A 72,089-nucleotide genomic window follows, 5' to 3' on the forward strand; every position below is an offset into this window, starting at 1 on the left:
AGTATTGAAGATAATATTTTTTATATACTCAATGATAATTTTAAGAGTACTTTAGGATTAATATTCATACCTTAGTCAAAATAACTAAAGCTGGAGAATAATCAAGGATCATGCTTGCTGAATCTTTCAAATTGAAAACAACCTGCCAGGAATGATCTTTTCTACTTGGGAGTTAAAAATTATTGGATCTAATTATAAGCAAAAACTGGATGCAAAGACTAAGGATGAAAGCACTTTAGTAAAAGTATTTTCTTCTGTAAACTTCAAACCCCAGGAACCTACAAGAAACATAATATGAAGTGGGGTCTTGGCTAAAGCAGTAAAGCAAATGCATAACTAAGGATTACATGCCAGCTGAATCAGACTGAGGTAGCTTTTATACTTCCTGTTTCAAAATTAAGACTGGTGTGTGTGTGTGTGTGTGTGTGTGTGTGTGTGTGTGTGTGTGTGTGGCATAGTGCTATAAGTTAAATGTGTCCCCCAAAGTTCATGTACTGGAAACTTAGTGCAACACATGAATAGTGTCCCAAAAGGCAACAGTGTTGAGAGGTGGGACCTTTGAGAGGTGATTAGGATCTGCCCTCATAAATGAATTAATGTCATTATTGAGGGAATGAGCTTGTTATCCCCGAAGTGGGTTTGTTATAAGACTGAGTTTGGCTCTTTTTGTTCTCTCATTCTCACCATGTGATGCCTTCTGCCATATTTAATGCAGCAAGAAGGCCCCCATAAGATGCAACTCCTCAATCTTGCACTTTCCAGACTTCAGAACAATGAACCAATAAATTTCTGTTCTTTATACATTACCCAGTTTCAGGTATTGTATTATAATAGCACAAAATGGATTAAGGCAGATAGAGTGAGCAATTTTGGTAGTTTTCCAAATCGTTATTGTCTAGACTACAAGTTCAAACCACAAATACGAGTTTTTTTCTCCTTTAATTTTTCTCCTTGTCAGATAGTCTCTGAGTAGAGGGAGCAGATGACAAAGTAGAAAGAGAAGATGAACAAAATGCTCAATATCACTATCATTAGAGAAATGCAAATCAAAACAATAATGAGACACTGTCTCACACCAGTTAGTACAGCTATTATTAAAAAGTCAAGAAATAACCAGTATTAGTGGAATTGCAGAGAAAAGAGAATGCTTATACACTGCTGGTTGGAATGTAAATTAGTTCAGCTGCTGTGGAAAGCGGTTAGGAGATTTCTCAAAGAATTTAAAAACAGAACTCCCTTTCGACTTAGCAATCCCGTTATTGGACATGTATTACATACTGTGTGAATTTATTTTCAAAGGAATATAAATTGTTCTACCAGAAGACTCATCCATTCATATGTTAATTGAAGCACTACTCACAATAGCAAAGACATGGAATCAACCTAAATGCCCATCAACAGTGTTCTGGGTAAAGAAAATGTAGAATAACTATATAATGGAACACTATGTAGCCATAAAAAAGGAAATCATATCCTTTGTAGCAACAGGAATACAGCTGGAGGACATTATCCTAAGTGATTTAACACATGGACACAAAGATGGAAACTCAGATTTTCACTTATAGTAAGTGTGAACATGGTTCTCACTTATAATTGGGAGTTAAGCATTGAGTACACATGGACACAAAGATGGGAACAACAGATACTGGGGCTTACTGAAGGGAAGAAGGTGAGAGAGGGGTAGGGGTGGAAAAAGAACCTGTTGGGTAACATGCTTTCAAACTGGATGATGAAATTATTTGTACACCAAACCTCAACAATGTGTAAGTTACCCATGTAGCAGGCTTGCTAAACCTAAAATAAAAGCTGCCAAAAAAAAAAAAAAAAAAAGAAGAAGAAGAAGAAGAAGAAAAGAAAGAAAAGAGAAAACAATAGCCCATAGCTATCTTTTTCCATGAAAGCCTCAAAGCCCAGTTAAAGGAGAAGAGTGAATTTTTAAATCTAATGAGAGATTGTAATTCATTTTATATTATCCTGGGTTCTTCAAAACCTTAAAAATGAAGGTTTGTTAGTTTTGTAAAGTGAAAATAAATAATATTTGGTATTGTAGACATGGTAGTAAGGAACAGAAAAATAAAATACCCACTATCTCAAGAAAAATCAAGCCACGCTATGATTTCACCTCACCATATCCAAATTCTTCAATAAAATGCCTACAAGTATGTTTGGCTTCAATGGAATAAACTGGTCAGGTAACGTAAAGAATTCTTATATCCAAAGCTGGACTTTGGTTTACATAAGCCCAATTCAAGTGTTTTTGTTATATCTACAGGACAACTCATCATATAAACTTTAAGACCTAATAATGCTTGATGCTAGGAACAGTTTATATTAAAATAAATGAGGTATCAAACTTTAAATGTTGTCACAATTTCTAAAACGTGAATTTAACCTACATTTGCTTTCCACTTTTTCCTCCTTCTGTTCCTACTTATTTTTTATTTTTCTTGGGTAAAATACTTAAGTTCTGAATCCACAAGTTTGAATTAAACTTAGACATGTGTTGTCAAAGATATAATGACCAATGCCATATATTAGTCATAGCTTAAATGGCAGTCCTGAAAGATTTACTCAGCTCATAAAAGGGTAAGTCTAGAAACTTTATCCATGTCACAGATTTACATTGTCTAATTTCAAACGACGTTTTGAAGGAAATTTTGTGCAGAGAGATTTCTTCAACAAAATTCATTGAGCCAACCAGACTTCCTGGCTTTTTCGATTTACCCCCTCAAATGTGTAACAAAAATAGCAATCAGGATTGTCTTAAAGACGAATAAAGCTGAGAATGTCATTGCTCTTAAAAACTATTTACAGTCTTTTTTTTTTTTTTTTTTTTATGTAGCACCAAATTCAAGTTTCTTACCCCAAGCCGGTATGACCTGCCCCTTACGTGGCTTGCCAGCCTTATCAGACCTCATGGTACTCCTTCCTGTTCACTGCTTCAGTCACACTGACTGTCTCTCTGCTCCATTAACATACAATGCTTGCTTCTCCTCAGAACGTTTAAATATATTGTTCCATCTGCCTAAAACACTTTTTCCACACTTTACACACTATTTCCAGGAGTACTTTGTCTTTTGCTTTCATAGAGCATTTATACTCTGTGCTTATTTTAGATTCTGCCTCATTACTTGAGACTGAACATGTTTGATCATACAGAGAAAAAAATATGAATTCCTCATCGATATGTATGTATTTACATATATTTATACATGCACCAGTGTTTATATAGGGGTGTGTGTGTGTATATATATGTATGTGTATATATATATGTTTGTGTATATATGTATGTGTGTATATATGTGTGTGTGTGTGTGTGTGTGTGTATATATATATACTTTTGAGGCATAACAAGAGCAAGAAAGATTTTTAAAAAGGTAATCATAAAAAATATATGCAAATAAAAATTCTAATATTTTATTTTCCCATCCCAGTACACTGTGTTCCTCTGGGCAAACTTGTCTCGCTTATGTGGGCTCTGCACTTGATTATAAGCAGATTCATTTTTGCTTGTTCACTATTCTAAGTGCTTCCATGTCTCACATAAAGTAGAAACTCAGTAAATGATTGCGGAATGCATGCATTAATAAACAGATTAACGATTCTTTATGCAGAAGCATAACAATAAGAACAAAACAAATAATTTAATGCAAACTTTTAAAATGAGTAATGTTTGTATTTGTTGGTTTTAGTATTTTTTCCATTAACTCATTTTTTGCTTTTATGGATAGGTCCACATTTTTAGTTCATAAATAGCAGTTGTTAGTGACAGAATTTTCTCTTTGTGAGGAGGCAAAGATACCTAAATATCTCATTCACTTTACAGAAGTCTGTGTAATCAATAAGGCAATATTTGTCTTCTGTTTTATACGTTGGCTTTTATAATCAAGCAAATCACTGAAGAAACAAAGGCTGTATGTGCAAAGAAACAAAGGCTGTGTTAATGCAGGCTTTATCTTTTACTTTTTAAAAATATTTTTATATGAATAAGCTTTATTTTTAGAGTAGTTTTAGGTTCACAGCAAACTTAAGCAGAATGTTGTGAATTCTCATATGCCCTCTTTCCCCTTCCCCCACACAGAACTTCCATCACTGTCAATATTCCCTACCACAGTGATACATTGGTTAAAATTCATGAACATAATTGACACATTATTATACTAAAATTCCATAGTTTTACATCAGAGTTCATTCTTGGTGTTGTACATTCTATGGGTTTTACAAAATTTATGATAACATGCACCCCCATTGTAGTATCATAGATAGTGGTTGCACCATTCTAAAAATTATCTGTGCTCTATTTACAATAACAAAAACTTGGAACCAGCCCAAATGCCCATCAACGACAGACTGGATAAATAAAATGTGTCACATACATGCCATGGAATACTATGCAGCCATAAAAAAGAATGAGTTCATGTCCTTTGCAAGGACATGGATGAAGCTGGAAGTCATCATTCTCAGCAAACTGACACAGGAACAGAAAACCAAACACTGCATGTTCTCACTCATAAGTGGGAGTTGAACAATGAGAACACATGGACACAGGGAGGGGAACATCACACACTGTTGGGGGTGGGGGACAAGGTGAGGGAGAGCATTAGGACAAATGCCTGATGTATACGGGGCTTAAAACCTAGATGACGTGTTGACAGATGCAGCAAATCACCATGGTATATGTATACCTATGTAACAAACCTGCACGTTCTGTACATGTATCCCAGAACTTTAAAAAAAAAAATTCTCTGTGATCTTCCTAGTCATCCCTTGCTCCCCAAGACCCCTGGTGACCACTGATCTTTTCACTGCCACCACAGTTTTTCCTTTTCCAGAATGTCATATAATTGCAATCATACAATACTTCACTTTTAAATAATAGTCTTTTTTACTTAGTGATATATATTTGAGTATCCCCCATGTCTTTTCATGGCTTGATAGCTCACTTTTTTTAAGTGCTGAATAATACTGCATTGTCTGAATGTACCAGTTTATTTATTCATTCACCTATTGAAGGACATCTTGGTTGCTTCCAAGTTTGGGTAATTATAAATAAAGCTGTTATTAACATCCACATGCAGGTTTCTGTGTGGATATTAGCTTTCAATTCATTATGGTAAATACCTTGAAATAAAATTGCTGGTAAGAATGTGTTTAGTTGTGTAGGAAACTGCCAAACTGTCTTTCCAAGTGGCAGTATCATTTTGCATTCCCATCAGCAATAAAATACAAATGCAAGTTCCTTTTGTTCTACATCCTTGCCAGCGTTTGGTGTTGTCAGCGTTTTTGCTTTTAGCAATTCTAATATATGCTTACATGATGTCTATATATCTTCTTTCATAAGGCATCTCTTTCGGGCCTTTGCCCAATTTCGGTAGAGTTTTACATTTCCTTATTGTTGAGTTTTTAGAGTTCTTTATATATTTTGGAAAAGAGTCCTTTTTCAGATGTGTCTTTTGTCAATATTTCCTCCAGTTTGTGGTTTATTTTCTCATTTGTAGACATTGTCTTTTGGAGAGCAGAAATTTCCATTTTAAAGATATCCAGTTTATCAATTATTTCTATGTCTAATTTCTAGTTTTGGGATTATTCTTCAATAAGCTTTAACATTAAAACATACATGATAGGATCAGTGGGAATTCTTTTGTTGATATTCCTGTTTATCATTATAATAACCCTTTGCTTTATTAGGTTATCTGTATTCTTCTTTTATAATTAATCTGAGTTAGCTCCAAACATGTAACTAGGGCAGTAAGGAGGACATTATGAGTTTTGAACCAAAACTTAAAAGATCACTGAACACAGTACAACCTCTGAGATAAATAGTTCTTACAAAATATGAATTATAATATCAAATCCAGCCAAGAAAAAAATAAGCGTAAGTGGCAATACTCATCATTAGATAAGTGTTACATGATATTCTAAAACTTTATTTATTTATCTCAACCAATTACTTGCCCACTTTCTGAAAATAAATTTAATAATATTTTCTCCTTCTTTTGCATTGTTAGAAGTTGTATAGCATTAGTTATAGTGAATGTTGAGAGATCAATGTGAAATGGTGGAGCAAATTATTTTCACTAGCCTTGATATCTACAAAGCAAGAATGTAATAATTGTGATGGTAAGGATGGAATTCTGTTATTTAACTCACAGGACAGCCATTTACTCTGGATGTATAATATTTGTACCTTATGTAATTATCTTTGACATATCTTTAAGTCTTAATATCTCTGTTTTCTCAAATTTGTACAAGATAAAATGACCCAATTAAAATTTAACTTTAATTTACAGTGATTTTTAGAGTGGTAGGGTATTTCCTCTGAACATTATCTGATGCTCTTTAGCACTTGAGAAGATCATAGGGAAGATTTTGTATCTCATTGAATAATGCTTAACTTTTGATGGTATATATTCTAAACGACCTCTGCTGCTAACTAAAGTCGAGACCACTAGACTACTTATGCAAATAAAAAGAGAACTGAGCTAACATGAGAAGAAACATTATCGATTATTTCATTTATTTATGTATGCAGCATTTGGAACAATAAAGTGGAGATAAACATATTTGTCAAATTTGTACTGAAATGGTTGCAAGTTACAAATGCACACACATACTCATGCAGGCACAGAGACACACATTTAATTTATAGTCAGACTAAATGTGGAAGTAATTTTAAATTTATATACTCCCAAATTTGTATTTCAATGTCACTGATATTTGACTGACTTAGGGTTTGCTGTAGATTTTTCAGTATTAGACTTGTTCCCCAATCTTTCATTTCAAGATACAGGTTTCAGGTGAAGTTATATATGTCTTCAAAGCGTAAGTTAAAAATATAAGCAATATTATTGCGTCTTACTATTTTAAAACGCTTCTGTATTAGTCAAGATTCTACCATGGAAGCAGAACCAGCAGGAGACTTATCTATCTCTACATTCATCTCTCTGTCTTTCCATCTATCTATCTATTTATCTAACTATCAAAGGATCTGCTACAGGACACTGGCTTGTCCAACTGTGGGACTTAGTTAAGCTATCTCTGTGAAGCTATCGTCTCCCTCTCAGATGATGGGGCTTTAATTCTGCCAGACAAGCAGTCAGGAAAGAAATATCATGAGCAGGGTAAAATCTACAAACATGAGCTTGAACCTCAGCAGAATGGACTGAACCTCTTGTCCATTCTTACTGCTTAGGACCTTGATGATGAAGGTATCTTGCAGAAGCTGGAGCCGTGGAGCTAAATACACACACTCATCATAGGAATCAAAATAGCTAAAGAGGAATTTAGGGAAAGATAGAGAAGTTGCAGGCCCAGCTGCTGCTTTACATCCAACACATCAGCAACTACATTTATGTGCTAGAGAATGACTGCTGCTTCCCTTCCATTTTCCAAATGTCCTAAGAATCTCTTTTGTGGTCTACCCATAAAAGAAGTATACAAGAAAGGGAATTCTGGAATATTTAGTTCAGCCTATTCAAACCGAGACATTACAAAGACATTAAATATCATTTATTCCTTTTTATCTGGAAATAGCCAACCATCAGGGCTGCTTTCTATGTATCTTACATATCTCCCAAAAGGATGACATAGAATTTTTCTGATTACAGATAACAATAAAAGCAGGAATACAAAAATTCAAAAGCAGAAATTATCTTTTATGTGTCTTGCCTTTCTTCTTATCTCAGATTCTTTATTTCTAGTTTAATTTACCCTAATAACACATATTTTTGGGAGGAAATCCTTACCTCATCTTTTTACTTTAAAAATTGTCAAACCTATAAATAGTATAAAGAACAGTACAATGAAAACAGGTATTTCCTTTACCTAGATTCATACATGACATGCTTACATCATTATGCTTTCTCAGATACACATCTCTGACTATACACACACACACACACACACAAGCATGTGCACACACAATTTTTTGTGTGGTGCTTGATTTGAGACTTGAGTTTGTAAAAATCTTAACACTTCACCTGTAAAAACTTCAGCATTTATCTCAAATAAGGAAAGGGCATTTTGTTATAATGAAATTGTCATCTACATATATAATAATCAGAACTAAAATATACTGTTATAATTATCACCCACATGAAATTTAACATTAATATTATCGGTTAGTATATCATTCTTATTGAATATCCCCTACTTTTTCCTAAATGTCTTTTATGGGTTTATTTCTGCATTTTTTCCTCAACCTAACATTTATTCAAGGATCATTCATTGTGTTTAATCATTATGTACCCTTGGTCTTCAATATAGAGCTTTCTCTCTGCTTTTTATAAAAGTTCATCATGAAAATTTGTTTAAGAGTTAAGGGTACTGTTGTAAAAGATTCCTCAATTTTGGCTGGTTGAGGTGGCCTACACCTATCATTCCAGCACTTTGAGGGCTGAGGCAGGAAGATTGCTCAAGGCTAGGAGTTTGAGATGACTTTGGCAACCTAATGAGACCCCTGTTACTACATAAGAAAAAAAAAAAATTCCTCAGTTTGGGTATGTCTGATGTCTGCATAATTAAGATATTACATTATAATAAACATTTTTATGTGCTACCAGACTTTAGACAAATGAGGATCTTTGGATGATGACTGAGGGCATGAGACTTTTACAGAGCACACTTAAGGGAAAGTATTTGTCTTTGTTCTCTGGTTCTGTTCCACTTTTCCCTCTACTACCAGGTTTGCACATAATGACAACAAGAACAACGAAAAATGTTCCACTTCTAATGATATGAAAAAGTAATTATAGTTATGTTTCTATGGTTGACAGGGCCTTCCTTGGTGATGTTAGGGTTAGGGGATGACCTCTTTTCAGGTGTAACATTTATATTGTATTTGTTTGTGGATGACTAAAAACAGAAGTATAACTACCTATGCCTGAATTTATTATAAGTAAAAAGTGAGTATTCAAATCCATTAATTCTGCTTTAGAGACAGGGCAACTAAATTATGAGAAGATCAAATAACGTTCCAAAAGAAATAGATTATTAAGAAATAAATATAACATGTAGCATACTTTTTCATAAGGGCTTTTGTTGTATATTTTAAGATTTTAAAATTCTTGTCTCTAAGAGAGATGTGTATGTTAATATTTATAAGATAAAAATTGGTATATTTTAAAGTTTTAAAATTTTTGTCTCCAAGTGAAATGTGTATGCTAATATGTATGGGATAAAACTAAGTGTACAATTGCATAAAATGATACCAAATCAGAGTTAAGCACTAATATTTGTTTTCCCACTGCTACAGAGTCAGTCATGAGAGCCAGGAGAAGGGAAGGAAGGAGCAGGGTGCTTTAAAATACCAAATTACTTTGAGGCTGCAGTGAGCTATGATCACATCACCACACTCCAGCCTGACAGAGTAAGACTCTGTCTATAAAAAATAATAATTAAAAAAAGACAAAATTAATCACATATCATATAATAGTATGTATTAAATGTATACCGATTTTTGATACATTTTAAAATCTTCTAAATTCATAATATCCTTTGGTAACAATTAACACAGAATAAAGTTACTATCCGTTAGAGGAGACGGTAAATACTTTGACTTAAAGGAGATATCCATTTGTGAATTTTGGGGTGTTCTGTTTTACATTCATTCATTAAGGGTTAGGCATATTATTTTATTTTAAAAATTTTATTTATTTCCAATCTTTATAATTAAAAAAATTGTAATCTTTTTGCATTAGCTATAGCCATCAACCTAATATTTAATGAAAGAAGTGAAATCAACATCCATGTTCTCTTGTCTTTCTTAGAGGAAAAAAATCAATTATTTGCCATTACATATTACATTAACAATACACTTTTTCAAAGATATCTTTTATTATATTGTAGAAGTTTTCATTTTATAAATTTAAAATCAATGTCAAATCTTTCAATAAAAAGTTTTTAAATTGAAAATTAAAACTATTTATTTTTAAATAGGTAATATATGAACATCTATAAAAATGCCCAGAGCACAAAAGTAATATTTCTTTCAAACTCTATTTCCCAGCCACCTACGTCTCCCCCAAGAAGCATCAATTTGTCTCTTTCTTATATATCCTTGCAGAGATACTTAAGCTTTTGTAATTACATATATTTTGCCTATAAACACAAGAAAAGCTCTATGATCTGATAAAATTTTGAAACACTTACCATCATACCATTTTTCAACTACTGGATGCCCTGAGCTTCTCTAGAAATGAACTTGCCTTAATCGCCCTGGCCTTCCAAGCCGCTGTGTTGTTCCCCTAGAACAACGAATGAAGCATTTATTGTCTGGCACAGAGGGACATCGGAACGCTGTTTTGGTGATCTGGTGCTGCTGATGGTGGTGGCCTGCTTGGAGTGGCTGCTGTAGGGATGCCAACTGCATCCGGGGGAGGCACGGTTAGTGCTGCACACTCTGTGGAGCTGGGAAGGAGGAGCCAAGAACAGGTGATCCCAGCGGGAGACCCGCACCCCACCGAGTTGACCAGCAGGGGGCCTGTGCTCGCAGGCACAGCTGAAGCTGCCCAACCATGGCTTCAGACCCAGGTGATTCCCGTGCTCTAGTGGGCCTGGGAAGCCCCTTACCCTCACAAGCTCAGAAGTGCCTGCTCCCTGGCCCCTCCTCATTCCTCGCCCCCGCTCCCTTGTGAAGCAAAGTTGTAGCCGAGCCTGGGAATTGTCAGAAACTGGCTGGGTGTGTGCATGCTCAAGGTTGTACTGGCACACTAGCTCCCCCACCACCTCGGCCTCCTCTGAAACTTTGGGTGCTGATGAGTTCAGGGAAGGAGATTTGCTGAAGGCAGCTAGGTGCTGGCCTATGGGAGCCACTCAACACAGCCTGGGCATCACGGATGGCAGATTGATGGGGTGGGAGGCATACAGGTTCTTAGGAGAGAAGGATTGAGTCCGAGGTGAAACCCCACCTCCAAGCAAGGGACTACTTAAAGCCTGGGAGTAGGCCCGGTGGAGCTCTGGGTGGAATCTGCAATCCTGAGTGAGTACTTCATTGTTGCCTTTTGGCCAAATGGATGGTGATTTTTTCAGTTCCACCCATGCCCACCCATAGACCAATCAACACACACTTCCTCCATTGTTAACACGTAAAAATCCCAGACTCAGCCAGACTCTGACACTTGTTGGCACCACCTGCCTGCAGAAAGAAGCTACCCAGTTTGGGTCTCCTGAGAGCTGTTCTGTTACACCACAAAGCTCTCTCCACCTTGCTCACCCTCCACTTCTCCAAGTCAACTCATTCTTCCTGGATGTGGGATAAGAAGATCAGGATCCATTGAACTGCAGGAGCAAAAGGGTGTAACATGTTTCTGGCCGGCTTGCTGAGCTGCAGGTGGTGACATGCTCCCAGACTGTGGGAGAGAAAAGCAGTGACTCTTCTGGGGTTTCTTTGACCCCAGGTTTCTTTGAGTCAAAGCTGCTGTAACACTAGAGCTCCCCAAACCTCTGCCGACAATGGGCAGTAGTCCCATACAACAGGAAGCAGTGCCAGGGCTGACCCAGTCCAGTAGTCTTGGGCCACAGCAAGGTGGCACGACAGGACTGAAAGAGTGGTAAAACAAACAGGCTGAAACGGAACCCCCTGAAACACGCCCCTCACTCGCCATGCTGCAGGTAGCAAGAAAGACAGAAAAGCTGACACCCTTCTTGGGACCCAGACTTTGGGGCTCCCTAAGCCTGGGCAGTGACACACTGTAACACCCTGTTTGGGGCTCTGTGGTTTCTGGCATATCCAAGTTTTTGGGTGCCACCACATTCTCCAGTGCCCACAGCAGAAGCCACTTGCAGTACACACCTGATCCAGCCACAGCTTTGCATGGAGCGAGCACCTGTGCTGACACCTGGAGTTGCCTGCCCTGCCTCAGCCTGCACACCTGCCTGGGCTCATTGGCCGGACCCTGCGCTCGCTTGCTCACACACCCTTTGTTGCTGCACACCTGGTTCACCCTTGGCAGGCATGGGATCAGGGCTAGTGGTGCGAGCCGAGTGCAGCCTGATGCGCTGAGTGGGTGGAACAAGCCTAGTGAGTGTGAATAAAACCCAAGCAGAAGCGCTACCAGCCACAGAGGTTTCTTGCTGGCAAAGCAACCTGTGACAGTGCCCATTGTGATTGGTCGCCAGTGTCCTGACTCATCTCCACTAAGCTTTTCCTGTAGTTTCAGTTGAGTCTGATGTGACCGTTCCTGGGAAATCTTCAGCATCTTGCTTCAAGGCTACTGTATATCTTCAGTTTTGAACCTCAGGTGGTGCCCTTTATGTCACAAATGTCATCACAGATCTTTAAGAAAACTATCAGAACACACTTTATGTATAGAAAATAAGAAATTCAGTTTTTTTTGTGAAACTTTGATATGAAATATCAAATATTGTTGGACTATATTAACAATCTCCCAAAAAATCTATTATTGTAAAATTTCTAGTTCAAATAGAAAAAGTAATTTTTAGCTATAAGCATTTGATGATTTTTTTTTCAGTGATAAACCTTTGCCTTAGAAAAATTATGACTAAAGAACTATTTGATACTTGAAAAGACAATAATTTTTTCCTCAGTTTATATAAAACAGCTGAAAAATCATAGCGATTCGGTCCACTTGATATTTAGAATATAAAAAATGACTATGTATTAAAACAAATAATTATAATGTGTTAAATCATTGTATTAATTTATATTTAATTCATTGCTTATTATCACAATTAAAATATTGCTTTATGTAATGAAAAATCTTGACTTCCTTGTTAACACATGAACACATATAATCTACTTTTCCTTTTCAAATGAATTTTAATGTATTTTTATTAACTATCATAATTCAGTTTTAACTCAACAAGGGCCTATGTAAAATGTCTATGCAAGTTTTCTAGGTCAGAAAGAAAAGAAAAAGTACTATACAGAGGAGTATTAAGCACAGGCATAATGAAAATGAGAGTGGGTTTTTAATATACACTAGCTATGTGTTCAGGAGACAAGGAATTAGATTAAGAGTTACAGAGTCTCAGAGCAATAGCTGGTTAAAGGAAAAGCAAATCTACTCTGTAAAGATATAGCCTCAACAAAAGAAACTATCAAAAGAGTAAACAGACAAAAGAAGCTATCAAAAGAGTAAACAGACAACCTACAGAATGGGAGAAAATATTTGCCAACTATGCATCTGACAAAGGTCTAATATCCAGAACCTGTAAGGAACTTAAACAAATTTATGAGCAAAAACAACCCCATTAAAAGTGAACAAAGGACATGAACAGATACTTTTCAAAAGAAGACATACACGCAGCCAACAAACATATGAAAAAGAATTCTCAACATTACTAATCTTTAGAGAAATGCAAATCAAAACCACAATGAGATACCATCTAACATCAGTCAGAATGGATATTATTAAAAAGTCAAAAAATAACAGATGTTGGTGAAATTGCAGAGAAAAGGGAACACTTACACACTGCTAGTAGGAATGCAAATTAGTTCAGCCACCATGGAAAGCAGTTTGGTGATTTCTCAGAGAACTTAAAATAGAATTACCATTTGAGCCAGCAACCCCATTATCGGGTATATGCTTAAGGAATATAAATCGTTCTATTATAAATACACAATCACATGTAGGTTCATTGCAGCACTATTCACAATAGCAAAGACATGGAATCAACCTAAATGCCCGTAAACGATAGACTAGATAAAGAAAATGTGGCACATATACACTATGGAATACTATGCAGTTATAGAAAGAATGAGATTATGTTCTTTGCAGCAACATACATGGAGTTGGAAGCCATTATCTTAAGCAAACTAATGCAGAAAGAGAAAACCAAATCTGCAAGTTCTCACTTGTAAGTGAGAGCTAAACATTGTGTACATCTGGACACAAGACTGGGAACAACGGACACTGGGACCTACTTGAGGGTGGGGGGTAGGACGGCAATGAGGATGGAAAAGCTACATTTGAAAAACACTATGATTATTATCTGGGTGACAAAATAATCTGTACACCAAAACTCCATGACACGCAATTTACCTATATAACAAACCTGCACATGTGCCCCAAACCTAAATAAAAGTTTTTTTTAAAAAAAGTATAAATAAAAGTTAAAAAAAAGTATAGCCTCAACCAAGGTCTTTCAGGATTCCTAAAATTAAACTGCAGCTAATACGAGTTGATAATCCAAAATTACAAGACACACAAGCAAAATTTTTTATAGAGCTATTTGAATGAGAGCAGCATCAATAATTATAGCCACATATAAATTTGTTTTATTGCCAGTGCTTGTTTAGGTCATTTAGTTCTGTTTTAACTATTTAATTACAGTTTTTTTTTTCTTTTTTTTTCTGATTCATGTGTGTTGTGAAGGACTGGGGTAGAATTTACTTCCGCTATTATAATTTTATTTAATGTTCTGTTTTCTTTTGTTGCATCTATGTATGCAGACTGTTTTCTTCATGGAGGTGTAGTAAACCTCAGCTTCTGTAAGATCTGATGCTTGTGTTAGTAGTGAGAGAAGGGAAAGGACCTTCATATATCTACCCCCTCCATTTGTATTTCTTCATAATTCTTATTTTTACTTTTTATTCATTTTTACTCTTTGCAGCTGCACCCCCAAAGCACATATCTCCTTCTATATGTATCTGATTGTCTCTTAGAAGCAATTTTACTTTGAGTCTGCCCAATGCTCTCTTTCCCATTTTCAATCCCATTCCTTAGAGCTGGTACTATCACCTACCAAGTTGTAAATCTGTGGGTAGCATTTTGCCGTTTACTGTTGGGCTTTGTCTACCTTGGCTTACTCCTCCTTGCCATACATTATCTCTGTCTTCCAAGGCGCTCTCCTCTTTTTATGGTAGCTCTTGAGTCTCTTCTTCCCTACTTTCTACTCTCAACAAGTTTGAGACAGAAGATGGAGCTCCAGTGAAATTTGACTTGCTTATTTTTCTACTTAGACGTAACTTGGAAGTTGTGCTCTTCTCCATTTCTGAGAAAGGCTCATGGCAAGTTTTATATATGACTGTGTTTGAGCTCCTTGTTGATCTCATACTTTTAGGAGATTGGGATGGGGGAGAATGTGTGGAGAGTTTCTGATTCAGGCCTCCTTTACTTTTGCTTCCTAAACTTTTATGCTGTCTCTTATGAAAAACATTTATAGATACTGCTTTTGTTACTATTCGATGCCAATGCATCCACTTGTGCATAAGCATTCTATTCATTCTTGCATTTTTGAAAATTTTATGTCACAAAAATCTTCACGTTTGTCTCTATAGAGAATCATTTTCATCAGCAAACAAATTATGCATTATCTCCCATTTTAAAAAAGAAAAAAAGAACATCTATTTTACACATATTTGCCCATAGATTCTATTGCGGAGCTCCTCTTTAGATCAAAATAACTCCAAAGCATTATTTATTCACTTTCTCTACCGTCTCTCCTCCCATTCTTTGGAATTCACTCCATCTCAGTCAGCATTTTCTCTACTTCATTGCTATCACTATTATCAAGGTTATCATAGATTTCAAGTTGTCTAATCATTTTCATCTGATCTCATCTCCAACCATCATCAATACTTAACAAACTTAATCATTCACTTCTTTTCACTATTCTTTTCTCTCTTGATCACTAGAGCAGTATAACTACTTTTTTCTTTCCTACTTAATTGTTTGAAAGACTTTTCTTTGCTGAATCCTTTATATTTTCTCATTGTCATTTGCTGTAGTGCCTTAGAATTAAAATTTTGGATATATTTTTATTTACATTTCTATACTCCCCTCAAAAGATGACTGAGTTTGGAGTTATATACAGACTGGTTAATGGAGTTCTGGCAAAACAACAGAGTAGAAGACACCAAAGAAAGATAAAAATGGTGTCACAAATGGTAACTAAAAGTGGCATGTTAAAGAGGACTACATCAACAATATAAATTACACAGAATAGCTGAATAAAATTAAACTGAAAAATTTTATTGGATTTATCAATAAGGAGGCAATTAATAACCTATACATAAGGCCATTTCAGAATCCAGATTGTAGTAGATTGAGTGAGTTAGGTACGAGCGAATGAAGACTAGACAGTATAGATCGATGTTTTATGATGTTTGATTACAAAAAAAAAAAAAAAAGGAATAGAGGGTCTGGGAATGAAAGAGAGAGAGAAAGAAGAAGGAGCAGGAGGAGAAGGTAGAAGAGGAGAAGGAGTAGTGAGGAGAGAGAAGAAAGAAGCAAAGAGAAGAAGAGAGAAAAGGATAGAAGAGGAAAGAGCAGAAATTGGAGAGAATGAGAAAGATTTTCCCCAAGATGAAAGAATCTGGAGAATTTATGTTTACATGCTGGTGGTAAAGATCCAGTTTGGTGTAAGAGATGTATATTATACCAAGGAGAACTTGCATAATCAGTAACATAAGGTTTCTAGGAGTTGGAAGAAAATATGATCCAGACCCCCAAAAGGAGCAATTTGGCTTAGATGGGATAAGCAACAAGGGAACAAACTGAAAATGGATTTAGATGCCACTAGGTAGGTAGTTTTCTTATTAGGATGCTAATAAAGTTCTGTATCCTGTTTTTTTAATAGTTATTTCATCTATCATGAGATGATAATGCTGCAATAATATCTGTCATGATTATTTTGTCTTAATTTTCAAGAAATGTTTTTATGTATTTCTTTCTTCAGTAATAAGACACATATAGAAAGATTATGACAACTATATTACCAATGTGATTTATATTTTGTGTCAACAAATCAGCATCCCAGGTGGATAAGTGTGCAGAAAATGAAACAATTTGTCAGGGATCAAATATTAGCTAAAGAGCAAACCAATTAGGTGATCTTGGGCAATTTACATAATCTTTTGAGGCCTTAATTTTATCATATATAGAGATGACAATACTACCTGCTCTATATAACAACTATATGTATGAAATAAATTTTTATTTGTAAAACATTAGAAAAGTGTTTGACACTTAGTGTTATGTAAGTGTTACGTGATATTATAATTAATATAAAATAACTATAAGCAATGAAATGTATTAATTTAATATTGCCATTTCAAGGCCGGGCGCGGTGGCTCAAGCCTGTAATCCCAGCACTTTGGGAGGCCGAGACGGGCGGATCACAAGGTCAGGAGATCGAGACCATCCTGGCTAACACGGCGAAACCCCGTCTCTACTAAAAACAAACAAAAAAAAAATTAGCCGGGCGAGGTGGCGGCGCCTGTGGTCCCAGCTACTCGGGAGGCTGAGACAGGAGAATGGCGTAAACCCGGGAGGCGGAGCTTGCAGTGAGCTGAGATCTGGTCACTGCACTCCAGCCTGGGCGACAGAGCGAGACTCCGTCTCAAAAAAAAAAAAAAAAAAAAAAAAAATTTAATATTGCCATTTCAAAATGAATTATAGTCTACTTTGAAGCTTTTGAAACTAGCTACTCTACAAACTTTTTAGTCCGTCCAACTTGTTTTTAGCATTTTAACATCCAGTTCTTATACAAGAATCATTTATTCTTTTGTTGTCAATTTTTAAAAGAAACAACCAAATACAACTAAAAATCGACTTGATATTTGTCTTAGTCCACCTAGCGGCTATTACAAAATATTTTAGATTGTGTAATTTGTAAATAATATAAATTTATTTCCCACAATTCCAGAGACTGGAAAGTCCAACCAAGATCAAGGTGCCAGTAAACTAAGTGTCTGGTAAAGGCTTACTCTCTGTTTCATAGATGGCACCCCTTGCTACTTTCTCACATGGCAGGAGCAATGCATATTTCCCTTGTACTTCTTTTATAAAATTATTAATCTCATTCCCAAGAGCTCCACCCTCATGACTTAATCACCACCTGAAGACCTTACCTCTTAATATTTTCACACTGTTGATTAAATAGAGACATATAAATATTGCAGGAACACATTCAGACCACAGCAATATTCCTATCCTCGACTCTATGTAGAATATTTCTACATTCCAAATACTCTACTCAGGTTGGTTTTGGTATCATAGAACATAGATATGATGTTAGTAACCTCTCTCTGACTGAGTTGAATAACACTGGGCTCCCTTTTTGTTTATTACTTTTTCTATTAGGCTATTGAACAGAGATGAAGATTTCAAAGCAGATTCTTCATAGCCAAAAACATACCACACAGTCCACAATTTGACTTTTTTCTTGTGTTCTGTCTCCCTATGTCCATGCTTTGATTACTGGAAGCAAGGGTAGCCCTAGCTAAACAGGCTGTTGCATGATTGATTTTTTTCTTTAAGACTGAGTCAGAAGAATGATGAAAATGTGTGTGTGTGTGTATGTGTGTATGTGTGATAATTTGTATGAATGTAGGTTGTTAGCCACTGAATCACTTTATTTTAAAAAGACCAAAAAGTGCTCTATAATTTCTGGTATATTCTAAATAAAACAACACCTCGATAATCTAAATATAGTTTGCTTTTTATTTTTCTCTTCATCCAATGGCATTGTGGCAGATATTCTTCCAGGCATGCTTCTAAAATCTTTCCAAGTAATAACTCATATGATTTATATAACATCCTACCAAGTAGGTACTACTTAGCATCATTTTACGTATGGTGAAATGGAAGCACAGTGAGGTTAGGTAGATTTCCCAAGAGCCAATGTGGAGCTAGGACATGATCTTTGGCAGTCTTACTCCATAGTTTGCCTTTTGGGGAAAAACATTTAAAAAAAGAATGAAAAAGGAATGTGTGCATGCCACATGGCTACCCCACCTCTACCTCACAACCTTCCAAAAATACATATAGTCTCCTAACAGATAATTGTTATCATGGGAAAAAAGAATTTGGCCAATGGGATGTGAATAAAAGTGTTATGTACAAATTTTGGGTCCTGTTTTTCAAGAGGAGTGGTGCTCCCGTCTTATCTTGACTTGCGCCTGATGGTGATAGTTAGAACTTTTCATGTAGTTGACAAAATGGGTGCCACATATTGAGACTGGAAAAATCCCAAGACATAAACAAAATAAGTTCTTGGTGTTTGTTGATTGCCTACCTAAACTTCTATGTAAAGGAGATTTCAAATTTTATCAAATCTGAGTGGTTGTTTTATAGAATCTAAGCCTTCTAATGATAATTTAATGTAGGGATTATCATAATTGTTTCTATGGAAAACAACACCTATAACAATATCTGCTTTTCCTTTTACCACATCATTGTTATGCAGTTATAACATCAAGTTTTATCTGACTTGCTTTGCAATTCTGTTTCCTAATAAAAAAGACCGGTAGTGTTTTGGGTCTCGGCGGAGCAAGATGGCCGAATAGGAACAGCTCCAGTCTCCAACTCCCAGCGCCAGCGACACAGAAGACCAGTGATTTCTGCATTTTCAACTGAGGTACTGGGTTCATCTCACTGGGGAGTGCCGGACGATCGGTGCTGGTCAGCTGCTGCAGCCCGAACAGCGAGAGCTGAAGCAGGGCGAGGCATCGCCTCACCTGGGAAGCGCAAGGGGGAAGGGAATCCCTTTTCCTAGCCAGGGGAACTGAGACACACAACACCTGGAAAATCGGGTAACTCCCACCCCAATATTGCGCTTTAAGCAAACAGGCACACCAGGAGATCATATCCCACACCTGGCCGGGAGGGTCCCACGCCCACGGAGCCTCCCTCATTGCTAGCACAGCAGTCTGTGATCTACCAGCAAGGCAGCAGCGAGGCTGGGGGAGGGGCGCCCGCCATTGCTGAGGCTTAAGTAGGTAAACAAAGCTGCTGGGAAGCTCGAACTGGGTGGAGCTCACAGCAGCTCAAGGAAACCTGCCTGTCTCTGTAGACTCCACCTCTGGGGACAGGGCACAGTAAAAAATAAACGCAGCAGAAGCCTCTGCAGACGCAAACGACTCTGTCTGACAGCTTTGAAGAGAGCAGTGGATCTCCCAACATGGAGGTTGAGATCTGAGAAGGGACAGACTCCCTGCTCAAGTGGGTCCCTGACCCCTGAGTAGCCTAACTGGGAGACATCCCCCACTAGGGGCAGTCTGACACCCCACACCTCACAGGGTGGAGTACACCCCTGAGAGGAAGCTTCTAAAGCAAGAATCAGACAGGTACACTCGCTGTTCAGAAATATTCTATCTTCTGCAGCCTCTGCTGCTGATACCCAGGCAAACAGGGTCTGGAGTGGACCTCAAGCAATCTGCAACAGACCTACAGCTGAGGGTCCTGACTGTTAGAAGGAAAACTCTCAAACAGGAAGGACACCTACACCAAAACCCCATCAGTACATCACCATCATCAAAGACCAGAGGCAGATAAAACCACAAAGATGGGGAAAAAGCAGGGCAGAAAAGCTGGAAATTCAAAAAATAAGAGCACATCTCCCCCGGCAAAGGAGCGCAGCTCATCGCCAGCAACGGATCAAAGCTGGACGGAGAATGACTTTGACGAGATGAGAGAAGAAGGCTTCAGTCCATCAAATTTCTCAGAGCTAAAGGAGGAATTACGTACCCAGCGCAAAGAAACTAAAAATCTTGAAAAAAAAGTGGAAGAATTGACGGCTAGAGTAATTAATGCAGAGAAGGTCATAAACGAAATGAAAGAGATGAAAACCATGACACGAGAAATACGTGACAAATGCACAAGCTTCAGTAACCGACTCGATCAACTGGAAGAAAGAGTATCAGCGATTGAGGATCAAATGAATGAAATGAAGAGAGAAGAGAAACCAAAAGAAAAAAGAAGAAAAAGAAATGAACAAAGCCTGCAAGAAGTATGGCATTATGTAAAAAGACCAAATCTACGTCTGATTGGGGTGCCTGAAAGTGAGGGGGAAAATGGAACCAAGTTGGAAAACACTCTTCAGGATATCATCCAGGAGAACTTCCCCAACCTAGTAGGGCAGGCCAACATTCAAATCCAGGAAATACAGAGAACGCCACAAAGATACTCCTCGAGAAGAGCAACTCCAAGACACATAATTGCCAGATTCACCAAAGTTGAAATGAAGGAAAAAATCTTAAGGGCAGCCAGAGAGAAAGGTCGGGTTACCCACAAAGGGAAGCCCATCAGACTCACAGCAGATCTCTCGGCAGAAACTCTCCAAGCCAGAAGAGAGTGGGGGCCAATATTCAACATTCTTAAAGAAAAGAATTTTAAACCCAGAATTTCATATCCAGCCAAACTAAGTTTCATAAGTGAAGGAGAAATAAAATCCTTTACAGATAAGCAAATGCTTAGAGATTTTGTCACCACTAGGCCTGCCTTACAAGAGACCCTGAAGGAAGCACTCAACATGGAAAGGAACAGCCGGTACCAGCCATTGCAAAAACATGCCAAAATGTAAAGACCATCGAGGCTAGGAAGAAACTGCATCAACTAATGAGCAAAATAACCAGTTAATATCATAATGGCAGGATCAAGTTCACACATAACAATCTTAACCTTAAATGTAAATGGACTAAGTGCTCCAATGAAAAGACACAGACTGGCAAACTGGATAAAGAGTCAAGACCCATCAGTCTGCTGTATTCAGGAGACCCATCTCACACGCAGAGACATATATAGGCTCAAAATAAAGGGATGGAGGAAGATTTACCAAGCAAATGGAGAACAAAAAAAAGCAGGGGTTGCAATCCTAGTCTCTGATAAAACAGACTTTAAACCATCAAAGATCAAAAGAGACAAAGAAGGCCATTACATAATGGTCAAGGGATCAATTCAACAGGAAGAGCTAACTATCCTAAATATATATGCACCCAATACAGGAGCACCCAGATTCATAAAGCAAGTCCTTAGAGACTTACAAAGAGACTTAGACTCCCATACAATAATAATGGGAGACTTCAACACTCCACTGTCAACATTAGACAGATCAACGAGACAGAAAGTTAACAAGGATATCCAGGAATTGAACTCATCTCTGCAGCAAGCAGACCTAATAGACATCTATAGAACTCTCCACCCCAAATCAACAGAATATACATTCTTCTCAGCACCACATCGTACTTACTCCAAAATTGACCATATAATTGGAAGTAAAGCACTCCTCAGCAAATGTATAAGAACAGAAATTATAACAAACTGTCTCTCAGACCACAGTGCAATCAAACTAGAACTCAGGACTAAGAAACTCAATCAAAACCGCTCAACTACATGGAAACTGAACAACCTGCTCCTGAATGACTACTGGGTGCATAACGAAATGAAGGCAGAAATAAAGATGTTCTTTGAAACCCATGAGAACAAAGATACAACATACCAGAATCTCTGGGACACATTTAAAGCAGTGTGTAGAGGGAAATTTATAGCACTAAATGCCCACAAGAGAAAGCAGGAAAGATCAAAAATTGACACTCTAACATCGCAATTAAAAGAACTAGAGAAGCAAGAGCAAACACATTCCAAAGCTAGCAGAAGGCAAGAAATAACTAAGATCAGAGCAGAACTGAAGGAGATAGAGACACAAAAAACCCTCCAAAAAATCAATGAATCCAGGAGTTGGTTTTTTGAAAAGATCAACAAAATTGACAGACCACTAGCAAGACTAATAAAGAAGAAAAGAGAGAAGAATCAAATCGACGCAATTAAAAATGATAAAGGGGATATCACCACCGACCCCACAGAAATACAAACTACCATCAGAGAATGCTATAAACACCTCTACGCAAATAAACTGGAAAACCTAGAAGAAATGGATAATTTCCTGGACACTTACACTCTTCCAAGACTAAACCAGGAAGAAGTTGAATCCCTGAATAGACCAATAGTAGGCTCTGAAATTGAGGCAATAATTAATAGCCTACCAACCAAAAAAAGTCCAGGACCAGATGGATTCACAGCTGAATTCTACCAGAGGTATAAGGAGGAGTTGGTACCATTCCTTCTGAAACTATTCCAATCAATAGAAAAAGAGGGAATCCTCCCTAACTCATTTTATGAGGCCAACATCATCCTGATACCAAAGCCTGGCAGAGACACAACAAAAAAAGAGAATTTTAGACCAATATCCCTGATGAACATCGATGCAAAAATCCTCAATAAGATACTGGCAAACCGGATTCAGCAACACATCAAAAAGCTTATCCACCATGATCAAGTGGGCTTCATCCCTGGGATGCAAGGCTGGTTCAACATTCGCAAATCAATAAACATAATCCAGCATATAAACAGAACCAAAGACAAGAACCACATGATTATCTCAATAGATGCAGAAAAGCCTTTTGACAAAATTCAACAGCCCTTCATGCTAAAAACGCTCAATAAATTCGGTATTGAGGGAACGTACCTCAAAATAATAAGAGCTATTTATGACAAACCCACAGCCAATATCATACTGAATGGGCAAAAACTGGAAAAATTCCCTTTGAAACCTGGCACAAGACAGGGATGCCCTCTCTCACCACTCCTATTCAACATAGTGTTGGAAGTTCTGGCTAGGGCAATTAGGTAAGAGAAAGAAATCAGGGGTATTCAGTTAGGAAAAGAAGAAGTCAAATTGTCCCTGTTTGCAGATGACATGATTGTATATTTAGAAAACCCCATTGTCTCAGCCCAAAATCTCCTTAAGCTGATAAGCAACTTCAGCAAAGTCTCAGGATACAAAATTAATGTGCAAAAATCACAAGCATTCTTATACACCAATAACAGACAAACAGAGAGCCAAATCAGGAATGAACTTCCATTCACAATTGCTTCAAAGAGAATAAAATACCTAGGAATCCAACTTACAAGGGATGTAAAGGACCTCTTCAAGGAGAACTACAAACCACTGCTCAGTGAAATAAAAGAGGACACAAACAAATGGAAGAACATACCATGCTCATGGATAGGAAGAATCAATATCGTGAAAATGGCCATACTGCCCAAGGTAATTTATAGATTCAATGCCATCCCCATCAAGCTACCAATGAGTTTCTTCACAGAATTGGAAAAAACTGCTTTAAAGTTCATATGGAACCAAAAAAGAGCCCGCATCTCCAAGACAATCCTAAGTCAAAAGAACAAAGCTGGAGGCATCACGCTACCTGACTTCAAACTATACTACAAGGCTACAGTAACCAAAACAGCATGGTACTGGTACCAAAACAGAGATATAGACCAATGGAACAGAACAGAGTCCTCAGAAATAATACCACACATCTACAGCCATCTGATCTTTGACAAACCTGAGAAAAACAAGAAATGGGGAAAGGATTCCCTATTTAATAAATGGTGCTGGGAAAATTGGCTAGCCATAAGTAGAAAGCTGAAACTGGATCCTTTCCTTACTCCTTATACGAAAATTAATTCAAGATGGATTAGAGACTTAAATGTTAGACCTAATACCATAAAAATCCTAGAGGAAAACCTAGGTAGTACCATTCAGGACATAGGCATGGGCAAAGACTTCATGTCTAAAACACCAAAGGCAACGGCAGCAAAAGCTAAAATTGACAAATGGGATCTAATTAAACTAAAGAGCTTCTGCACAGCAAAAGAAACTAGCATCAGAGTGAACAGGCAACCTACAGAATGGGAGAAAATTTTTGCAATCTACTCATCTGACAAAGGGCTAATATCCAGAACCTACAAAGAACTCAAACAAATTTACAAGAAAAAAACAAACAACCCCATCAAAAAGTGGGCAAAGGATATGAACAGACATTTCTCAAAAGAAGACATGCATACAGCCAACAGACACATGAAAAAATGCTCATCATCACTGGCCATCAGAGAAATGCAAATCAAAACCACAATGAGATACCATCTCACACCAGTTAGAATGGCGATCATTAAAAAGTCAGGAAGCAACAGGTGCTGGAGAGGATGTGGAGAAGTAGGAACACTTTTACACTGTTGGTGGGATTGTAAACTAGTTCAACCATTATGGAAAACAGTATGGCGATTCCTCAAGGATCTAGAACGAGAAGTACCATTTGACCCAGCCATCCCACTACTGGGGATATACCCAAAGGATTATAAGTCATGCTGCTATAAAGACAAATGTACATGTATGTTTACTGCGGCACTATTCACAATAGCAAAGACTTGGAATCAACCCAAATGTCCATCAGTGACAGACTGGATTAAGAAAATGTGGCACATATACACCATGGAATACTATGCAGCCATAAAAAAGGATGAGTTTGCGTTATTTGTAGGGACATGGATGCAGCTGGAAACCATCATTCTTAGCAAACTATCACAAGAACAGAAAACCAAACACCGCATATTCTCACTCATAGGTGGGAACTGAACAATGAGATCACTTGGACTCAGGAAGGGGAACATCACACACCGGGGCCTATCATGGGGAGGGGGGAGGGGGGAGGGATTGCATTGGGAGTTATACCTGATGTAAATGACGAGTTGATGCGTGCAGCAGACCAACATGGCACAAGTATACATATGTAACAAACCTGCATGTTATGCACATGTACCCTACAACTTAAAGTATAATAATAATAAATAAATTAAAAAAAAAAAAAAAAAAAAAAGACCAAGGGTTCATACAACTAGGAGCAGCCCTATCAAATAAGGACCGTGTGTAGATCTTTTCTTCACCTTTCTTATACTATTAGCATAAGTCCTTTCAAATACATTGCTGCACATTGTTGAAAATCATACCCAGGGACGTGTCAAAAGCCTTCACAGAGTTCATACTCGGATCTAAATTTCTCTGACATCATTAGTAAAGTTCTATAGTAATCCAAACATGTCTTCTGATGTTGAATCACTTTCTAAAAATGAAAAAGAATGATTACATTTTCAGTGCTTCCTTTACTATGGTTCCATCTCCATTTGTATCAGAAATTCCTGTAAAGATGCTGGTCTCTGGATGACCTATTTCTTAAATTACTAAAACTGACAGAGCCTTTGCTCCTTCCTGTACATTTCAAATAGCATTTTCATTATTTCCGTTTGGATATGGAATGAGCATCTCTGTTCAAATTACTCTTAGATGTATCAAAATTATAACTATTAATATCCTTTCAGTTAATTTTTAATTGTTATTTTAAAGCTACACTTCTAGGAACAAAATGGTTTCATATTGACGGAAACATATAAAAGATAAAGATTTAATTGTGCTTAAATCATATTCTTACTGTTCTAGAATAAGAAAAACACAGTATTTAAGAATATCAGCAAGACAAAAATGTGTTGAATTTCATATAATTTGTATAAAGGGATGAAGTTTGGATTCCAGTGACCATTATATTTCTATTAAACTGAAATTTCATAAAATATTTGGCACAACTTTAGTATCTTGACATACATAAATGTATTTCCACACTATCACATGTTAATTTAATAAGATAAATGCTTTTCACCAACTTGCAAGAAAAATGCTCAAGATATTCGTTTGAAAATTATGCCTTTATAATTGCAAATTTTTAATGTCATATTAATGGCAATAATTATCCTTATTGACTTCAATACAATGTCAAACACAATTATCTTCTAATTATAAATTTGATGACCTCTGTCTAAATGTTCTTGTCCAAAGTTCTATAATTACAGGCAAGCTACTCTCCAGTATAATTGAGAAATCCTGTAATAGCATTTTAAAGAAGAATTATGAAAACTGCTCCACAGGAAGTATTATTCTATAAAGTAAATTGGCATAAACGAAGCTGCTGCTGGTATTATTATATTCAAATTCACAACAGGTTTTCATTCGAACATATATAATTGTTACTTATTTGTTCTAAATGCCATCTATCCTGGTAAATACTACATTTCTTATTAGATGGTGAGAATATACAGATCAATGAGTTTGTTGCCAATTCTTCAGTTTAGAAGAGCCTCGTCAGATAAATTTTTCTATTCCTTTTTCCAGAATTCACACGAGAAGGCAATTAAAATTACTATTCTTCTACTCCCTTCATTTTTTAAATACTTTTAATATAGTGTAAAATTCTCAAAATTTGGAAGAAATTTAGATTGTATAACAAAAGTCCATGTGAAATATGAAAGTTACCTTAGCCATTACATTTTTCTTAATTTTATCCTTTACTTATATCCAGAAGAAATTCCATGCCGCCATAACAATTTCAACTTTTTACAGAGTATAAAAAGAAGATTGGTATTTTCAATGCTGCAGTCTATGTGAAAAAAAAAAAAAAAAAAAAAAAAATGGCTTCCCAAACAATGCTGGTAGGAATGAAAATTGCCTCACTAAATTCTAAATTATTTGAAAGTATTGTTTAAAATATACTTTTAACCAATCAATTGTTTCTGGTAATTTAACCTGCAGAACTAAAAATAAGCATAAATATATACATATACAAACACAAAAACATATGTGTTTTATTTTGCAGTATTGATAAAAATCTGAGTGTAAACCAATATAAAATTCTATCTATAATAAATTGTAATTTTATTATAATTTATATAATTTTATTATGATATATATATTTATAGCATAGTTATAATGCTGCTATTAAGATTAAAAAGTTAGACATATTAACTGCAAAAGTTTCTTTATGATGCTGTATAGAGTTTCATCTCATTTTTGTTAAAGTGCAAATTGCGCTTTTAAAAATTCTAATATGTGTGTTAAATAAATGTACTTTTACATATATACATATAAAAAGTAGAAAAGAGCATACCTAATTGTCAATATTTATTATCTTCAGGGTGGGAAGTTAAAAAGAGAGAAGAGAACTTCTTTGTTGTTTTTATACATTCTAGTTGTATTTGAATTGCTACCAAACTAAAGTTTTAATTTTGAAAATGTTTAAAGCAACATAGAACATAATGAATAGTAATACACTTTGGGGGATTAACACATTTAAATGCTTAGAGATATATGAAAGCATTGGTGCATTGGTAAGAAATAACAAGTCAATTGATTACAATTTCTTTGAAATGAATCACTATCTAATTTTTTCATTTTTTAAATAATAGGAAGCTAGAAACTTTGAACCTGTTAAATCATTCAGGTAATAATCTGTCTTGGAAAAGCTCATTATATGGGGGTTTAATGTACAGAAAAATAAATTTATAAAATTCTCAACATGGATGGTTTCTGAGAATTAAAGACATTAAACCCATCTACAAATCCATCTATAACTCAGTGAGTTTGAATAAATGATGGGCATAAAAACTCTGTTAATTCAAAATGACAAATACTAATGGACTGCTTGGTAGATTAACAGCTATCGTGGCATATTACTAGAACCATGCTGTTTACTGCTATCCTCAGCTTGAAAAGATGCACAAAGCACATTCAGCTCTCTAAGAACATTTAATTCAAGTGGATAGAAAGACATGAATATATATTCAAGCTGACTATTGAACTTGCAAGCTTTATCTTTTAGCTGCTCTATTGCTTCAAGCTGTGGAGATATAAAACTCTACCTATGGGACAAGTAGTTGGATCATCACCAAACTCTATCAACAAAGAATGTACCCAGTGTTTTTGTTTGTTTGTTGTTTGTTTGTTTGTTTTTTTACCAATGACAAAGAAAATTATTCATTTTTATAACACCGTCTTTCCAGTTCTTAAATAATATCATGCACAGGTGGTGTGAAGGATTACCATAGTAAATCAGCAAAAGGGTTACGATCTTCCAAAAAACTATTATTAAATATAGGAACACTACAAAATAATACTTTTGATGACACTGTCAAGTGCCCTATTTTCTATTTTTTTTCTTTATTTCTTCTAAAAAATGGGATACATGTGCAGAACCTGCAGGTTTGTTACATAGGTATACATGTGCCATGGTGGTTTGCTGCACCTATAGACCCATCCTCTGAGTTCCCTCCCCTCACTCCCCACACCCCAACAGGTCCTGCTATGGGCTGTTCCAAGCTGGTTCTTCTACTTCCGCAAAATAAGTTTTAGATTAAGCTAAGGAACTTGACTATAATCAGAGGAAATGTTTGTGCAATATACAATTCAATTGAACGTACAATAATTGAACATGCAATTCAATTATTTCATTGACTTGCTTTCATCATATATATTTACATTACTTTTCAAGTGAATTTAGCATGCAAAATGGGCTAAGCAACTATAAGTTATTAGGTTGGTGCAAATATAGGTGTCATTACATTTTGCTATTACTTTTAACGGCAAAAACCACAATTATTTTTGCACCGACCTAATATTAACCAAGGCTCCTCAAAATACAGAAAAAGATTGAAAGCTTTTTTCTTCCCTTTTTTATGCAGCACATCTCAGTGAAAACTGAAAAGACTTTCTAATTATATTCTCATATTGTAAAAAGATGGCCACTAACTACAAATATAACTAAAAGCATTTTATACACTTACAAAAATCTTAATATCACTATCTTAGAGGATTATTTTCACATAGTTTTACACAACTCTTATTCCTTTTCATCCAGTCATGAGCAATCTCCGGTCAGGTGTTTAGACCTGATGCAATTGCTGGACTATACTATCAGAATGCAACAAAGTTTATGCATTTATAACATCGTAAGACTCACATACAGATCTAAAAGCCTGTGTTTCTTCACTCTGTCTCCTTGACCTTTCCCTTGGAATCTTGGGCCATCCCCAAGCATGTGTTTTAACTTTTACAGTGTCATTCTTCTTTTGATTCTTTGCAGCAGTTTCAGTTTCAGTGCTGTCATCTGTGTCTGTTTTATGTATCAAAGATTTTTGTCTGAACACAAACATAATGACATACTACAGGTTGTCAAACCCACACAATCCAGAAATGCTTTAGAAATGCTCATTTTCATTGAGTGTTTAAGGGGCAACACAACAGTATCTGCTTACCAGGTGTACCTAAATATTGTGGAACTAAAATCTAATGGCCAAAACGTGAAAATCTTTATAATGTATGCACGCACAAAGACCTATTCTTAGATAAATATTTCAGAGATAACATTTTAATAAATCTGAGCTCATTGAGGCATATGAAATAAAGTACTAGCATTCTTGATTAGAATATTTTACTCCAATCAAAATGTAAGAAGGCCTATTTAGGTCTCACATTGCCAAACCATTGTCATCTATCACTAATGTCAAAAAATATGTTAAAATGTTTTTTTACTGCTGCATGTTATCTAAATTATCCTAACTGAAACTTTAAACAATTTTTTCTCATTGGGATGATCTGCCCTCACGCACCTGACGAACACACACACACACCACCCCCCAGCGCACAACACATAAGATGCATAGTGCAGATAAGCATTACCAAAAACTAAAATGAATGTGTCAGAAGGAAACATATATTTTGTCCTTAAAGTGATTTGATACTTACATATATATATACACATTATTTATATTATTATACTTGCAATATCTTCAGATAGTGAAGAAAAATTTCTGAATTCCTAAAACACAAGAACAATCCACTTCTAATTCTTCCTGTTGTGATAATGTCATTTATAAATCTATCTATCTTCCCCCTTCTTTTCTCCTTTCCTCCCTCTTTCCTTCCCTTCTTTTCTTCCTTTCTTTCTTCTTTCTATCCTTGCTTACCTTCTTTCCTTCTTGCTTTCTTTCCTTCTTACCTCATTCTTTCCTTCCATTCATTAATCTATACATTATTCTAGATATAAGACATATAGAAAGAATAATTTGTCTTGTGTCTCACTACTGATACACTCAATAACATTTTGTAAATTTAAGTATTCACTGTAACTTTGCTCTAAGTCATTAAATATGTTACATTGCAGAATATTATTAACCCATTTCCTATTGTTAAAAATTTAATGTTTTTATAATTTTTTCTCAATTGTAAAGAATGCATAGGTGCTTTCCTTAAATATAAATTGTTGTGTGCATCTCAGATTACTTCCTTAGGCTCAAAATCCTACAAGTAAAGTTACTAGATCAAAAATGATGAACGTCCTTGCTAAAGTTTGAGAACTCTTCTCTTAAATTTAACTGTCTACCAGAAGTGTATGAATTTTCTTTGTGTCAGCATATCCAAACCAAAGTAATTTATGAAAATATATACTGATTAAATATATATTTATATATATTTAAAGTAATTTATGAATTTATGAAAATATGCTGATTAAATATATAATTAAATCTATTTAATTAAAAGTATTTTTGTTTGCTAACATGATACATTATTATATTTTATATTCTTCTGCAAGTTTTTCATTAACATTATGTGATTTTTAAATATCTACAGCAAACAGATTTTTTCTTTTAATTTTTAAAGGAACTCTAGAAAATATATTAATGTACTATTTATTATAAAAAGATGTAGTGTTACAATATTATTTATAGTGTTACTTTAATTTTATTGTTTCTTAAAACTATATAAAATGCGATTTGCTGTATAGTATAAATTAGGTTTTATTAATACTTTTGGGGATGACTAATCACATGTTCCACAATATGAATTAAAATTTCATTGGCTACATTAGATATATGTAGCTTATACTGACACAAAACTTTATGTAGTATTTAATTTTAGGTATTGAATTCAATTTCTGTTTCACTGAAACTTCTACAGGTTTCTATCATCACATCTTGTGAACTGTATCTGTGCCCAATCTTCTACCTTTATTATGATTTTTATGAATGGATTATTCATGCTTCTATGTCAGCCAATAGATATCCTCTTTTTCACTAGACCTTCTGGCTGCTGACTACTCCCAGAAATAATCCAATCAATTCTATCCTCTTTACTGTATATTTACAGCTCTTTACCCTTTACAGGTTCAGCTCCATCAACACACAAGCATGTAACATCTCTGCCATCTGAAAACAAACAAAAAACAAAGCAAACATCTGTCTGGATCCCACCTTTTCCTTTTGTTGCCACCATGTTTATTTCCTTCCCTTCAAAGCAAAACTCATTGAAAGTTGTATTTTCTATCTACATTGACTAGTGTGTCTCATTTATCTGAGATAGACAGAGTTTACACATGTTGCCTCTTCTAATACAGGGTTTTATCAAGACAAAATGATTCTATTAAATAATAATTTTTCTACTAGCCCTTATTTTTTGCTATCTTTTTGCTTACCTTCCATTCTTTCTCCAATGGTTTTCTTTCAGATTTTTGCCCCCATCATTCCAAAAAAAGTGCTTTTATAGATTTCATGATCTCCACCTTGCTAAAATCCTCAATTATTTTTGAACTATTCATTTGATATGTTTGATTACTTGCTTCTCTTTGAAACTCACTTCTCTCTTGTATCGGTAGATACTACACTTTCCTCATTTGCCTCCTGCCTTTCTGACTATTGCTTCTCCAACTCCTTTTCTGTTTCTCCCATACTATTCATCCTTTAATTATTCTGGTGTCTTGGTTCTTAGACCTTGGACCTTTTCTATTTTATATATTTATTTTCTGCTGTAAATAATAACATATTTATTATTTCCTCTCAAATCATTACAATATTTATTTCTTTATCTTCACTACTGTTCTGGCTATAGGATATCCAGAAAACTGATGGATAGAAGTGGTAAAATGGACATCTTCAATTTGTTTTTTTTTTCTTCATCTTTTCTTCCATAGGATTGAATTCTCTAACAAAAATTAATGTCTATGTTTTCAAGTGAGTTGTGGGTTTTAGGGAATTCAGGTTAAGACAGAGGTCTTTACATTTAAAGTCCTAAAAATTCTTTTAGAATCTAACCACTTCAAAGATCTCTGATTGCTAACTATTCTGAATGCTATCCTTTAATATTGATTTTAATATCGATTAGGGCCATCACCTTTCCCTTGCTTCTGGAAATTAACTGTTACTACGTTCTGAGAAAAACAAGTACAAAAACAAAGAGAAACAAAAAACCCCACACATTTTACAGATCTGTTTTGTCTAGAAGCACCAATTTTTTCTGTACAAAGGAGCTTGAACTTCCATGAAGTACAAGTAATTTATATTTCAGTGTTCCATTAGTTTCGTTAAAAAAAAGGTTAACAATTAAAAATATAGAAGATAATAACAGCCCTGAGTGTTATACCTACTGCAGGAGCAAAGTCCACATTTTCAGTAAGTGAGTTTGAGGACCTTCTTCTATTTACTGAAGAGGGAACCACTGTGTTTGGCAATGAGGCACAGAGGTAAGCATGCTGGCACCTTGCCCTGTTTGCAGAACACCAAACTCAACAACACTCAATTGATCTACTTAATCTTTCTATTTAAAAAGGTATTATTAAAATCCTTAGGAATGTTCCTGGAATCAGACTAACAAAAACAGCTTGACACTCAGTATGCATTTTTAAAAAATCCAGATATATATATATATATATATATATATATATATATATATACACACACACATTACTATGGTATTTTTATGAATACTCTGATGCAAAACATATTAACCAAACAGATTTTTTTACATAATAAAATGCTGAAAATACAAATATATAGGATTTCAAAGCTTTACAAAGAAAGCCTATGACTGTCATATTATGTATTTGTGTATTGTACAAGTTAACTTTGATATAGTGAAATGGAATTGAAGAGTCTGTCAGACACTAATGAGTTCAGAGGTTTAGATGCTTTTTTAATAAATGGATATATATATAATAACAAGATATATAATATATAATAAATTAAGGAGGCAAGAGTTAAAGAATATACTCCATAAAAATAGCAAGACATAATACAACATATTTCTGAGGACCGTTAAAACAAAGAAGTGGGTTGAAATAAATAATGAGATACAATACAATGAGACAGTGTGAAAAGCACTAGGCAAAATGCCTCTGCTATCGTACAGTTTATAATCTAATAGAGAAAGGGAACACTGAAAGTAATGAATCATATATACATATATATAACGTATATCTGTAAACCTCTGATGGGTGTTATAAAAGAAATGTAAGTACGGCAATAAAAATTTTAATAAGAGTACTGATATTCATTGAGAGGTAAGATTTCAGTTAATTGAGGGGCATTGTGCAGCTTTTGTTTTCTGAAAATTTACCAAAATAAGTCACTCAAAGTTAATCCTTTCTTTAGAACATTAATTAAATTTTCCAGTTATTATGGTAGGTGACTGATTATAATTGCTTTGAAAATATTTTAGTTAAATTTATCTCTATTCATGCTCTTCAGGATGAAGTATATAATAGTTAATGAAAAACTATTCAGAAATGTCTTATGGAAAATTATAATTGTTTCTGTTGGGAATCTTAAAATTATAGTGCAAAAATAGCCTCTCATTAAATATCAATTCAAGATTATTTCTTTAAGTTCCATAATAATATAGATTTGTTTCTGATCTCTAAAAATTTGCTTAGATTTTTTTTCTCCCTAGGATTTTAACCGCAGCAAGTCCTAACCGTTTTGGCAACAATCTAGTATCTTCAAATAATTTTTTTTAAATGCCCAGCTTTTCTCAGATAATTTTGGCTTAAAATACACCCAGTATAATATTAAAGGAAAGATAACTACATACAATTATTATTTTACAGTTTTCTTTTCTTTGTAAATTATGAAATCTTTGGGAAAAAAGGTATATGATATACTTCACTTTGAGTCTCAACAAATAATGTCAGAAACATAGAATCTCCTTAAATTTTTCTGGGGCTAGGTTAGGTATCAGACATCATAGAAAGAAAACAAAATGTTCTAATTTGAGAATGGAAAAAGTTAAAATTTATGTGTATGGGCCAAGGAGAAACTTGATATAGTTAAGTTTAGATGTTTACTATCTACAAGAAAACATTAATTTAAAATAAAACAATTATTTTAGCACTTCGGTAAAGCTCCATTACAAGCATGATGTTATTAAAAGACAGCCTAAAAATGGCCCATTTTTTCAAGGAGCTCAAAATGTATTTAAAACAAAAGAACCAATTAAACTTCGTACAATTCTATCATTGCTAACTGCAGAGTATATCTCAAATAGACTATGCCACTTTCACTACTTCTACCTTAGTTCAAACTGCCATTGCGTTAGCCTAGTTTAGAGCAACAACTTCCCAGAGGGTCTCTTTCTTTTCAACAAATACCATTCCCTCCAATCCATTCAAATGGAAAAGTCAGAGTGATATTTTTAAAATTGTAGATCATATCACATTGCTTTTATCTCTGCTTAAAACTTTTTATTTGATTTTTTTACTTTTGTTGGAATCTAAATTCCTTAGCCTGTAATGCCCGAATGAACTTTCTTCTGGTTTCATTTCCAACCTCTCATCTCATGAATCTTCTCATCTAGCTCAAAAGTCCACTCCTTTCTGGTCTCTTTTGTCTTCTCCCATTAGTTCTGAATTATATCAAGCTCCCTCCTGCCTCAGGGCTTTTGTGCTTTCTGTTCTCTTGATGTGGACTGTTCTTACTTGCGTTTTCTCATGTGGGCCAGCTCACATGCTGCAGGACTCTGATAAAGCTATACCCTTTAGAGAAGCTTTTCTTGACTGTGCTGTCTAAAATAGGCTCCAACATATGGCTACACGACGGCTTATCAGATCAACACCCAAGCCGGATATCTGGCCAGCAAGCTTACATCACACCCAAAACATTCCTAATTATGCTCATACCAATTTACTTGGTAAGCCAATTTAGTATATTCTAAGAATATACGGGGTAATTCAAATATTTATTAGTTGGTTTGTTATTTCCACTAAGGTACAAGACCTGCAAGTGCAGAGGATTTGTTTGTCTTGTACTATATTTAATCTCTAGTGCCAACATATTGTTAGTTAAATAGTATGTGCTAAATACATTTTTATTGAATCAGTAAATGAAAACATAATGTATAACAGTCATTCTGCTGTGTAGAGTACTGGGGACCCAATAATCAGCACAGACCATTTCAACCATTGATTATTTCCCAGTTTTGCAGAAAAAAAATATCTGGAAATAGATAATATAAAAATTTAGTAAGATAAATGCTACACAAGAGGAAATAAATGCTTAGTAAAACCATTCTGTTCTTACAAGTATTAATGGTCACCACATATCTTTCATCAAGGTAAATTTTCTTAAGCTTTAGATCACAAAAGTTGCAAAGACATTTAAACACCCAGCATAATGGTTACCTAGTAGCAACAAATTTATCCTTGCTTTCAGAGATGTAGAATTTGTGTAGATGTAGAGTAGTATAGAAGAAAGTGCATTTATCTCTAAAATAATGTGCAATGATTTCTGGTAGCTTTGACATTAACCATTTGGGAAGCTGTCAGTGTCTCATTAAAATATTTTCATAATGTTAATATGTAAAGATTTTATATGCTTTGAAATAGGCCTAAATATACAGTGTTTAACAGTATCAACTCTCAATGAAGCCTCCATAGATTTAAATCACAGATTACTCAATATTCATTTAAAATTTAACAAAACCATAGGCAGATTGTTCAAATATTCTGTGCCTTACTTTTATTAAATGAGAATTAAAAGAATATCTATCTCATAAGGAGGTTTTTTTGCAACTTTTATGAGTGTTTACATAAATATTTGCAATATATAACATGCATGTAGATACAAATTGTAGGTAAAGTATTTAATTTAATGACTTTGTTTAAAATTTAGAAAGAAGAAAAAGCCCTTACTTGAGGTCAATTGGGTAATATACTTGAAAAGGTGGAAAAATATGCAGTGCTTTGCACCAGATTTTTCATTTTGATGACATTATTATAAAGATATACCTGCGCTTCCAGCAAAGTTAGTTGCAACAAGGTTAATTAAAAATTCATAATATAGAAATAATAATCACATCTAATAGTTTAGCACATGTTAAATAAATGTGATGCATTTATTTATATTTAGTCATTCAATGTTATGTTAGATAAACTGATTTTTAAGGAAAGATACACTGTAAGGTTTAACCATGTTTTCAGGAAGCATGTTAACTTACTGCTGTATACATAGACTAAATTCTGTTAGGATATACAGCAGGTGATTATTATTTAAATAAATGGTTAATGAAAGAGTGTTTCTTCATATTTTACTTATTTCAATTCTTATTATTTCTATAATGTACATGGTTTTTTACATTGATTTTGATTTATTTAAATAAAAAAGTTATCTTAAATGTAAAGAAGATAGCTAAGTAGGATTCTGTAACCAGGATGCAAAATTATAAAATCACTCATTTGGGTTCCTACTTATGTGCTTATTTTGGAACTAAATGAGCAGGAAACAGATTAAGAGGAGGATATCACCTGTATTAGAATGTTATCACTACTTCATCAGTCATGTATATGCTTTTAGTGGAACAAGGAATGTTGTTTTTCAGGGTTTTCCCAGGTCTTCTAAAAGAAAAGACCTATTCTACACTAGTATTGCTCACTTATCAGGCTTTTATAGATGGAACTCTAAAAGATTACATACAGAAGTTTCTGAAAAAATAAATAACTATACAAATAAAGTGGATGGATTTGTTGGTAACTTACGTAAAAGAGTCTGGCAGATATATTTGGAATTGATGAATAATCTGGTGCTGAACATAAAACCAGCACAGCAAGTAAACATGAGCATGTGGAATCAGAAAGGAATCTAGTATAGGTGAATAAAGTTTTAAGATCTTTATTTTCACAATACACCACACTTACATCATGAAGTACTGCATATCAAAAAAGAAAATACGATAGTATTTAAAGGACAAAACACCTTTAAGTATGTTTAAGGCTGCATGTAATTTAAATTCAATAAGCTATTGTTTAAAGACAATTGAATGGTGCTGTTCAAAGAAAATGTTTTGAATTATTCATTTTCACTATATATTTTCCCCAGAATATGCAATTTATATTTCCAATAAATATATGTCTGGTCAGTATGACCTTTTTAGGTTTTGATTAACATTTTAATTTTATCTTTGTCTTCTTAGCTGTAACAGAATGCTCTTTCTATGCCTCGGTAACTTAAAGCATATACTGATACATGGAGCTGGTCATAATACAGTCAGGGACCATTTAATAACTAAAATACACCAAGAAATATGTCATTACGGAATTGTTATTATTGTGCAAACCACATAGAGTGAACTTACACAAACCTAGATAGTATAGCCTAGTATACATCTAGGCTATATAGCCTATTGTATAGGTATATACAATACCTAAATTAGATAGACATAAAACCAGCACAGGAAGTAAACATGAGTACGTGGAATCAGAAAGAAATTTAGTATAGGTGAATAACGTTTTAAGATCTTTATTTTCACAATACACTACACTTACATCATGAAGTAAATACCTAAATTAGGTATTGTGTATACCTATATAATAGGCTATATACAATTAGGCTGTACCTAATTGTATATAGCCTATTGACCCTAGGCTACAAATCTGTAGAGCATGTTATTGTACTGAATACTACAGGCAACTGTAGCACAATGTATTTGTATATCTGAACATATCAAAAGATAGTAAAGATAAACTGAAAATGCAGTATAAATGATTTTTTTAAACTGTATAGGGACTGGCTACGAATGGAGCTAGAAAGACTGAAAGTTGCCTTTGATGAGTCAGATATTTCTGGGTGAGTGATGTGTGAGTGGTGAGCGCATGTGAAGACCTAACACATTCCTGTACACTACTGTAGATTTCATAAGCACTGTAGAGGTAGGTTACATTAAATTTATTATTAATTTTCTTTCATAATAAAGTAACTTTAGCTAACTGTTACATTTTCACTTTATAAACAGAATTTTTAATTTTTTTGACTTTTTTGTAATAGCACCACTTAAAACACAAATATGTTGTAAAACTGTACAAAAATATTTTCTTTCTTTATATACTTACCCTATGAGCGTTTTTTTTCTGTATTTTATATACTTTTTAAACTGTTTTGGTTAAAATCTAAGACAAACACACATAATAGCCTAGGCCTTTACAGGGTCAGGATCATCAATATCATTGTCTTTCACCTTCACATCTTGTCCCATTGGAAGGTCTTCAGGGATAATAACATACAGGGAACATGAAGCTGTCATCTCCAATGATAGCAATACCTTTTCTGAAATACCTGATGAAGAACCTGCAGAGGCCATCTTACAGTTAACTTTAAAAAAAAAAAAAAAAATAGAGTGCACTCTAAAATAATGATTATATAGTACAGTAAATATGTAAACTAGTTACAGTCATTTATTACCATTATCAGGTATACTCAAACTTTCATATCTATGGGTTCTGTGTCCATGGATTCAACCAACCATGGATGGAAAATATTCTGTAGAAGGAAAAAAAAAATCCACAAAGTCCAATAAGAAAAACTTGAATTTGCCATGCTCCAAGCACTGTGTTGAATTCATGGGAATTAAGTGATGTGTAAACATTATATTAGGTATTACAAATAACTAGAGATGATTTAAAGTATATGGGAGTATGTATGTAGGCTATATGCAAATACGGGATGGATTTAGGTATAAGGAGTCCTTCGTGTATACAAAGGGAGAACTGTATTATATACTGTATATTTGTATGTGCTCTACTTTTATGCAACTGGCAGCATGCCCACAAACATGTGAATAATGCATTATGTTGCAAATTTGCGATGGGTGTGACTTCACTAGGGTATAGGAACATTTCAGCTCCTTTATACTGTAATGGGAACACTGTTGTATATGTGGTCTGGCATTGACAGAAACGTTATGCGGTGCATGACTCTAGCTAAAGGTACATTATTTGATGTTATAGGGTCTGGCTACTGAAGAGTAATTTTAACATTAATTGAATATAAACGATCTCTCATGCACCACAGGGAGTGTGATTATCTTACTGTGTAATTTTAAATCCACACACTGTAAAGCAGACTTTGCGGGCATGTGACATATACAGTCACAACGGTCTCACACTCAGAAGGATCCTACACTTCATTTAATGCTCTGCTGTTGTTGTATTGAAAGTTTTAATGATTTTTGAATAAAGGAATCCACATTTTCATTTTGCCTGACTCCTGACTCAAAAATTATATGCTCAATTTTGTGTAACCAAAAAATCAATCAGTATAACTATACCTAGTCTTAGTAGCCATAATATTCTAACACATCAATCAATTCAATCCTGCCCTTTGGCATCCTTACTATTTCTCAGACTTATGTTTTCCTATTATCTATTAATGCATAACAAACTTTCTCAAAACTTGATAGCTTAACAAAAGTTCTTTTCTTTTTATATCTCATGATATTTTGAGATGATTGAGGTGAGGAGACTGGCCAGGGCTTCCATGGCTGTGACTGGGCTCATTTGGTGTTATTCTGCTGTTAGCTGAGAGGTCCAATATGGTGTCATTCACATGCCTGTCAACTTGATGAAGAGAGTAGAAAGCTGGGCTCAGCTGGGGTCCACTATCTTCCCATTTTGTCTAAGGACTGTTCCATGTAGCTCCCTGAGCAGGTGTATCAGACTTCTACAAGGCTTCCAAAGAATGCTACTGGAGACTGGAAGTGGAAGTTGCCAGTCTCTTAGTGCCTGAAAGGATATTGGTATAACAGAATTTCCATAGTACTCTATTATCAAAGTAGCCACAGAGCCCACACATATTTCAGAAAAGTGGTGATAGACACCATCTCCCCTGTCAAAGCATTTGCATCTTTCTTTAACCTGGGAATTTAGTATTAGGGTAATACAGACAAACAGAATTTACTCTTAAACATAAATTACTTTGTTGGCACTGCTTTTAAGCCACTTACATCATTTTATATACATATAGATACAGGCATAGACATAGATAAACCAAATAAATGTATATAGATAGATGAACATAGATAAATATAATTAAATAAATATGGATAAAAATAGATACACAATATGCATATGTAATTGTCACATATTTCCTCACTAGATTGTAAATACTATTGTAGCCATATTGGTTTTATTATTCAGTATCTCATATCTGCATCCTCAGTTCTTACAAAAGCTACATGGCACCAGTTTGGACTCTATATTCTGTTCTATATGTAATGTATAATGTGAGTTTCTAAGATAAAAACTGGTTTATATGTGTTAGGGAACTATGGACATCACGTCGGTGCATCATGAAAGTCACAAGGCTTTACTCATTGTTAATATTTGCGCCAGTAGGTAATGGCAACTGAGCACAAATTCCATGAACACAAGTGAATGCAATGAAGATTTTAACATGGTGCATGAATGCCATGCACAGCACATTCTCCTTGCTGTCTGCATTGTGCAGTCCCTGTCAATTTTTCCATTGTGTCTATTTTAACATATACAAATTTTAACATATACAAGCACTGTTTACACTCCTTTTCATAACGCTGCCTTCACATTTTTAAAAACATATACTTATATTTTATGTAAAACATTTATTTGGTAGAATTTAATATATAAAACATTTAAAATTAGTCATTATTTTATTAGATATGTGAATGTTTTTGTACTTTGTTGCAGAGGTTTTGAGAGGCGTGTTATCACATTACTTTCCCTTATGCATAGAATTTGAAATTGTACTAAATATGATTAATATTGAAATGATTGCCAGTTGACTCCATAAAAGCAAGAAAGGGTTTTTACAAGTAGAGCCTGATTGAAAGCAATGTGCTTTAACTTGAATTTACATTTTTAAATTAATTATTTAATCTCCTATTTAGTAATTCTTCTAAGAAGACCAATTATACTTTCTTTGTAAGTACTAGAAAAGTATAAAACCAGGCTACTTTTGAGAAAAAATAACAGATAAAGTGTGTTAGGTTATCACATATTTTTGCCAACAGAGGTCAACTATTTAATAGAATTTTTCTAAAGTGTAATTTTAAATCACCTGAAAAAATTTGCAATTTCTTAAAAGCATACTTGGAGGTATATTTTTAAGTCACAATGTTTCTTTACATATAAAAAATAATAAATTTAATTCCAGGAAGTCAAAAAATAAAACTAAAATAAACAGAACATAATTTCAGGAATGTATGAATTTAATCTATATAAAAGTGTAAATAGCATAATATGATCTACTCTGTGACTGCCAACAATAGAAATAAAAAAGGCTCTTATTTTTTCATGTGCAAAAGTCTTATAACTTTAAAAATGTAAGTGTATATTAAATGACATATTACCTATACAAACAATATAAATTCTTCAATGATACAGGAATAAAATATGTTTATCTAATACAAGCTTTAATTCACATTATTTTTTTTTTCAAAATTAGGTTTTCAGTATTCAGTAAGCCCTAATTATTATTCTGCATAGCTGCAAAACAAAACAAAACAAAAATCTCTAGTTATTTAAGTATTGTACTTTGCATATTGATTAACACAGGAAAGTGGACTGAAGTGTTACCATTAAAAATGATATTGAGAAAAGTAGATGGCATCAATAGTTTCTATTAAACTTTTATAATAAATGTAAAACAGTAAACACTTGGCCAAAACTAAATGTATTACTGGAGGGTTGCATTTACTTAATTACTATCAAATAATGTCTTTGCTACGGAAATCAAATGTCCTTAATGACCTGTGCAGAAGTGGAACTCATCCTGAAAAAATAACTGAATTAAGTAAAAACAGTCATTTATTCTGTTTATTTTATTTAGAAGGAAAACATTGCTTTTTTTTTTTTTACTAAAAAATACTTAATGTTCTAGATGAACATATAAACTACTACACTATTTTAAAAATTAACTATGAAATTTCCACCAGATAATGTAAGATACATAATTTGAAAAATGGGGAATACCAATTATCTTCATAGAACCAGTTTTTAGAAATAATATACCTGAGTCCAATATACTGAAGACTTTGAAGGTATGAATTAATAGAGTCAAACTAACTTGCCTTTTCTATCCTAAAGTTTTTGACATTATTTTGCCACATTACACAAGTTGTTTAATTTCCAAAGTACCTAACATACAAAACGTCCATGTTAATAATTAAAAAGAAATGTGTGAGCAACCGGCTTTATTATACAACATTTTATTCATCTATATAATTATTTGTTATGATTATTAACTTACTTTTGAAATGAAAAATTAAACTTTTCTACTAGATTTAATTGCTTGTTAACATTAATACAATTTGTGTATTAGTCCATTTCCATGGTGCCATAAGTAAATATCTAAGACTGAGTAATTTATAAAGAAAGGAGGTACTCACAGTTCCACACAGCTGGGAAGGCCTCAGGAATCTTACAATCATGGTAGAAGGCAAAGGGGAAGCAAGCACCTTCTTCACAAGGCGGCGAGAGAGACAGGAGAGCAGGGGAAACTGCCACTTATAAACCCATCTGATCTCATGATAACTGCACACTATCATGAGAACCGCATAGGGGAAACGGCCCCCCATGATTCAGTTTCTGCCAGGTCCCTCTCTTGACATGTGGGGATTAAGGGGATTACAATTCAAGATGAGATTTGGGTTGGGACACAAAGCCTAAGTGCATCAATTAATAAATGATACATTTTAGATTAAGCACATATTCAGCTAATTGCCCGCAATGTCTGATCACATTATATAGTAGGGCACTATGCTATACTTAGTAGATAATTGTTGGCACATTGTTCCAGTGGGCAGTGTCAATAATATATATTTTAATATAGTCTCCCAAATTTTTACCTAGGTCCTGAATGTCAATTCCACATAGTGTTTTGATCAACTAATTAAAATTGCAGTGACCAGAAGATAATTTATTTCTTAAATAATACTTTGAATGTTGTGCTATTCACTAGATTTCAATTATGCTAGGTTATTCAACAACCATACATTAAGCACCTCTTTCCTATGAAGTACAAACAGCTTGGAGACAGAAATGTGAATTAATCTTTCTGATGGCCACAATATACTCAGAGGTTATTAGAAAAAAATTGATATGAACAGACATTTCTCAAAAGAGGACATTCATACAGCCAACAGACATATGAAAAAATGCTCATCATCACTGGCCATCAGAGAAATGCAAATCAAACCACAATGAGATACCATCTCACACCAGTTAGAATGGCTAATCATTAAAAGTCAGGAAACAACAGGTGCTGGAGAGGATGTGGAAATAGGAACACTCCTTTACACTGTTGGTGGGATTTTGAGACAGAGTCTCGCTCTGTCGCCCAGGCTGAGTACCTCAGCTCACTGCAAGCCTCCGGCCCCGGTTCACGCCCATTTTTCCTGGCCTCCCGAGTAGCTGGGACTACAGGCGCCCACCACCTCGCCTCGCTAGTTTTTGTATTTTTTAGTAGAGACGGGGTTTCACCGTGTTAGCCGATGGCCCTGGGATCTCCCGACCTCGCGGATCCACCGCCTCCCAAAGTGCTGGGATTACAGGCTTGAGCCACCGCTACCGCCCTGTTGGTGGGATTGTAAACTAGTTCAACCATTATGGAAAACAGTATGGCTATTCAAGGATCTAGAACTAGATGTACCATATGACCCAGCCATCCCATTACTGGGGATATACCCAAAGGATTATAAATCATGCTGCTATAAAGACACATGCACATGTATGCGTTTATTGCAGCACTATTCAATAAAGTAAAAGCATTTTGAATCAACCCAAATGTCCATCATAGTGACAGACTGATTAAGAAAATGTGGCACATATACACCATGGAATACTATGCAGCCATAAAAGGATGAGCTATAGCCCTTTGTAGGGACATGGATGTAGCTGGAAACTATCATTCTATGCTAAACTATCACAAGAACAGAAAACCAACACCGCATGTTCTCACTCATAGGAACTGAACAACGCAGATCACGGACTCAGGAAGGAACACACACCGCCTATCATGTGAGGGGAGGGGAGGGATTACTGGGGAGTTATACCTGATGTAAATGATGAGTTGATGGGTGCAGCAGACTAACATGGCACAAGTATACATATGTAACAAACCTGCATGTTATGCACATGTACCCTACAACTTAAAGTATAATAATAATAAATAAATTAAAAAAAAAAAAAAAAAAAAAAGAAAAAAATTGAAATACAAATAAAGTTACGTAATACCTTACTGTTTTACATTTATTTCAATTAATTATATAGAGATTGTATGATCAAAATGAAAAAAGGTATATGTAAATCTTAACCAAAATAATGCATATAATAATCTTTTGAATATTCTCCAAAACTCTGTGTTTGATTTACATTTGTTATTTGTGACGTGTTTGGAAAGGCACCTTCCAGATTAAGATGAATACTATCTATAAATTTCATCACTCAGGGAAAGCAGAACAGATGTAAAACAGAACAATAAACTTATCGTCCAGGTTTGACTGCTGGGAGTGAAAACTGTTCTCTATCACATACGAAGACTGAAAATCTAAACTTCAAAATTTGGTGCAAGTCATGGTTATTGAGATCTAAGATGCTGACACTGGCAATTCCAAACTAAGTTAATGAGATAAGCCTTTTCACCGACGTCGACAGCGAGAAATGAGAGCATGGAGAGCAAGGAGCCTCCCCAACTCTGAATCACCTTAAGGAAGCTATAGAAATTCTTAAATCGGCTGACGAATGAACCCATAAGTAGACAGGATTCCCTTCCTCTTTGTTCATGGATATCTACGGAACCAAATCAAAATGTCTTCCTGGGCCATTCGAGTTCCCTTGATTGAAAATGGCTCAGTGATGAATTGAAGCAGAAAGAGGAACAGATATAGAGTCTCTGAGTCTCACTCCACTCTTCCACGATGAGAAAGGAATCCCACTGAAGGAGGCAAATTAATGTATAACTCACTGGGCTTTCAAATTGTCATTGTGGTAAAAAAGAATGTGGCTCCAAGACAGACCTGCAACATGGGATGCTTGGGTCAGTAATGAGACAGAGACAGCAATGAAGACTCACAGGTGCTGGCACAGATGAAAACTAAGACTCTCATTAATCAATCAGGGGGAAATTACTTGACCCTAAAAATGCTGAGAAAACTGAGTCCTGTACAAAATACCATAGTTGTACCTTGAGTGGCAGATGTTGCCATAATGTCCAGTGGGCACTAAGATCAATAATCTCTCCTCATCACTATAAATAGATGTAATACATTACAATAAAAAATACATAATAACAATTTTTAACCTGACTTTTTCATTTATAACTTTTTGGTATTTTTAGAATAATTGCTTGGGACTTACTTCTGCATTTTTAACATTTATATACCCTGTATTTTACCAATTCCCTAATGGTTGCTTTATAGATTGTTTCTATTTGTTAACTGTAAAAAATACAGGTTGGATAATTGTGCATCCACCCTTTTAGACTTACCTAATTATTTCTTTTCAGAAGTCTTATAAGTAGCATTAATATATCAAAGGTTTTCAGCATTTAACATTTTTGAAATATTATGCTAATTTTCATCCAGAGAGATTGTCACCAATTAGTATTACTGTAAGATGTATAAATGTTCCTGTGATAATCTTTAAGTGAAGAAACATTTTCATATATATATAATTTCACAATATATAAAACTTATATGTGGATATGTTTATACAATATTTGTATGGGTGTATTTTCAGCTACTGTATCATTTCTATGAATTGTCTATACATTCATTTTTTTCCCCATTGACATGTATCTAGTATCCATGTTTTTCATTTGTATTAATTTGTATTAGACTTTTACAAATTAAATGTTAGTTCACTTAATCAGATTAGGTAATATTAAAATAAATAAATGAATAAATAGAAAGAAACTAGCTCTTGAGAAAAATTTTGAGACAAAGGAGCATGTACTGCTGAAAAAATCTAAAAGTTAAACAGTGTGTCTACTTTTCTTATACATCTGATTTTTATATGATTATCTGCAATATGCTCCATAATTCTTTCCAGGGTGCATTACAGATAAATATCCTATCAGTAATAAAAGTTATAGTTAATTAAAAAATGGCAGGTTTTCTTTCTCCAAACTTTGAAGGGACACAACTCATAGGACAGAGACTACCAGCGATAAGTAGGCTTACTCAAAAGACCACTGCTTTTGCCCAGTGACAGACAGATAATAACAATTTTGGTTGTATATGAGTGGTTTATTGTTATATTAGAATACACAACAAAATTTCAAAAATATAGATATTAGGTCATTAAGATAGATTTATATTAGATTTACAGGAAACTTTTCCCTCCTGGACACTGAGCTTTTGTGGCAGGTCTACATAACCGATGGAGAATTTTCTAGATATTGATAATTACTACTTCTGTGATGCTTTGAGGAGAGTTAGAATAAATGATGAAAGAGGAGATAATACAATATTAGTTGTGAATTTCAAATAACTAATACTCTGGAGTGCTTTCTTATCAATATATTGGTTTGAAAAATAATTAGATTTTCATCTGCTTAAAACTAAGGTTAAGAATACAATATTGCTAGTAATGATGTAAAATTTCAAAAAGGTAATTTTATGATCATAAGAATGAGATATGGAAAATTCTACTAGTTTTATGAAGATCAAATCATTGTTACATTCTTTCAAAAAATTATCTTCATGTATTCAAATAGAAAAATAATATAAATGATTTTAATTTGTATTCATCTAATGACCTCTTGTAGAATAAATTTTGAGAAGTGATTTAATGAATTTATATAATCCCCATGGTGAGATTTTTTTAATTGCAGTTGAGCAGACAAAAACATCAAGGTCACTTTCCTTTTAATTATATATATCTATGCATGTGTGTGTGTGAATTGCAATGCAGACATAAGAAACTAAATAGTGAAAAGACTTGAACTGTTGAAAATCATTAGAAGTTTAGGAAACCACAGGGATTGGAAGCTTCAAGGCAAATAGTCTTTAGGATTTCTGATAGAGAATTATCTTCTGGCTAGATGTTATTAAAAATTGAACATTTTGGGAATGTTTAAAATCTGTTAGTGAAACATATTAATTGTCTAGTAGTTACCTAGGCGATAATCTTAGTTATATAAAACAAAGAGGAACAATTTTGCAGATGCTCATAAGAACCTATATTTACTCTATTCCTGTTTATACCTTACTTGCTTATTCCTCACTTGTCATATCAAAGCAAAACACCAATTTAATAGTATTGGGAGGCACACATATCAATAACAATCCTTTCTAAAACTCAGACAGGAGATGAAGACAAAATAAAATGTTAACCAATGAACTCAGAAGATGTAACAATTTAGAGAAATATATTGTAGGAAAAATAGAATTCCAGAGTAGAAATTCTTTCAGATTTCACCTTTAATTCTCAAATAGTTGGAACATTGTAAGAATAAAAGTTAAACGTAAGATCCCAATCTAAAGCAGTAGTGCTAGATACAGAAATTTTGAGTAACCCAAATAATCTGTGTGTAACTCGTTTTTAAATTAAAATATTTTAATACTTTTTAGTTTTTAATTGTATCATTTATATTTTTCACCCTTTGGAACTTCTTCTTCTTTGTGCTCATTTGAGTAGGTTTGGAATAAGGCATTCTGGCATTGCTCTTGTTTGAGATACATTTCCCAGGAAATGAGAGCCAGTATTAGTGAGTTTATTGGGGAAGGGAGAGATGAAGCTTTGAATTGGAGACTCACAAACAGGAGTTCTCTAGTTTATCATAATATCCTGGCTATTTTATCAAGATGCTAAGGTTTTTACCTACATATATTTTGTTTTTAATCTCATAGTCTGAAATATTGTGTATTTGATCCTTCTTATTTTAAGCGACACATTTTTTCCTGTCTAAGCGGAAGTGCCTAGCGTCATGTAAGACAATTGGTAGGGTTCAGCTCTCTCCATTAAATATATGGCTAAAATAATACTCTCTGGGGTTAAACCTCAGGGCTGTAACTGAGATTCATAAATCTCTAAGCTATATCAGTTTTTTTTTAAAATGATAGTACATGTATTCCAAATTTCATATGCATTGTTACTAAGAATAGTTAGTGTTAGCACAGTGGTTAAAAGCATAAACAGCAAATCCAGAGGGCTTGGACTAAAATCTCAGCTCTGCTATTTATTAGGTGAATGGTGTTGGTCAAGTAACTTTATATCTGTGTACCTTGGTTCTCTTGCCTATAAAATGCATAACTAGTATAAACCTCACAGGCTTATGCTGAGGATGAAATTAGTTAATATATGTGAAGTACTCAGATGGATCCCTTTCCCTATTATACTGGCTTTGTCAGTGAACCATAAACTGTTCAATTTAACTTTTCTGAAATATTCACTGACTTGTCAGGTTTATAAAATATTACTTTATACATTTAAGCTGTTGAGTTACATCATTTACATAGCCAACTGTTTTATTAGCAAACTAATCTTTCTGAAATAACCTAAAAGTGATAATGACATGAGAAAGAAAAGTTGAGCCTTCCCCACAGCTGTTTTCATGGTATGCAATGAAAGATATGTTAAGTTTTGAGCAATTTATTTAAAAAGTCCATGAAAGTGAGAATAATTTTAAAAGAAAGGCTATTTGAGCATTTGTTTGCCAGACCCTTTGCTTTGCAACTATTTAACCCTTACAACAAAGTTAGAGTTAAAATGCACTAACGAGGCACAGGAATAGTTCAGTTAATGTCTCAAGGTCAGTCAGATTGTAACATTTCAAGTTCAGTAAGTGGAAGGAATCAGGATTTCAGCTCAGGCAGCTGCATTCAAGGACCCACCCTACAAGAGTCTGGAGACTTGGCAAAAGTGACAAGGAATGTGACCCTAATTATGGAGACAGGAGATACGGTAGAGAGATCAGAAGTACCCAGACAGGAAAATCCCATGTGTTTTTCCAGAAACATAATTGACATAAATACATATTTAAAAGACTGAGTTTGGTAGGATTTTTTTCTTGTTTAAATTTGTGTCCTGCCACTAATTAGCTTGAGACATTTTGTACGTGACTTAACATCTCAAAACTTCAGTTTTGTCTCCTGTAAAATAGGAAAAATACTTTGTCAATCAAAAGGTCATTTTATAGATTAAATAACATAAAGCATAAAGTACAGTGTGGTGCATATTACACAAGGAGTGCTTAACATATGAATAGACATTAGTATTATTATTGACTATAGTTTTTATTGTGATTGCTATTTTCACAAGAATTATCATAATTTTTATCCAGTTAAAGTGCATGTATAAATGTGGAAAATGCCTTAGATGTGATGGCAGAAAAAAAGAAAGGAGAAATGAAAAGATCTTCCCAAATGATTCAGCTACTTGTTAACACCATAATAGTAAATAAAATTTGAGCCAGCCAGAGACCTCAGTTTCACTCTTGTCTTCTGCCTCATTTTAGTCTTCTCTACCTTTGATCATTACACTCTTTTAAGGTCTCTTGAATCTCCTAATGTACTATAAAAAATATTTTCAGTTATTACTTTGGTTTACTGTTGTATAACTTTTCACAAGTATTAACAGGATTATTTCTTGTATCCTTGAAGCCACTCTGGACTTTTACGGTCCCTGCATCATATTATAGCTAGGTCACCTTTTAATTAAATTTTTTTTCTTAGGCCAATAAATTCAAGTATTGCCATCGTATTTGGTCTCTATTTCTTAACATAACTTTACATCACATCATGTCACAACACATCACGTCATGCCGTAACATGACAAGATGCTGAATAGCACAATAGAAAACTTGACATTCCTTTGTCATCTTACTCTAACCTCATATCTCACCAGTACCTGCTTAGGAAGTACCTGTTCCCTTCCATAAAAATATTTTTATTGTTTCCTCCTTGTTTTGTCTTATCACTATTGCTATACCACAGTTATATTACCATTGCACCATAAGCTACTTTAGGACAAGAAGTGAATCTTGTTGAATACGGATATTCTAAATTGAACACAGTGTCCGATGTTTACTATACCTGCAATTTAAATTAATTGACTATAAAAATAAAGATACATAAATATGTTTCTTGAATAAATGATACGTGATGAATATGTTATCTATAGCATACCTAGATGAAAATACATTGTTTCTTGCTCCAAAAGTAATTATTTTTAATGTGCCAGTTATGTTCAATAAAATCTATAGAATTCAGTTGAGTTGTTTGGGGGCCATGCCACACTTTACTGTGATGTATTGTCTTTTAGATAAGACTAAATTCAGTTTAATAAAATTCTGATCATGTGTTTATAAGAGAGAGAATGTCTCTCTCTCTCTCTCTGTCTCTATGTGTGTTTTTTGTGTGTGTGTTGTGTGTGTGTGTATACACACACACACACACACATATATATATATATAGAGAGAGAGAAGGAGACCAAAGTTATCTTAAGCACATATATAATTACAAATAACGACTTTTATTTGTATGTTGAATTTTAGTGACAGTTTCTTTAGTTATTCAACATTGGAAAGATATTCCCGGAGAGCATAGACCTCTAGTTTTGTCTAAAGGCAACACTTTAAGTCTTCAAACTTTTAACTTTTAAGTCTTTGAAAACACTTAAAGAATATCATTTTATTTTTATCTGACTTTCATAATTTATTTTGGAAAGTCCTCTCCAAGTCTTTTTAGCACCTTTCAAAGTAATATATTTTCATTTTCTTTCAGTGTTTTTATTTTTCCTAAGAGAAACACCCATTATGCTCTTAGTTAGTCATAGTATGTTAATTTACCTTAATCCAAGAAATTCTCAAACTGATGCTAGTTTTAGTTTTTGGGAGGCTCGCTATACCTTTTTCTCCCCATTCTCCCTACCTTAGCAAGTAACTCTCCAGTAGAGCATGTTTATTACTGCCATTTTTTCTTTGACAGTATTAAACCCCTCAGTAACATGACATCATGGAAAGCCTCACCGTAATTTCCATTCACTTTCTGCTCATTTCTTCAATTCCTTTACCTGCACAGCTTAAGAATCAATAATATTTATTATTTTATATTATTATTATATTATTTTATATTTATTTATTTTCCTGTGTCTCTCTCTTGTTTCAGGGATTTTTGCCATTAAGTTCTTGCAGACTTGGCAGTCTTAAACTTTGATTTTCTTTAGTTACAAGAAATTTTCAAATCCTCTGCTGTCTTCTCTATCCATTAGAGAAACTGTCTGCCTCGTTTTTCAAACCTTCATTCTAGGTCAAGATTCATCAAATGTCTTGAGGGCCCAACTTTATATACATAATCTAGATTAAGCTTTCTACCAACGCTGCAAATTATAAATTCTACTCTTATTTCACAGACATGATGCTTGAAACCCAAAGAGGTCACATACCTTGCCCAAAATAGTACAGGTAGAACTAGAGGCAGTTCTCTCTCTCATCTTCGCAGTCACTTCACTATGGAAGAATGCCTTCCAGATGTTGTTTAAAATAAATGAAGGAAGTTTGGTGACAAAAATGTAAATAGGAGGTAAATTTATGAGGATGTTAGTTAATTTTTACTTCTTGAAACATTAATATATTTTATTCTGTAACTGACAATGATAGAGATTAAGTACTTTAGAATTCTAAATATTTGGCCTCTGTTAAAATTATGTTTACCACATTAGCAGTAAGCATTTTTAAAATTGACTTCAAATCGTAGGACTTCATTAGGTTGTTTTTCTTCTTTGATAATAAAGAGTTTTTGAAAGACAACTTTTTAATATAGATAACATAAATAGAAATTTACAGAATATCGTAGTAAGAAAGTAACATAAGCTACAGTTCCCATGGAAGTTTTTATAATATTGCCCACCGTAATTGGTGATCACTACACTTTTGTACCATCTCTTGACATTCCATTTGGGGACAGTTTTTTTCTTATGTTAAGGAGTAAATAAATCTGTATTTGTTGCTATTGATTCTTCTTTTGTATAGAGAATAGATTTTTGACAAAAGAACATGTCAGGGAAATGCCTGCACTGTGAGGAATGTAAAAACAAGAAAAGTATATTGAAAGGGTAAGATTTGCTTCAGAATAACAGGGTGATAATTTTAGCCAGAACAAATAGGAGAGAAACAGTAGGAGAGGTGATAATGCTATGCTGTCATAGTTTAGATTGCAATGCAATGAGCAAACAAATAGTTCTATTCTGGAATTTCAAAGAGAACTAAATGATCAAGCAGGTCTTTGTGAAATAGTGTAGGAGTAGTTGGTCGTAAAATTTTCCATTCTAATATAGTCTGAAACTTTTTCTATAAACTATATTAAAATGCTAACAAGATACCAATATGAATATGCTAAATAACTCTGGTAACTCTCTGGACAGAATGATACTGATAATTTGGATTTTAGAGGGTGTGGAAATAGCTAGTAGTCATTATATCCAGACATTTATTCCGTATTTGTTATGTTAACAAAAATCAAATAACCAAGGCAAACAAAAAGTCCAGTACAATAATGCCACTGCATAATTAAAAATCTTGCTCTTGGTTGTTACTTGTTATTTGACATGGCTGGTAACTCGTATCAAAAGTCTCTGTTCTTATTCTCCTGAGCAGCACCCATTCTTGGTATTTCTCTCACATCTCAGAACACTCGCTGTGTGTTATCTTCCGTACCTCTGAATGTTCCTTGGAATTATGAGCTACATTCTCTTCTCCATCCATTTTACAAAGTCCCTATGGTAAATACCCTCTATTTTCAGATGTTTCCATATTTATTTTATGTGCCATTATCCTTTTGTAATGATTTAGAGAGTAAGGGTCTAACTAGGGTCCAGAATCAACTGGATTTGGGTTCTATTACTGAATTGCTAATTAAATGAGAGAAGTCACTTAACCTTCAAAGAAAAAAAAAAAAAGAAGCGTGAACAACAGTTGTTACTACAAGGTAAGGGTTTCTTCCTCTTTCCTGAGAGAAAAAAAAAACTGATAATCTGCCTTTGATCAGATTCTAAGACAATAACCAAACCTTGATTATCTATGAATTGGATCACTAAACACAAGAATGAGAGGTTTTTCTTTTCACCTAAGGCCAACTCATTTTGCATTTTTGTTCACACATTTCGTTGGTTTCTATTGGTCTTTCACCATGTTATAGATTTTGAGAGCCCCACAGAGTCGTTTAGGGTTCTGGAATAAGCCCTAGTTTAACTTAATCCTGTATTACCAGTATAAACCCAACCATTAATGAAATAATATATTGCATAATATTTGCACCGATTTTGGCAGATATGTTTTACCAGAGATCATAGAAATGGATGCAACTGGGCAAAGGTAGAATTCAGGCATTCACCTGTGTCCAAAACAAGTTCCAAGTTATAGTATCAGACCTTTAAGACAAATAATAATAACACTTGCCTTACAGGTTTATTTTGGCAAATAAATTATATATCTCATATAAAACACAAAATGCACTATGTGATTCTAATTTACCACTTAGTTTGCTCACTGCTCAATGAATGCATTTATCTTTCCATGCTTTATTCAAGCAGATAAAAATATAGAGAGAGGAAATATATTTTGTGATAAATGCTATGACAATGTAATATTGAGAAGTACAAAAGATATGGAGATCTAACCAAGAATACTGATGAGAAGCATGCTGATGCAGAGAAGAACAACAAAGGAGTAATATGCCAGTGGTAAAATAAAGAAAGCATGTGCCATATTAAAACTCAGTTGACCTAAGAGAATACTGTAGATGGGTCAAGTTAATGAAAACCAAGAATTGTCCATGGGGATTTAGCAAAAATGATGCCACTGTTGACCAGAGCAAGACAATACAGCATCAGACTTTATGAAGAGATGTGGATAAAGTATGGATTCAAATATATTCACGAGAGAAAAATTTGACAAAACTTTTTAAAAAGAATAGACAAGTGTTTTCAAATACTGATGTAAAAGTTTTTCAGAGAACGGAGCATTGAAGAGTTTTATAAGATCACAAGAGAGTTGTTTCAGTTTGTTTGTTTTCTTTTTAAGAGAGTAGGTAGATAGAAAGAAAGAAAGCTGGCAAAGGAAAATGAGCTTATTTCAATGGCCTCAACTGACGCATAAGGGCTGACTTATGTTGAACAATAGACCAACGCTCAGACTCTTATTTTGGTCAGTAGGCAAATATGGATGCAGTTGTATTGCCTATTATACCTATAGCACCTATTTTTTAGTCTTTTAATAAAATATTAATATTACATTAATATCAATTAGATTGATATTAATTAGATTGATATCAATAAAATATTTAGTTAATTTAATCTTTTAATAAGCCATATATTTTTATTGTTGAAGTACTATTATTGTTATTTTTATTATTTTGGAGGGATTATTCCTTGTGGTTGGCAATGTTGGTGACTAATATTGAACTTGGCTTTACTACCACTATGTCTCTATCTTTAAATGCTTATTTAAATACAAAAATTAACAACTAGATCTCAAAAGTCATTCTAACAAGCAACAAGCAGAATTACTAAGGCTGTGCCTTGTACTCCATTTTGCCACCAGGAATAGAGAGTTTTTTTCTCATTGGCTCAGTTATTCTGTAGAATGTTATATCAGAAGCAGAGGCTTATTTCTTATTGGTTTAGTTTCTCTTAAGTTCCTTTCCTTGGAGGTGATGTCTCATTTCTCATTTCTTTGACAGTTTAGTATTGCCTAGGTAAATAAATTCAATATCTATAGTGGCTAAAACATTCTTGTAATCCGGTCAGTATTTTTTTTTTTGTCATAGTACTTATAATTCTAAAGCAATTTTCCATTTCTTCTATATTTTAAAGGTGAGAAACTCACCTCTTGTTCAAACTAACTGATCCCACAAATACCACCCTTTACATGTCTCCTAAAACTTTCAACTCTCTGTACTGCCACAGCTTTCATTCTAGTATAATACATGAGTGTGTCTTATTTGGTCTATAATAATACATTTCTACATCCCTCTCATTCTTTTTAACTTTTGCTCTGAGTTGAAAGGTTACTTTTTAGACTACAACTATGTTCATGTCATAACTCTATAAAACTTTCATATTGTCTTTACTATAAATTCAAATTCTTAAAAAACTCTTCTTTTAAAAGAAAAACCCTACCTACTTTTCCATTTCCAGCTTTAGCAACTCCAGCTCCTCTTCATTTCTATTTTAGCAATGCCGAGATACTTTTAGGTCTCTGAAATACTAGTGAATACTAGTGATCTTCCTAGTCCCTGGGTTCTTTTCCCAATGCCAGGAATACTTTTCCTATTGCCATTCTCCATTTAAGTAGTCAATTTTTGTTCAAACTTCAAGTCACACCTTGAATGTGTGGGGTTTTCTCAGAGAGATTAAAAGTCACACTTTAATATTTCCATAGCATACTATAATCTTTGTTATTGTAATTGTTTAATATGTTTTAATGTGTTATTTTGTCCCTCATATTTGAGCTACATTGAAGAAGGGCTCATTCTATCCTGCTCTCTTTTATACTCATGGAACGTAGAACTGCTCTTAGCCCCGAGTAGGTAATAAGTCATTAGTGACTAAATGAATATCTAAATATATCAATAAGAAAAATATCCTGAAATTATTTTTCATAGTGAGAAAATCAGTTTTTTCTGCTCTCCAGTTAGGTGAGTCAGGGAGGAAGTAGTATGTACTTATCAAATAATAAATCATAGAAAAGAATAAAAACTTTTTATATAGTGCTTTCAGAAACATTGTGAATAAATTTGTTTTCACATATAGTTGACCCCAAGTAAATTCATCATCAAATCTGAGACAGTGTTAGATTTTTAATTCATAGTTTCTTAAAAGCCACAGGTAAAAACAAAATCACTTCAATTTTATAAAGAGAAATGAGGATAAGTATTTAAATATACAAACAACATATATTGAATGTATCAGTAATATTATCAACTGTAAAATATTTTCTGTACCTTGTGTTCTGTATTTTACAACACAATACTGGAAGTGCACTATTGATATGGTTTGGCTGTGTCCCCACCCAAATCCCATCCTGAATTGTAACTCCCACAGTTCCCATGTGTCATGGGAGGAACCTGGTGGGAGGTGATTTAATTAAGGCGGTGGGTCTTTGTAGTGCTTTTCTCGTGATAAAGTGAATGAGTCTCACAAGATCTGATGATTTTAAAAATGGGAGTTTCCTTGCACAAGGTCTCACTTTGCCTACTTCCATCCATGTAAGACATGACTTACTCCTCCTTGTTTCCACCAAGATTATGAGTCCTCACCAGCCATGTGTAAGTAAGTCCACTAAACCTCTTTCCTTTGGAAATTTTCCAGTCTTAGGTATGTCCTTATCAGCAGCATGAAAATGGACTAATACAGTAAATTGGTACCACTGGAGTAGGGCATTGCTGAAAAGATACCCAAAAATGTGGAAGTGACTTTGGAACTGGGTAAAAGGCAGAGGTTAGAACAGTTTGGAGGGCTTGGAAGAAGACAGGAAAATGTAGGAAAATGTGGAACTTCCTAGAGACTTGTTAAATGACTTTGACAAAAATGTTGATAGTAATACAGACAATAAGGTCCAGGCTGAGGTGGTCTCAGATGGAAATGAGAAACTTGTTGGGAACTAGCGCAAAGGTGACTTCTTTAGCAAAGAGACTGGCAGCATTTTGCCCCTGCCTTAGAGATTTGTGGAACTTTCAACATGAGAGAGATGATTTAGAGTATCTGATGGAAGAAATTTCTAAGCAGCAAAGCATTCAAGAGGTCACTTGGGTACTGTAAAAGGCATTCAGTTTTATAAGGGAGGAAGAGCATAAAAGTCTGGAAAATTTGCAGTCTGACAATGTGATAGAAAAGAAAATTCCATTTTCTGAGGATAAACTCAAGCTGGCTGCAGAAATTTGCTTAAGAAACAAGGAGCTGAATGTTAATCCCCAAGTCAATGGGAAAAATATCTCCAGGGCATGTCAGAGGTCTTTATGGCAGCTCCTCCCATCACAAGCCCAGAAGCCTAGGAAGCAAAAATGGTTTCATGGGCTGGGCCCAGGGTACCCACGCTGTGTGCAGCCTAGGAACTTGGTGCCATGTGTCCCAGCTGCTCGAGCCATGACTAAAGAAGGCCAAGGTACAGCTCTGGCCATGGCTTCAGAGCGTTCAAGTCCCAAGTCTTGGCAGTTTCCAAGTGGTGTTGAGCCTGCAGGTGCACAGAAGTCAAGAATTGGGATTTGGCAACCTCTACCTAGATTTCAGAGGATGTATGGAAATGCTTGGATGTTCAGGCAGAAGTTTGTTTCAGGGCTGGGGCTCTCATGGGGAACCTCTGCTAGGTCAGTGCAGAAAGAAAATGTGGTGTTGGGGTCTCCACACAGAGTCCCTACTGGGACACTGCCTAGTAGTTTTGTGGGAACTAGCCCCCAATATTTCAATGTAGTTTCTTTTCTATTTTCCCTAAGTGTTGACCGGTCTGAGAAATAAAGGGAAAGAGTACAAAAAAGAGAGAAATTTTAAAGCTGGGTGTCCAGGGGAGACATCACATGTCGGCAGGTTCCATGATGCCCCTCAAGCCATAAAACCAGCATGTTTTTGTTAGTGATTTTCAAAGAAGGTGGAATGTATGAATAGGGTGTATCATATGCTTCACAAGGAAATAAAATATCACAAGGCAAATGGGGGCAGAGCAAGATCACAGGACTGGTGTGAAATTAAAATTGCTAATGAAGTTTCATGTCCCACTGGGCATGCATTGTCATTAATAACATCTTATCAGGAGACAAGGTTTGAGAGCAGACAACTGGTCTGACTAAAATTTACTAGGCAGTAATTTCCTTATCCTAATAGGCCTGGGAGCACTATGGGAGACCGGGGCTTATTTCATCCCTTATCTGCAACCATATAAGACAGACATTCCTAGAGCAGCCATTTTAGAGACCTCCCCCTAGGAATGCATTCTCTTTCTCAGGGCTGTTCCGTGCTGAGAAAAAGAATTTGGTGATATTTCTCCTATTCGCTTTTGTAAGAAGAGAAATATGGCTCTGTTCCGCCTGGTTCCCAGGCAGTCAGACATAATGGTTATCTCTCTTGTTCCTTGAATATTGCTGTTATCCTGTTCTTTTTTCAAGGTGCCCAGATTTCATATTGTTTAAACACACATGCTTTATGAACAATTTGTGCAGTTAATGCATTCATCACAGGGTCCTGAGGCGACATACATCCTCAGTTTACAAAGATGACAGGATTAAGAGATTAAAGTAAAGATAGACATAGGAAATTATAAGAGTATTGATTGAGGAAGTGATAAACGTCCATGAAATCTTCAAATTTATGTTCAGAGATTGCAGTAAAGACAGGCATAAGAAATTATAAAAGTATTAATTTGGGAAACTAATAAATGTCCATGAAATCTTCACAATTTATGTTCTTCTGCCATGGCTTCAGCTAGTCCTTCCGTTCAGGGTCCCTGACTTCCTGCAACAAGTGGAGCTGTGTGAAGATGACCACTGTCCTTTAGTCCCCAGAATAGTTGATCCAGTGACAGCTTTCACCGTGTGCCTGGAAAAGTTGCAGACACTTAACACCAGTCCATGAAAGCATGTGGGAGGGAGGCTGTACCCTGCAAAGTCACAGGGGTGGTGCTGTCCAATAGCATGGGAACCTACCTCTTGCATCAGCATGACCTGGATATGAGACATGGAGTCAAACGAGATCATTTCGAAGCTTTGAGATTTGACTGCCCCTCTGGATTTCAGATTTGCATGAGGCCTGTAGCTCCTCTGTTTTGGCCAACTTCTCCCATTTGGAATGACTGTACTTACCCAATGCTTGTACCCTCATTGTATCTAGGAAGTAACATAACTTGCTTTTGCTTTTATAGGCTCATAGGCAGAAGGGACACACCTTGTCTTAGATGAGATGTTGGACTGTGGGCTTTTCAGTTATTGCTGAATGAGTTAAGATTTGGGAGGGGCCAGGAGTGGAATGATATGGTTTGGCTGTGTTCTCATGCAAATCTCATCTTGAATTGTAAATTCCACAATTCCCACATGTCATGGGAGGAACTTGTTGGGAGGTGATTGAATTGTGGCGGCAAGTTGTTCCTCTACTGTTCTCATGATAGTGAGTCTCACAAGATCTGATGGTTTTAAAAATAGGACTTCCCCTGCAGAAGCTCTCTCTTTGCGTGCTTCCATCCATGTAAGATGTGATTTGCTCCTCCTTGCTTTTCACCATGATTGTGAGGTCTTCCCAGCCATGTGGAACTGTAAGTCCATTAAGCCCTCTTCCTTTTGTAAATTGCCCAGTATTGGGTATGTCTTTATCAGTAGTGTGAAAACAGACTAATACAATTATTGCCTTCAATTTGTAGGTGATCAAAATGATGCCTAAAACATCATTAACAATAAGGGAAGCTATTTGTTCCTGGGTCTGTCTGATTTCAAAGCTCATGATTGTAATACTGAAATCAAGTTAGTTCCTCAGGATAAGTTCCAGTGACAATGGATTGTTGATACTCAACTATAGTGTAATTTGAGATAGATTATGTTTTTGTCTTAATTATGAAAACTGATATAATAGCATTTTCCATTATCTGAATGGAATTTACTCTTTCTATTTCTAATCTTTGTTGCAATGCAGGCAACTTTTCATGTCTATATCTAAGGTAAGAAATACAAGGTGATCATAGTGTTGAGGAAGGTAAAAATTAGACTGATATTTGTGAAGAAGGGAAATTCCACACATTTATTTTTTCTTCTTCAGAGTGGCAGTTCACTCTTCCTTCTCTACTAGGGAGGGGCTGCCTATACTTCCAATTGCCTACTATGTCTCCAGGCAACCTGTGGCAAATATGTAACTCCTTCCCAATTTGTTGCATTTAATGTTTGTTCTTTAGGTGGAATTGTGAGATATGGAGTTCTTCTCTTGGAATATAACTGGTGATGAGTCCAAGTGTGCCCTGGCTCCTGAATGCTTCTCTAAGGGATTATGAAACCTCATCTGATATTATGCCTCATCTTACCTAAGCACTGCTTTTTATAGAAAGCTTGCTCTGTCCTTTCATTAAAGGTTGAGGTGGTATTTGCCACCCCAGTTTATATTTAATAGATACATGACCATGATACAGAGATATTGACATAATAGATTGAAGTTTACAGTGATATTATGCCTAATTTAATAGCACTTTTATACTTGTTATGTGATGAAATTAATGAGCATATAAACGTAAAGTACCAGAAGTCCTTTTTACTTGCTTTCAGCAAATATGAGGAACATCTATTTATTTTTTTTTCAACCAATCATGCATAGCATAAAGACAAGCACTTTTCAGATTGTGCATGAACATGATGTCAAGTCATTATTAGTTTTCAGGGTTACTGATAATCCTAGTATGAAGATATGAAATAATTTTCATTAATTTCCTGCAGTAAGGAATTTTAAACTTCAAAATTTGAAGTCTAATGGTAATAATGTATACTTAGATCAACTTTTGAGGCACTGAGGAAAAGAGTTGTTTTAACTTGCTGATCATATCTTTCCAAAGTTATTTAGTTAGATAATTATTTTTTTCAACTTTTAGGTTCAGGGGATACATGTACAGCCTTGTTACATGGGTATATCACATGAGCTAAGGTTTGTAGTATGATTAATCTTGTTACCCAGGTAGTGAGCCTAGAACCCGATTACTAGTTTTTCAGCTTATACTCCTCCTCCTCCTTTTACCCTCTAGTAGTCCCCAGTGTCTATTGTTTCCATCTTTGAGTCCATATGTACCGAATGTTTAGTTCCCACTTATAAGTTAGAACATGTAGTATTTGGTTTTCTGTTCCTGCAGTAATTCACTTAGGATAACAACCTTCAGCTGCATCCATGTTGCTACAAAGGACACAATTTTGCTCTTTTTTATGACTGTGTAGTATTCCATGGTATACATGTACTGCCATTACTTTATCAAATCCACCATTTTAATGGGCATGTAGGTTGATTTAATGTCTTTACTATTGTGAATAGTGTCACAATAAACATACAAGCAGGTGTGTTTTTTTGGTAGAACAATTTATTTTCCTTAGGGTATATACTCAGCAATGGGGTTTCTGGGTTGAATAGTAGTTCTGTTTTAAGTTGAGAATTCTCCAAACTGCTTTCCACAGGGGCTGGACAAGTTGACATTCCCACAAACATTTATAAATGTTCCCTTTTCTCCGCAGCCTTGATGGAATCTGTTATTTTTTGACTTTTTAATAGTAGCCATTCTGACTGACGTGAGATGGTATTTCATTGTGGTTTTGATTTGCATTTCTTTAATGAAATGAAGAAATGTAATGTTGAGCATTTTTAAATGTTTGTTGGTGACTCGTATGTCTTGTTTTGAGAAGTGTCTGTCCTTTGCCTACTTTTTAATGAGGTTATTTTTGTTTTTGTTTTGTTTTTTGCTTGTTCTTTTGTGTAAATTCCTTATAAATTCTGGATATCAGACCTCTGTAGTATGCATAGTTGGCTAATATTTTCTTTCATTTTGTATGGTGTCTATTTATTCTTTACACTTTTGAAAGTTTTTTTTTTTTTTTTTTTTTTTCCCTGCACAGAAGCTCTTTAGTTTAATTGGGTTTTTCTTGTCAATTTTTGTGTTTGCTGCAATTGTTTTGGGGTCTTAAGCCATATATATTTTTTGACTGTTAGCCTATTGCTAATGTCCAGAAAGGTATTTCCTAAAAATTAATATTGCTAAAATACACACAGCCATGCTACAACTCTTATTCACACTATACTCAGGTATATAAAATAAATATCGCTTTTTTTATTCTCATAGTTATGCTGATTACTCATAAGCCAGTACCTGGCTATTTAGCAAAGAGAAACAAATACAATCAGTCAAACTTTGAAATATACAGGATTTTAGTGCCTCCCAGTCTCAACAATTTCTTTTTCATGAATTCCTCTCTTTTATGTAAAAGCACTGTTTCTTAAACTCAGTCCTTTGATCCTCTCCATGATGGTATTATTTTTAAAGGAGAAGTCAGGGTTGTGTGACATCTGGCACAAAGACAAAGACTATAAATCCTTGCAGTACCTTCTAAACCATTCAGGCCTTTGGTTAAAAAAAAAAAAAAAAAATGACTGATATGATCTTCCCTTTGGACTGTTGATCACTGAATTGTGACTCATCCGAGTTTATCTTTTAGATTGTTGTAGTAACCCTGCCATTGGAATCCCTGGCCTTGACCATTGCCTTTATCTTGAATTCCCTACAAGTAACATATTCATTGTGCATTGTGACTCAAGACATTTACTGGACCTTGCCTCTGATAGGAGCTTATTACTTTGTCACCAGGCATCAGAGATTTCTGAATCCTCTTCTTAGTTTACGTAGTCCTTTAGTGAACCAGTAATTTATCTATCTGTCTCCCCTCACCATTCTGGCACAATTATCACCTCTTCAAATTGGTTGTTTCCTTGAGGACATGTCCAGAAAGCCTGTCATATCCACAAGATACTTAGAGCTGTGCACTTTTAGCTTCCTCCCTCCTCCTTCCCAATAGTGTTGGGCTTCCTGTGTATATTTTTGGAATTTGAAGTGAGGAAGACAGAACAGGCTGATGTGATATCTTCTCACAACTCTCTTTGTCTCTTCTCCCCATAAGCCATCCAGGTCAGAAAGAGTAGTAGGTCTTTCTCTGTCCTTATGCCGTATTCCTGTATTAGATTCTCCCACTTCTCTAAATATAATTAATCTTTCAATCCAATTTTGTGCCATCATAGCAGATGGAATTCAGTAAAGTGATGAAGAACTCAGAGTTTTGAGCCAGCTTGTCTGGGTTTGAATTCCAGTTTCATAATTATTGCATATATGACTTTGATAAGTCACTTAACTGGACCTCAATTTTATTTTCACTGAAATATGGATTATTACAATACCTACTATATGAAAAATGAAGATGAAATGAGTTAATGCAAATAAATATCAGAATAATGCCTTGTACATAAACCTCAATATATATTAGCATTTATGATTAGGGCAAATCTTATAGAAAATGATATTAAAAGAACAGTTCAATCTTTGTATTTCTTTTGAAGTACTCCCCAATGTACTTGGCTTTCTCTTATACTTTCCAAACTAACTATAATTCTAAGCCTTAGCCACCCCAAACTCATTCACATACATAATTAAAACTTCTTCAAATCCAGGAAAAACATGAGATATATCTTGTTCAGCTGCATTTGTTTAAACTTAGGGGGAGTGTCTTAGTTTCTAATCCCAATGTTATGCCATATTCTTTTCTGACTAAAAAAGTATATAATCCAGAGTCTGGTCTCAGTTGTTAGTTTAACAAAGAAATAGATTTCAAATGAGTCTGTTCTTTGGATATAAAGGCATGGTTTTACGCTTTGAATTTTCAGAACTCTGGCCTTAAATTTTCTGATTCTGCAGAATTCTGGCCTTAGATACATAATAATAAAATAATTTCTTTCTTTTAACACATTTTTTCTTCTCCTTTTCTTCCTCCTTCTTCTCTTTTGCTCTCTCTCCTCTCTCTGTTTTTCTAATTGTATATAAAATCTGAGGTCTTTCTCCAAAATAAGGTCATTTAATCATATCCCAAGCCAAACAGAACACTGTAACCTGAGTTATTGCAACTGAGTTTGGGCTTCAGTTCAACTGTCTTTTTTGAAAAGTGTTTCAGTTTCTTAAGAATGCCAGCTCCTTTTGCAATTGCTTTTGGAGTTTTTGTCTTGATGTCTTTGCCCATGACTATGTCCTGAATGATATTGCCTATGTTTTCTTCTAGGGTTTTTATGGTTTTCTGTTTTACACTTAAGTCTTTGATACATATTGAGTTAATTTTTGTATAAGGTGTAAGGAAGGGTTCCAATTTCAGTTTTCTGCATATGGCTAGCCCGTTTTCGCAGCAACATTTACTGAATAGGAGATGCTTTCCCTATTGCTTATTTTTGACAGATTTGTCGAAGATCAGATAGTTGTAGGTGTGTGGTGTTATTTCTGAGGTCACTGTTCTGCTCTATTGGTCTATATGTCTGTTTTGGCGCCAGTGCCATGCTCTTTTGGTCACTATAGCCTTGTGGTATAGTATGAAGTCAGGTAGCATGATGCCTCCAGTTACGTTCCATTTGCTTAGGATTGTCTTGGCTATACGGCATCTTCTTCAAATCCATATGAAATTTAAAATAGTTGTTTCTAAATCTGTGAAGAACGTCAATGTCAGTTTGATGGAAATAGCATTGAATCTGTAAATTACTTAGGACATTGTGGCCATTTTCATGATATTGATTCTTCCTATCCATGAGGAGGGAGTGTTTATCCATTTGTTGGTGTCTTCTCTTACTTCTTTGAGCAATATTTTGTAGTTCTCCTTGAAGAGGTCCTTCACATCCCTTGTTAGCTGTATCCCTAGGTATTGTATTCTTTTTGTAACGATTATGAATGGAAATTCATTTGTAATTTGGTTCTCTGCTTGTCTATTGTTGGTGTAAAAACTGCTTTTGATTTTTGCACTTTGATTTTGTATCCAGAGACTTTGCTGAAGTTGCTTATCAGTTTAAGGAGATTTGGGACTGAGATGATGGGGTTTTCTAAATATAAAAATCAAACAAAGACAGTTAGACTTCCTCTCTTCCTATCCAAATACTCTTTATTTCCTTATCTTGCCTGATTGCCCTGGCCAGAACTTCCAATATTATGTTGAATAGGAGTGGTAAGAGAGGGGATCCTTTTCTTGTACAGGTTTTCAATGGAAATGATTCCAGCTTTAGCCCATTTGATATGATATCGGCTGTGGGTTTGTCATAAATAGCTGTTATTATTTTGAGATATGTTCTATCAATACCTAGTTTATTGAGAGCTTTTAACATGAAGATATGTTAAATTTTATCTAATGCCTTTTCTGTGTCCATTGAGATAATCATGTGGTTTTGGTTTTTGGTTCTGTTTATGTGATAGATTACATGTATTGATTTGTGTTTCTTGAACCAGCCTTGCATCCCAGGGATGATGCTGATTTGATTGTGGGGGATAAGCTAAAATGCACAAATGGGATCTAATTAAACTAAAATGCTACTGCACAGAGAAAGAAACTATCATCAGATTGTACAGACGACCTATAGAATGGGAAAAAAAAATTTGCAATCTACCCTTCTGACAAAGGTATAATATCCAGAATTTACAAGGAATTTAAACAAATTTACAAGATAAAAAAACACACAGTCCCATCCAAAAGTGAAGAAAGGATATGAAGTGACACTTTTTAAAAGAAGACATATGTAACAAACCTGCATGTTATGCACATGTACCCTACAACTTACAGTATAATAATAATAAATAAATTAAAAAAAAAAAAAAAAAAAAAGAAGACATTCCTGTTGCAAAAAAAAAATATGAAAAAAAGCTCAATATCACTGATCATCACAGAAATGCAAATCAAAACCACAATGAGATACCATCTCACACCAGACAGAGTGGTGATTATTAGAAAGTTAGGAAACAATAGATGCTGGCAAAGCTGTAGAGAAATAAGAATGCTTTTACACTATTGGTGGGAGTGTAAATTAGTTCAACCATTGTGGAATATTTTTGCAATCTGCCCATCTGACAAAGTACTAATATCCAGAATCTACAAAGAACTTAAACAAATTTACCAGAAAAAAATCCACCCCATCAAAAAGTGGGCAAAGGAAAGGATATGAACAGACACTTCTCAAATGAAGACATTTATGCAGCCAACAGACACACGAAAAAATTCTCATCATCACTGGTCATCAGAGAAATGCAAATCAAAACCACAATGAGATACCATCTCACACCAGTTAGAATGGTGATCATTAAAATGTCAGGAAACAGATGCTGGAGAGGATGTGGAGAAATAAGAACACTTTTACGTTGTTGGTGGTACTGTAAACTAGTTCAACCATTGTGGAAGACAGTGTGGCGATTACTCAAGGTTCTAGAATGTGTCAGCCAGGATGGTCTCCATCTCCTGACCTCGTGATTCTCCCGCCTCGGCCTCCCAAAGTGCTGGGATTACAGTCGTGAGCCATCGCGCCCGGCTTTGATTTTATCTATTATTATTATTCATATATTCATAATCAGTTAGATGAATATTATCTATTCATCTAACTGATTAATCCGCCAAATAATTCACATACGCAATTCAGTATAAAGCCTCTTTAAGTTTAACTATTTTAACTATATAGAAGAATATATAGAGTTTTCTTTGTCATTTCATAATTTGAAGTGGAATTACTTTTCTGCTGTTTTTAGTGAACAAAACTTTATGAAAATTCCTCCATTTCAAGTGGCATATATGCAATTAATTGTGCTTAATGCCTGCATAATACTTTATAGAGGGTTATACCATAATTTATTCAGTTATCCTACAAATGATAGTGATTTATGTTATTTTCACTAACTACTAAAAATTATGCTTGCCATAAAACTTTTGATACATATATTATTATACAAAGGTATTCTATTTTTATGGAGTACATATCCCAACAGAAGATTATGAGTTTAAATGGGAAATTTATCTTAGTACATTTAATTTTTGCTGCTCAATTTCTTGCCTTAAAAGTAATTCAGATTTTTACAAGCAATATAAGAGTGTCATTTTCCAGTCCCCCAAAGCAATGTATTTTTAAATTTTTACATACAAAATGTAAGCTGATACATATAAAATGTAAGCTGATATATATAAAACTCATTATTACCCATATTTTCATTTATCTGAATACTAGTGAATTTAACAATTTGGATTACTTTTTTGGTGAATTTCCTCTTCATATCAATTGATCATTGTTTTTTGATCATTGTGTCTTTTTTAAAAAGCTTATTGTTTACATTACAAACATGTTTTCCATTGCCATACACTTGTTATTAATTTTTATGCAAGCAGGTATTACTATCTTTCATTTTGGTTGTTGGTTCCTTTTGCAAGTGGTTTTTGTTGTTGCTGTTGTTGTTGTTCTTTGACTACAGATAGGGATTTAATTTTTGCTAAAGTTGTATAGTCATGCAGTGGTAGAAATCCAATCCGTCCCTATAGAAACCATAAGAAAAAATGTAGGCTGTTTCCTCCTTTCCTCCTGCTGATGTGTGCAAAGTCATCCTCCTATCTCTTTTTTGTCCAAATATTCTCTGAGAATTACAGAGAAATTCAGCTCAACTATTCAGCTGATTATGGGGATTAGTCAGACTGCTTAATATTGCTGGGAAGTATTGTTAAAACTTTCAACTGGGAATAAACAGGAGGTAAAACTCTAATATGTTGGTGAAGCATCTGCTCCCAAAATTGGTAGAGAATACCAATTGTAGAGAATACAATACCAGCTCTTACTTCCCCAGAATTCAAGATTTCATTGGCCTAAGCCCAAATTGTCATTTGACTTGGGAGAGGCAGATTGTATAAGTGATTTTCATATAAAAGAAAGAAGATAACTTCAGGTCATTAGCCTTCTTAGAATGCCTTCTTTGACACTCTGTTTTCAAAGCTATTTTGTTGCTGTCGTGAAAGGGGGACTACCCTAGGGTTGATTATGATTAATTAACGTTCTTATATAATACATATAATGCATTACTATACTGCTATTCATACATGGCATATATACTTTTATGGAACACTGGCTATGATTTCTGATCAATTCTATAGATCTTCACATATTTTCTTTACATTTGGAAACTATGAAAATGTAAAGCATTACCCCAATGTTGCAAAATGAGTTGATACTGGTCATTTTGTTGCATGAAGTACCTATTATAAACCAGATTTTAGCTGCTTATCACTACCTTCAGTGATAAAATACCATTTTAAATGCAAAATACATTTGGTGAATCATTAATGTCTCAAACCTGAATAACTCAGTTACAATGAATTCTCTGTGTGAAGAAAAATGACTGACACTACCCAAAACCTTTGAATTTGTATGCATTGAAATTACCATACTAGATATGGTGTGAAAGAGAAGAGAAGAATTAATCATTTTTATTAATATGATATTCAAAAAAAGTGTACTTTCTCCTCATTTTCAGGACTAACATATCATGTCTGACACATTTATTTTTGTCCCTCACAGTGAGTTACATTTCATCTTTTGGATTATTGGCACGAAGTAAAAGAGATAGTCTTGCTGAGGTCTATTAATAGTTTCATATATCACTTTAGTAGTGACTCAGCATCTCCACTACATAAGTTCAATTTCTCTCTGTTCAGTATTGTTCATACATTTGTAGCACAATTCAGAGAGGTCAACAATTATTTTCCTACCTGGAACGAGCATTCTTCTCATGAATCCACATAGCATGCTTCCTGAAACATTTCAACGTGATAATCCTATTCTACATTTCAAACATCCTTAAACCGTGTAGCAATACATTTATGATCTTGATCAAGTCACTATCTCCCTTGACTCACTTTATTTATGTATGTACAACTATAATATTACAAATTGTACATATATGCTAATTACACTATGCTTGTCCTTAAAAAGCTTTCTTTGTAAATGTTATAATTTTACATATCCTAAAGTTAAACTAAAATGTAGAATTTGATGTTTATCAATCAATATCCATTTAAGGACAGATAAGCAAATAAAGAGCAATTTTTATTTTGTTTTTCTCTATCTTCTCCCAGTATACAGTATCTTCCTTTAGATTTTTGATGATTTTACTCTGTCATCCAATTTGTTGTACACCAATTCTATCTTGAATATTTATGAACATAAGATTTTATTAATTGATCTACAAACAAGAATATTTTACAGAAGTTTAGAAATTTGATCAATAAAAACTAGTTATTTTTTCCCCTGATTTTAAAGTAAGTGACTTCACCACCTGTCTCTTTACTTATGAGTGTGGTTGCTAAAAGCACATCTGGATTTAACATGCAGTGATCAGATTATTTTTTGATAATGCTTGGATTTGGTAGCTAAGGTGTTTGAAGCAGTGAAAACTTTCACAGGAACTCTTTAAACATGTTACAAAATGTTACAGAAAAAAAAATCTTTTAGAGATGTTTTTGTTTTTTGGCATTGACTAGTTGGAAAGACCAAGTTATTTGTCTAACGATTCACACACATTTGGTATGTGGCAAGTTGTCTTTTTCTGATGTTGTTTACTTTTTCTCATAATTCATCATATTTCCTGTAGAACAATAATTACAACCAGAAGTTTGATTAGAGTTATGTTTAACGTTTGTAGAACAAAAATAATAATGCTTCTGTGTAATTTCTATTGTGTCAAATTATATGCAGAATGTCTGGCTGTTCTATTTTTATTAATGTAAACATTCACCAATGAGTAGAGTGCTGTCAGTCTAATTACTCTACTATAAAAATCTTCACCACATTTTCAAGGCATCATTTAAAATCATTTTGATTATTGCTTAGATTGATTGCTCCATTATGTGTTACAAAATGTTAATATTCCAATTCCCCTTTCCTTCTGAATTTATTAGATAAAATGCTTCTGTAAAGAATTCTTCCTCTTCATTCTGTTATGCTAAATTAAAGTCCATAAAGGTAGGCAAGATAAATATTTGTTTCTATTCTTACATTACCAATTTTCAGAACAATTCATTGCCTATTAATATCATTATGAATTTTGAAATTTATAAAAATCAATTGTACTTTCTCTTGCTGTTCTCCATTTGGTTCATAAGCAGAGTTTTTGTGAGGTCTCCTGTGGACTTTGGGGATGAAAATTTTTAATTTTCTTGTTGCTTTCTAGCCCAAAAATGCCTATGGGGAACATAGAGAGGCATGTTCCCAGACAGATATGGATTGATTTTTTTCTTGAGAACATGGAATCAACTCAGGAGCCCATGGGTGGTAAATTGGATGAAGAAAATGTGGTACATGTACACCATGGATTACTACATGGTCATCAAAAAGAATGAAATCACGTCCTTTGCAGCTACATGGATATAGCTGGAGGTCATTGTCCTAAGTGAATTGATGGAGGAACAGAAAAGCAAATACTACACGTTCTCACTCATAATTGGGGCTAAACATTGAGTGCACATGGACACAAACATGAGAACAATAGACACTTCAGACGATTAGATATGGGATGGAGGAAGAGAGTAGTGCAGGAATTGAAAAACTACTTTTTGGGTACTATGTTTATTACCTGGGTGATGGGATCTGTACTCCAGACCTCAGCATTGTGTGATACACATGTGCAACAAATCTGTACATGTTCTCCTGTATCTAAAATATAACTCGAAATTTAAAAAACCCTGCTTTTGTTTTTATTTTGCAATTATATTTAGAGGCTGTGGTCTAGGAGCTAGACTAGAGACACTGCTTAATATTCTGGAATAATGGAAAGACTGAGAAACTGTGTATATCAGAAAGAGCACAAGCATTTAGAAGTTTATACTAATATGTGCAATTCTAATTTAAGATCCAAAGTTTCCAACTAAGTTATCCAATTATATTCTATCTTTTCTCAACTGTCATAGTTTCAATAACAATGTGATTATTAAAATTGTTATTATACCAAAATTTAGCGAAGATGTATTTGCAATTATTTTGCATGTATCACAAGTCTTAAAACTTTTAAAAATCCATTTTAAAATATATTTTATGCATTTCAGCCTGAGTAACAGAGCAAGACCTTGTCTCTAAAAAAAAAAAAGGTATACTTTAAATTTCTCTAAAAAGTAATTTGTTTACTTGTGTAGCTATTTCCTTCATGTAATACATACTTAAGTTTATTTGTGTCGTTATTTCTATTTTAAAAGCCTGCTTTTTTTTCTTTTTGATTTACTTTTTGAGTTATTTCAGATAACTTTAATACCATTTTTTTTCACAAAAAAACATGAAAAAGGAAATTAGTAGCCAATTTTACTCACAAGTACAAATTAAAATTCTAAATGAAATCTCAAAATGAGACATCTATTGTATGAAAAATATACTATGTCATATGTTTCAGATTATTCCAGATTATGTTAAATTAAGTTACCCTTAAAAAATCAATGTAAGTTATTCATAGATTAGGAAAATTTACATGATCACCTCAATAATAGTATATTAATTACTTATAATAAATGTATACTTGTGACAAAAAGATGAAAACTTTCACAACTTTCACAAATGGAAGGGAACCCCTTTAATCTGGCCAAAAAATATATAAATAATTAAATCAAATATCATATTTGAAAATATTTTTTCTATTGTAAATAAGGTGAATATTCCCATTATTAAATGTACAGTGTTAGTTCAGAAAGACAATTTTATAAGTTTTGAACATTGTAGTAATTAAATGTCTAATTATTTTCAAGTGTTATGATTGTGCAGAAAGGAAATTTTAAAAAATACTCAGCAAAATTCCTATATTTAATTAATGAAAGATGTTAATAACTTTACTACATAAAAGTGAAAAATAAAAATGATTACCTTTCTACATAAACAGGAAATAAGATTTATGAGAAAATACACTTTAGAAAGGCAACAAGAAATAAGTTCCTCAATAATAAATATAGCAATACACTTGTAGAACCTGTATGGAAAGTTTATATATTATTTTAAGAAACAAATAAATATTTTGAAAAATATATCTTGTTCATCAATGTGGGGACACAATATTTTAAAATTTCAGTTGTCCCTAAATATCATGAAGATAACAATTCTCCCTATA

Source organism: Papio anubis, chromosome 3 (genome assembly GCF_008728515.1).
Source record: "Papio anubis isolate 15944 chromosome 3, Panubis1.0, whole genome shotgun sequence".
Classification (NCBI taxonomy): Eukaryota; Metazoa; Chordata; class Mammalia; order Primates; family Cercopithecidae; genus Papio; species Papio anubis.